Source organism: Thamnophis sirtalis, unplaced genomic scaffold, assembly GCF_051295495.1.
Source record: "Thamnophis sirtalis isolate CommonGarterSnake01/CBP01778 unplaced genomic scaffold, rThaSir2_p1.2 scaffold_7, whole genome shotgun sequence".
In the NCBI taxonomy this organism is placed as follows: domain Eukaryota; kingdom Metazoa; phylum Chordata; class Lepidosauria; order Squamata; family Natricidae; genus Thamnophis; species Thamnophis sirtalis.
This window is the reverse complement of record NW_028261387.1, coordinates 1077501-1131790: the sequence shown is the minus strand read 5'-3', so window position 1 is coordinate 1131790 and position 54290 is coordinate 1077501. Positions and strand designations below refer to the sequence as shown.

The 54290-nt window shown below is 39.7% G+C and overlaps 1 protein-coding gene across 1 annotated transcript; it reads left to right on the top strand.

The window, feature by feature from the left end:
• Nucleotides 1-33118: 33118 nt before the first annotated feature.
• ATP6V1G3 (ATPase H+ transporting V1 subunit G3) lies at nt 33119-50357 on the top strand. Its single transcript, XM_087719190.1, has 3 exons — nt 33119-33302; nt 42792-42892; nt 49639-50357. The coding sequence occupies exons 1-3, from the start codon at nt 33221-33223 to the stop codon at nt 49810-49812; spliced, it is 357 nt and encodes a 118-aa protein (XP_087575316.1). The 5' UTR covers nt 33119-33220; the 3' UTR covers nt 49813-50357.
• Nucleotides 50358-54290: the final 3933 nt, after the last annotated feature.

Below are 54290 nucleotides of genomic sequence, written 5' to 3'. Positions count from 1 at the left end.
ATTTCTGGACTTCAACTCCCAGAATTCCCCATTATTTGGAAAAGCATAAATATTGAAGATCCCAGGTTCATGCACTCCTTGCTGTCAATTACTTAATTTTTTCCAGTCATTGTTAAAGTAACCTATCATACAATGGAATACATTTAAATTTTGTACATGATATCCCTAATTATGCTTCCCCTGCAAAGTTTTAAAGGACTTTGGCTAAAAACATCAAAGAGCAATATAATAATATTTTAAAAGACAACGAATATTTGTATTGTGAAATTTTGAGGGGATGGAGAGCTCAGGGTTTACGTTAGTTAAATTTATCATACAGAAAAAGCCAAAAACATACCTGGGGGGGGGGGAATGGAAAGAATTAAGGGAGAAAGAAAAGATTCAAGTAAGTTGACGTTGTTAATAGCAAATCTGAATATCCAAATCAAATAGGATTGATTTGAGATTTAATTATACTTTGTATAGACTCAATTGTAAAATTGCATTCTTTATATCCAGGTTTTTCTCTAGGAACCTGAGGTGGTACCCATCCCATAGTCTTTTCCCAAAACAATAAACCTGAGCTCAGAGAAGTTGTGATTTATCAGTCCAAACTATAATATCCTGGCTCTCACAATTGATTGAATGCTTGTAGATTGCTAACATTCTTTTGAGGTCAAGAAAATACGTTTCCTGTTCTTCTTTCATAGATCCTGCTCCTCATGTGTGTATCTGTGGGTGTATACATGCATACCTATACATGCATATGTGGGTGCTGACTTATTTTCACTGGGTGATCAAAGGGGTAAGGATCACACCATCTGGTAAAAGCAAGGGCAGCTTATTAGAACAATCATGCTTTTCCCTGGAATTGAACCATCTGTTAGAGGCGTTTTTAAATAATCCTTCACATCTGCTTAGACATTACACTGCATGCAGGACAACAATTATTTACAAAAAATAAATGTTGTATCTGGTCATAGTAAGATCTTTTTAAAATAGATCTTAGGAGAGTGTTTGGGGAAAAAAGGTGAAAATTGCATGCAAGAGTTTAATAATAACAAAAATTAAAGTAGAATTTTTTGAACTGGAGTTATATCAGGCCTTAAGAAGATAGCTCTCTCCATCTTTTTCAGCACTGAAGATTCTTTGGTTCTAAATGCTTATGAAATCAAAAATGCGAATTCACATTTATGAAATTAGTCTATGTAAAACTGAAATATTGTGACGATTAGAAATTATTTTCGACCAAAGACAGCAACTTAAAAAACCCCGAATAATTGATTCTGAGACCTAATCAATGAACAAATCTAGAAGAGGAATTAGAGAGCTGTGATCAGATTTGGCCATTTAAAGTTATGTTTAAGATTTGATGCTGAATTTAGCCAAAACTCTCTTGAGAGGTATAAATCCCTTAGAAGTGGAAAAGTTTTAGAATATAGGTGGGAAGAACTATTGTAGGAAGTGGGAAATATATTTGATGGTAGCTAAGTGTGTATGTTGTTCAATTGTTTGTGGATGTGAATGTGGAAAGGAAACCAGAAGTGATACAGAGGAGAAATGGTGAATAATGGGATGGAATGGAGTGTATATCAGACTTCCGTAGCTATGTAGAAGAAGCCTATTGCATACTACGCCAATTCACTAATGAGTGGATGATACGCTGGGGTTAGTTCCAAACCAAGTTAAATCTGTTTTATTGCAGTGTGCTTCTTTTGTAGTTAGGCTTTGTTTTAGGTATTGATTTTGACTTAGTTATTTATTAACTTTTTCTTTGATGTTGCACAGTCTTCTGGGTCCTTTGGGATGGTCAGGTTTATAAGTATTTTAAAACAAACAAACAATGAGACCAGAGAAAATCTTCTAAGGGTTTCCCCATCTCATAATAGATGGAGTGTGAAGCAGATAATGGGCTTTCTAGATTGGGTTTTTCATTCAATGGAACACCGATCACCTGGAAGTCCAATAGCTCCAATCCTCTTTGCTTTCTAGAAGGAAATTAAATCTGCATCCATTCAATGAGCTTTTGGTTGTTAGTGATTTTGGGTGACTATTGTTTACTATTGCTACTACTATTATTGAAGTGCTGTTTGCCAAAAGAATCTGTGCAAATTGGAGCAAATTGCAAATATTGATTGTTAAAGAAATAAAGAACTAAGTATTTAAATATGGAAAAAATATTCATGGGATCTTCTCATTAAATCATGCATGCAGCACTTCTTACTTTTTATAGCAATAGCAATAGCAGTTAGACTTATATACCGCTTCATAGGGCTTTCAGCCCTCTCTAAGCGGTTTACAGAATCAGCATATCGCCCCCACAGTCTGGATCCTCATTTCACCCACCTCGGAAGGATGGAAGGCTGAGTCAACCCTGAGCCGGTGAGATTTGAACAGGCGAACTGCTGAACTGCAGTCAGCTGAAGTAGCCTGCAGTGCTGCATTTAAGCACTACACCACTTTTTTGCAGTGATCTGAAATATATGCATGGATTATCTACCGTGTTGGGTGAAAACTAGAACTCTGACAAGTAATCAAGAGAGTATTTTCCTCTAAGAAGTAGGTGTCCTGTTCTTCTCATCTATTCTCCCAGATCATTTCTACTGTACCCAGCTTCTATGCCAGTTTCTATAGCTTCTTTTTCCACTGCATCTTTGCCCATCTGTGCCACCACACTGTGTCTTGTCATTCTTCCATTTCCCTATTGACGCAACATCTACCTTCTCTTCTCATCAAGCTCTCCACTTTTCTTTCCCATCCCATTTCTTTCTTCAATGTTTCATTCATCTCATTATTCCATTGTTTTCCCTCCGTATCATTTCTGTTTCCCATCCTATCCTCCTGTTTTCCATCACTCTCCTTGCCACCAAAGCTGCTTTCTCCTCATGATATCCTGCCATATTTTAAACAAATGGCCTTTGAATCTACGTGTCTCTCTGTGTGTCTTTTACCCTGTGTTTATTAGCTTATGGTTTGTGTTTGTGTGAATGTACGTATCTGCATTTCATTCTGAGTTACTGTGATTTTTAGTCCTAAAATACATGGAGGTTAGGTATTTTTCTACCTGCAATACATCTCTTTGTTTCAGCATTTGTATGCAGCTATTTTTGTGTTTGTGTTTCTTTGTATTTTATGATTTTGATCTATCTGTATAAATGTGTATATTTGTCTTTGTATGAGGAGGTTGTTTCTTTGTTGGTTTAAGGCAGTTATACATATGGTACTTTGCATTTCTATCACTTTATTTCATTTATAACACATTGTTTCTCCACTATCTTTTTTTTCTCACAATATTCTTGAGAAACAGAGTGTGGTGGCGGTGGTTAACAATTCCTACATTGCATTTTGCGTGTTTAATTTACAAATGAAACTGGACAGCAGACAGAGATGATTCAACAGAATGAAGCATCTGCATTAATATTTCTTTACAATTCTCATCCCCTCAATTGATGGGATTAGTAAGTGCAGACAGTATGTATGTGAATGATTGGCCATGGATTCTGTTATTGCAATTACATAAAAAACTAAGTTTGGTTAATTTTAGTCTTGGTTTTTGAAGTAAAACCAGTTAGCATATTTTGCACATAGAACAGAATGAAAAAGCTTACCAGAAAAGATAAGGGCTCAGTTTATCTTGAAGTAAAATATCTTCTTGTCCTATGTTTATATTGCTAAAAATTGTTACTAAAAATTTATATACATTCAATAAACTGAAACTTTTTGATTTTTATGGAGCACGGGAACATTACAAATCCCTGGCCTCTTTCAGGAAATCAGGAAATGTCTCAAAAACTGTGAAGAATTTGTTCAGCTGGACTTGCTATAATTGAGTTTAACATGTCACACTGCTTTTCAAGTCAAACTTAGACTCATATTAATGAAGAAGGATACCTTTGATAAAAATGTCCCTGATTAAATCCTGGCATATATACAGCACATTATGCTTCTCTAAAATTACACTAGGTCCACAATCTATTCAATCTTTTTGAACAGACGCCCTTGATGAATTTTAATCATTTGATTGCTGTATTGTGTTAAACTGTTTGATATAATAGATGCATGCAATATTAACAGTGTAATTTAATTTTGAAAGTATTTATCATAATAATTTAAAAAGGAGGAATGAGAAGGAAAACTTGAGAATAATTCCCACAAAATTCAGCCACTTTAAAGTCTGAACAAGAAGCTTAATGTCAAAAAATGCAAAAATCTTAATTGCAATGTTGGCAAATATTACATATTTAATCAGTAACTTGTTGCTGCTAATCAGTCAGATTTCTCCTTCCACTGTTGTATGAGAATGCTTTAGTCTGTCCCAGAGGTGGGTTGCTAATTTTTTTATTACTAGTTTGGGCGTGCTCCTGCGTATGCGCAGAAACATCAGGACGGAGCCTCCTGCCACCGCTACTGGGCCAATCTGGGTTCGGCCGATCTGGGCCAAACCGGCAGCAACCCAACTTTGGTCTGTCCCATACCTGAAAAGTCCATAATTCTTGCTGTTTTCCTAGATTCAAAACACAGGGGATACAGACAGGAAGTAAATCCGCACTGTTAAACATTTTCTGAGGTGTTCAGTGTATACAAATTGTTTTTACTTGATGGTTTTGCTTTTTGAAATGACCTTCTTTTTTTCTTTTTTTTAAGGAAAACAAGTGTTTTATTTCCATTTCATTCCATACAATCACATGTATACTGTGCCTAACCGGGGCATATAACATTGAATAATAAACACAGCCCTCGCTTTTATAGACAATACCCCCCACAATACAAACCCAATATACCACCTTGACCCACCATACACCCTCTTTCACCCCCCTCCAACTTTCATTCTTCCTTCCTACCTACCCCTCTACTTCCTACTTCCCCTCCCCCTCTATCACTCCTCTCTCTTACATTCCCTCCCTTCCTTCTCCTCCTACCTCCGATCCTCTCTCCCACCCTCTCCACCCCTCCTTCTTCTTTCACTCTACTCCTCCCTTCGGTGGACCTCTATTGTCTGCCACTATATTCAGCTTGTCCTATTTTTACACTAACATTGAAAAGCCACAGAATACAAGTGCAATCATGTGCTTTAAAATCTAACACATATTATATTTCCCCCCTCCCCCCTCCCCCTAGAACCCCACCTCCCTTCCCTCCCCCCGACTTCCCAGAGCCCGTACACGGTATAACTTTTTAGCAAACACAGTCTAAAATATCTTAAAACAAAGCAGAGAAAAGATCGATAAAATCTCTACATTGAACTCAGCTTCTTACTGTTACCCAAACTTTAAACAATTTAAGTTATTACTAATCTTAATGAAATGACCTTCTGACGATTTACCAAAAACGGGCATTGAAGCTCATTAATTCCATAAATTGCATAAATAACCAGTCTCTTAATTAATTTTCTTCAACTTTATGTAAAAAAAAAAAGAGTTAGAACACAGGAGCATAAATGGTGACTTGCTGGACGAAGCTGCTGGCCCATTGATACCAGCTGTCTGTTCTCACAATGGCCAACCAATTGTACCACACCACCAGCAGATGAACTTCAGAACATTGATGCTGCCCGAAAACTATTAGCCATCATTCCCATGATTTCCATGAAATTGTCCAACCTTTTTTTTTTTTTTTTTTTGAAGCTAGCCAAGTTGGTAGCCATCACATTTTCATGGACGCAAATTCCAAACTTTAATTACGTGTTATGTAAAATATGTCCTTTTCTCTATCCTGGTTCTTACTAGTTTAGGAGCCACCATGGATTTCTCTAATTCCTCTAATAACAATGGAACTTTAGAAATAGCAATAGCATTTTCTGAGTCAAACACATCATACATTGATATATACATTGAATAAACTTCTTAGAGTGTTTTTGTATGTAAATCAACTACAGGTTAAAAGCAACTTATTCAGAACTGAATTGCTCCAAAGTAATAATTCTGTGATGGGCCTAACTTATGTAAATATAGACTTACTTATTAATTGTGTGTTGCAATTATCTCATGAAAAAAGCAGGCCAGAACTATACATGTGATCCAGAGGTGGGTCGCTCCCGGTTCGTCCCAGATTGGGCAAACCGGTATTAACAGCAGCAGAAGACTCCGCCCACCCACGCACAGAAGCGTCACGTATGAGCGCGCGCACACACACACACACACGAGCAAACCGGTAGGGAAAAAATTATAAACCCACCACTGATGTGATCTAATATTTTTCATATCTACCTTGTAGCTTTAAGTGCTAGCAAAACTGTTATCCAGACAAATAGCAATCTTAATGTTTGCCAGAATTCAAAGGAGTTAAATGACAATTCTAGAGATAAACAAAACAGAACCTGATTTGTGGAGTTCCTTATTTTAACCACTGACCAAGTTAGAAGAAATGGCCAACGAAAGAAAGGATGAAAAATTAAATGGTTTTCTGCATGGGGATCTAACTCGGAAAATGCAAGCCTTGAAGAATGCCTTTGTCAAATAAATGCATTTTATATTGTGTACAATTGTTTAAATAATATAATAAAATGTTGAGTCCTTGGCATCCTCTGACCTTGGTTGTTTGAAGATGTTTCATTACCCAACTATGTAACATCATCAATGCTAGTGGGTGTAGGATGTGCTCCCTGTTTATATATGTACAATAGATTGCCCTGCCAGTGTTGATAGGGGCGTGGAGTCCTCTGGGATTGGGCGGCCTATAAATCTAATAAATTGAATTGGTTTTCTTCTTGGAGATTCCTTGATTAAGATACTCTAGAATAGCCTGGAAGGTTGGCATTCAGACAAATCAGCCATCAGTTCAAAAGAGACAATAGGAAAAAACCCTAAACACAAAAAGGCCAGAATGAAATCCTCTGCAGCAGCCAACACCCAGATAAGCAGAGATTAACACCTGACAAACCATCAGGCAGGAAACAATTCCCCAATCAAGGAACTACCTCACTCACCCCTGTGATGTTACCTGGTTGGATATGGATAACGAAATATCTGCAAGTCAACCACCAAAGAGCACCAAGAAATCCACAATTCAATCCTGAGCAGCATATTTTATCCTCTATTGTTATTTCTTTAGGTCATTTAAGTTATTTGTTTATTTATTAAATTTGTTTGCCACCCATCTCACTGCAAGGTTATGCTTTGTCTATAAAGAGAGGAAGGATGTGATATTGACTATATTTCACCAATGTAACATTTTCTACCACGGTTCATTCAATATTTTGACACAAGTCAAAATATTTGTATTCTTTTAATTTATGTTTCATATTTCTTAACTGCCCATCTCCCTCAAAGATGTCTTCCTCTGCTAGATGTCTCTCTGTATTCCTCTAAGGCTTCTTATAAGAGTACTTTTGATTTTACTTGTCAAACTATATTAAAAAGTTGCAAAGGGGACCAAAGAATGGAAAATGCTTGCTTAGCAATCAAGTTTCAAAATACTTTAACGTCTAAAATACACTGAACATCTGCTGAGATAGACAACTTAAGCAATATGTAGAATAAAGATCAAGGTGAACTAATCAAATTCAGAATAGATGCAGGTCTATATTTTACTGGGAGTATAATCATAATAGAAGCTTTATAATCTGCAAAGCAAACTTCTCGGTTCCACTATTCTCGTAACTGAGAAATAGCAGAAGAAAGGAAGGTCAAAATGAAGTTTATAGGTTTATAGGGCAAAATGTAGTTGGCCAAAAGATGATAAATAAGTTACCCTTACTGCCATCTAGAAGTAGTTCAAATTTTTGTAGCCAAGATATAGCAATTGTGTAATAGCAGTAACTGGAGGGATGCAGTGGCTCAGTGGCTAAGACCCTCAGTTTATCAATCAGAAAGGTCAGCCGTTCGGCAGTTCGAATCCCTAGTGCCGCCTTATTGAGTGAGCTCCCGTGACTTGCCCCAGCTTCTGCCAACCTAGCAGTTTGAAAGCACGGAAAAATGCAAGTAGAAAAACAGGAACCACCTTTGGTGGGAAGATAACAGCGTTCCATGCCCCTTCGCCATTTAGTCATGCAGGCCATGACATGATCATGGAGACGTCTTCAGACAGCACTGGCTCTTCGGCTTTGAAACAGAGATGAGCACCACCCCCTAGAGTCAGGAATGACTAGCACATATATGCGAGGGGACCCTTTACCTTAATAGCAGCAATTATAGGTAGTTCTTTCTCATTCCGGCAGGCCTGGGGCTGTTGATTAGCATCTAGCCCCATTTTAAGTAGTATGTATGTTGTGGAATTTTAAATAACTGTATTTCTATTTTAATTTTTATATATTCCCATGTGTGTCTGTAAGCCGCCCAGAGTCCCTAGGGAGTGGGCGGCATACAAATGCCAATAAACTTCGAAACTTCGAAACTCATTCACTCCCTCTTTTATCTCACATTGCTCCTCCTGCATGGATCCTATTGGGCTTTATTTTTGTTAATTGAGGGCCCAAGGAGTAAGCAAGGGGGGGGGGGAAACCAACATGCTTCCATATCTGCAGGCCTTCATCATTAAAAGAATGCTACTGGACATTGGCATGATGATGATGATGATGATGATGTTGATGATGATGATGATGATAATTAATTGAATATTAATAGTTATAGAAGAAAGGGTCAAATTCCATGGTGCTAAGAACAACCATATAATCTAACACCGAGAGCCAGTTTGGTGTAGTGGTTAAGGCAACAGGCTAGAAACCAGGTGCCCATGAGTTCTAGTCACACTTTACACCCAAAGCCAGCTGGCTGACCTTCAGCCAGTCACTCCCTCTCAGCCCTTGCAAAATAGCAATAGCAATAGCAGTTAGACTTATATACCGCTTCATAGGGCTTCCAGCCCTCTCTAAGCGGTTTACAGAGTCAGCATATCGCCCCCACAGTCTGGGTCCTCATTTCACCCACCTCGGAAGGATGGAAGGCTGAGTCAACCTTGAGCCAGTGAGATTTGAACAGCCGAACTGCAGATAACAGTCAGCTGAAGTGGCCTGCAGTACTGCACTCTACCCTCTGCGCCACCTGGGGATTTGTCCAGGCCATCCCTAGAAGTCAATGTTGACTTGAGAGGGGATTAAAAAAGCGAAGGTGTCCTGTTGGAGAAAGGTGACTTTATCCCTTCTTCTTTTTAGATACTTGGTTGTCATGTAGGGTAAGAATAAGAAGAGGACTTCTTCATCCGTGGCTTTATGTTCGTTTTCTCTTCCACCAAAGCCAGTCATTATTTCACATAGTTAACAAGCTTATGCAATGGGCTTATATTTATAAGTTTTAATTTTATTTACTAAGCAATCTTGCTTTTTTTATTGTGGTTTTGCTTTTGCCCATTTTTGCAGAACCTGGATGGGCCGTGTGGCTCTGAATTTAATACACTGTTATCTGGGGTTAATAATGATAGGAAGCTATCGTAACCAGATGAAATTAGGCTTTTTTTTTTAATACTAAGTTGAACCGAAACTATAGAGCTAAGTTAAAACTGAGAAAGCTGAAGCTGATTCTGACTGGCAAAGTAGAACAGGAAGCTCGGACTGTGATATCATTTGTTTTTCATTTCATCTAGAGGCTCCCTTTTAACGACCCTGTAAGCCCTTCATTTAGGGTACCCTCAGGGCAATTGGGTGGAGCTGAGTATTTGCTGGCCGGGTGCCCTTCCTGACACCACGTGGAGTTTGCAGCAGATATTTTCTCTTTAAACTCTGAGAGAGAAACAACTGTCACTAAGTAGGATTGAACTCAACTTTCTGAGTGGGCAGAGAGCATATTCACCACTAGGCCACCACAGTACTTATTTTTCATTTCATCTGTGAATATGATTAATTAGCCTTTTTTCCCCTCTTACGTTTGTCAGAGAGTTTTCAACCTTCAACAAAGCTAGCAAAGAATTTTTCTAGTGACATTTCCTCTACAGGCAACGTTATTCCCAATTTCTTAGTAAATTCCACTCATAGATAGATCACTATTGGAGAGCACTAAACCCGTGTAAAGAAATGCAACAACAAATCCTTTTATCCAAATAATGTCAATCCTTTTGCCGAGGTGGCGCAGTGGTTAAATGCAGCACTGCAGGCTACTTCAGCTGACTGCAGTTCTGCAGTTCGGCTGTTCTAATCTCACCGGCTCAGGGTTGACTCAGCCTTCCATCCTTCCGAGGTGCGTGAAATGAGGACCCGGATTGTTGTTGGGGGCAATATGCTGACTCTGTAAACCGCTTAGAGAGGGCTGAAAGCTCTATGAAGCGCTATATAAGTCTAACTGCTATTGCTATTTATTTTATTCTTATTATATTCATAAACATATAATTTCTTACTCCCAATGCCTCTTAATATGCTCTTTTACATGTTTCTGAAGAAATCCTAGGGCTGAGGGCTGAAAGCCCTATGAAGCGGTATATAAGTCTAACTGCTATTGCTATTGCTTCATCTTAGAATTGAGTCACCTACCTAGTCCGTCATTAGGTATCCCATAGCAGTGATTAGGTTCAAACAGAAATATGATCATGATATTATTTACAATTAGATCCATCACACAGAAACCCTCGGAGTTTCTGTGGATCCATTATTGGATCCAAGAACTTCACAATTACAGTTTTGGACCACTGTCCTTGTTGTTAGCTTCACCAAATTTCCCCTTGCTCTGCGTCAAATTCGAGTCTCAAGTAGGTCCAGTTAAAGGAAAAAGTCCTGACTACATTTTTGTATAGAACACAGAGCACTAGCTCACATTGAGCAATATTATAAAAAAAAATGAAACTAAGGCAGCAAAATGAATTTGCATCTCAGTTAGGACAAGAAAAGAGGAACACGGCTGTACAAGCTGACTGTAATATTCTATATTTTTTTTCCTGTAATGAAATATAAAATTGTTGATTTTGTTACATTTGTGTTGCATTTGTGCTGATTTGTGCTCCCTTTATTTATTTATTTATTTATCAGCACAAATGCAACACAAATGTAACAAAGGCAACAGTAAAAATAATGGCTTTCTGTCTGGATGGTCTCTTGTGACGAGCCGATAGACAGAGAAAGGAAGCAGTCTGCTTCCTCCCATATTTGGGCATACCAGGGGTTGTGACACTAAATACTACCTACTTCCCTGGCTCAGCTGATAAGGAGGAGAACCTTGTGGCTTAGTGGTTAACACAACTGCTTAATATGTAATACAGCACAGGTTCAAATCCCAGTAAGGGTATGGCTAGCTGATGGGAGCTAAATAGCTTGAAATAGATTTATACTAGTCTTCCTTTATTTATTTATTTATCAGCACAAATGCAACACACACATACACACACACCCAATAGGAAAGAATATGTTAAACATCAACATTTAAAATGTTCTTCTAATAGGAAGTTGGAGTAGAAGCTATAATCAGACACAATACTACCAAAGCAGTTTTAAAAGACCAAAATAGTTCTGTGTGAAATGAATTCTGAAATAACAATTGGCCTGGTCTGGTGATAGAACTAAAACTTAGGTAGCTGCTAAGTTTTGAAATCTTCAAACTCAAAACAGTTTTCAAATTAAAAAGCATTTGTTAGTGACTAATATCAGTATGAAGAACTGCCATCCAAGGGTAATGGAGCAACAGGGGATGTAAAAGTATGAAATACCCTTAAATCTAATCAGCATTAGAGGATATAAACGTTCTGTTACTTCAAGTCATCCATGTATATATGGCATCAGCTAATGTAGAATATACCAAGATGGTGATTCAATAACTTTGTGAAGTAATTGCAAGTAATGAAATAAAAGCATACATGCCTGATTTCCTATCGTGAAAAAACTTTATAGTCAGGCAGACCAGAAGTTTGGAAATGAAGAAACTGGAGGGAAAATTCAGCATATTCTTCTTTACATTTATAGATCTGGTGTTTTCTTTTCTTTGTGACCGGGGCATATTCCCCCAAAACGTGTCTATGTTGATGTAATTGAGAGATCTTTCAAAGGCCTGGGGAGAGAGGAGGAATTTTGGACAGAATACATAAAACAAGAGAAAAAGAGGCTAAACCTGCATTTTGGACCAAGATCATGTAGACTTCACTTCCTGAAGTACTGGACTCTCACAGTTCCTAGATAATAAGGCCATCGGATACAGTAGGTGACCTGATCTGAAGAATAGATGGCGAGAGGTATTATCAACAGAAGACTATGCTGGGATTCAAAGCACCAGCGGTGGCAAAATTATTTCAGGTTTCTCTTCCTTCCTGTGCTCCTTGCACTGCCTGAATCAGGGGTCCAGCCTTCAGCCTGTGGGCCACATGCAGCCCTGGACTGCTACTAATGCGGCCCCCACAAAACCCCACAAAATAAAGGAAGTTTATTTATATATATATTAACTGTGTTGTATATTTTATACGGGGGCCAAAGTCAATTCTTCTTCACACAATGCAGCCCAGGCAAGCCAAAAGTTGGACATGTCAGGTCTAAATGCATATTACAAATTTGTTGGGATATGATACAACATTTGATTTCCACAATGGAAATTAATCGATGGAAACGTATACAAAATATGCTGTGGAAGAATTTAGTGTTGGCTTTTGAAAGCTGCTTCATGATAGTTATCAACATCTGTCAAAAACCACAGTAGAATAGAATTTCTTTCATACCACGTTTTACTGTAAAGTCTGTCTTCCCCCTTATAGCCAGGTTTTCCCCATCCTTCTATGAGCCAAGGTGGCGCAGTGGTTAAATGCAGCACTGCAGGCTACTGCTAGATCAGCAGGTCAGCGGTTCAAATCTCACCGGCTCAGGGTTGACTCAGCCTTCCATCCTTCCGAGGTGGGTAAAATGAGGACCTGGATTGTTGTTGGGGGCAATATGCTGACTCTGTAAACCGCTTAGAGAGGCCTGAAAGGCCTATGAAGCGGTATATAAGTCTACTGCTATTGCTATTGCTATTGCTATTCTAAAAATATAAACTGCTTTATACACATGATTCCAAACCATGGAAAAATGTGGTCCTCTTTTCAGTTTATTCTTCTTTTACCTTTTACTATAGAATAAAGCGAGGGCAGAATCAATCCTTAAGACAGTTGGCAAGGCTGTGTGAAGGCTGATTTTTTTTTCTCTCTCTCTCTCCCAGCCGAGTTTAAAAACCAGACCATTCTGGCAAAAGATAGAACGGTAAATTAAAAATGAGACCTTTCTCTCTCTTATTCTTTTATCTGCTAATGATGCAACCAAAGATCAAACAGACCTAAAAACAAGGAGAGGGAAACAAAAATGGGTGTGCAGATATGTAAGTATGCATACACAGGTGCAAACCTTCCGGTAGCAATTCCACCTGATACCTGAAACCCCAAGGTTGAGCACAGATCTGCACCTGCAAGGGGGGGTGGTGGGATTCTACCAGTTCCGACCAGCCACACCACCCCCGTGCTATACTCAGCTAAACCCCCTTTTCTGTAGCCCGGATGACAAGCGCAGCAGAGTGGAAAGCCACACCTCAGCTGTTTTCCTCCCCAGCAGTAATGCGGAAGGTGATTTCTCTGCAAACAGTGCACACACGTGAAGTGCGCACTCAGTGGACCAGTTGTTAAATTGGTAGAACCCCACCCTGCCTGCAGGGGTCTACAGAAGGCCACTCAGATTGGACCCAACTTATTATCTGGTGGGAGGAGGTTCCAGAGGTCTGACGCCACAGCAGAAAAGCTTCTCTCCTGTGGGACTTTGCTAGCTGCCACCACTTGAACAACAGTACGATACCATGTCCCTCCTTTTGGATAGAATAGTATAGGTAGCTATAACCAGGAGGAAATGGTCCCATAAATAACCCAGTGCCTTGAATGAATTATAAGTAAACTTAATTTTATTTTTAAATTTGTTAGTATTCTTTTAAATTGTTTTTAATGTAAGCCGCCCGGAGTCCTTCGGGGTTGGGCGGCATATAAATTTATTAAACATTCAACAACATTAATAAAGCATGCAATGAAAATGGCATGGCGATGCACAGTCTTGAAAAGAGGTTCCCCTGTTCTGATCTGAAATATTTCTAGAGTTATATTCTGAATAACCAAAGAGGAAAGGGAAGATTTGCAAGTACATTCAAATAAATAACAAAGGCTGGCCCTTTTCCTTTTCAGCGTAGCCACACTATATCCTGTGGCATGCTTATTAGAACTCTTGGCTCTTTAGGCTATCCAGCTAGTGCGTGTTTTGTTATCCATCTTTAAAATGCATTTTAAAAAGAACACGGGGAGGAAGAAATGAGAAAGAGGGAAGGGGGGGCGGGAGGAGAATGGAGTTATCTCCATTCAGGCAATTCAGAAAGATCACCATATGGATGAAATGCTGCTCTTGTTGCAATCAATGGATGTTTGACTCCTGCTTTCAATAGATCCAAAAGTTTGTCTAAATTCTTTGTGTTTGTTGCCTTCCTTTTTTTTTCTGATCGTTTGTTTTAAAGTGACTCAATATATATATATTTTTTGTACTGTGACACATGCGGACTCTGGTGTTTATTGTTTCATCTCTCCCATTTTATGCAGGAATAGCCCAGGGCCGTTTTCAAAACAGAAGCAGGAGAGAAAGGCAAGAGACTTTGAAATCATTGTTACAGAATTCAGTAAGCCCAGCCGTCAGCAACCCGCATTCACCTGCAGTCTAAGAGACAAATGTGCTTTCTGCTGAGGTCTCTTCCCTGATGTGAAACTGCCACTGAGGACTGAAAACAGAACATTTCACCAGGGGGGAAAAAAAAGTCAGAACAAATGCTTCCAAGGTTTATATTAAAGGCGAGGTTTCTGAAATTGTCCTCCAGTGAGTTGCTTTCAAAACTGGAAACGAAACTATAGCAGTTCCTAGAGAACCAGCAGCCAGAAAATTGATTGCTTGGTATGTAGCCATAGGTTTTTATCACTAAATTATAAACCTAAAAGGGGAGGGGGAGTGTATAGAACGAGAAAAAATATATATGCGAAATTGCAATTTAAAATCATAAAAACAAAACAATACCAAGCATCTACGATAACAGGAAACACAGAAGCAATAAAAGCAGTAATGTGGTAACAAAAAGTTGGTCTTCATTTGGTGCTGGAAAGCCCCAAGAATTGGCATTATCCACAAACACAATGACGTTATGAGGGCACCCGCAACATTTCATAGGAAGAGGGCGGCCACCGATGTTTCCATGCTTTCTGACTGGTTGGTATGAATCAGCCGACTGGACGTGGTCCATGTCCCTTCAATTAAACAGTGCCATTTATCAGGACCAAGGAGCTGCCCTCTGGAATGAGATCCCTCTAGAGATCCACGTGTTTCCCATCCTAAAAATGTTTCGGAGACCCTCAAAGATATGGCTCTTCTCCCAGACTTGGGTTCAAGTGGATGGAGATCCTTGTTGATTGTGTTTCTGTGAATGTTTCCACTGAGTGCCCAGAACCCATTTTGTTTATCTCTTTTGTACTCTGTGTTCAGTTGTTGTTGTTGTTGTTGTTGTTGTTGTTGTTGTTGTTGTTGTTGTTGTTTGCTGAGTCATGAGCCACCCAGAATTGGTTTGGAGTTGGGCAGCACTGAAAGCTAATTAAACAAATAAGTAAATAAATGTCCAAGGAGGAACTTTCCTCAAGCTGTTGCCTCAGGAACCATCCTTACAGCTATCTGGAGTCTTTTGGACTAGGTGGCCATATTTAATTTAATAAAAAAATAAAATACAATGAATTAACTGGCTCAGAATTAGGTGCTCCTTTAAGTCTTGAGCCTTAAGTTTTATTAGGTTGTCTCCTATCCCGCTTGAAATTCTTACTGGAAATAAAAGTATGGTTTCAATTGATGGATGAATATAAGAAAAAAACGCGACTTCTTCGAATTGTAGGATGCTCTGATTTTAGTTTTTCATAGAGCCAAGGTGGCGCAGTGGTTAAATGCAGCACTGCAGGCTACTGCTAGATCAGCAGTTCAGCGGTTCAAATCTCACCGGCTCAGGGTTGACTCAGCCTTCCATCCTTCCGAGGTGGGTAAAATGAGGACCCAGATTGTTGGGGGCAATATGCTGACTCTCTGTAAACCGCTTAGAGAGGCCTGAAAGGCCTATGAAGCGGTATATAAGTCTACTGCTATTGCTATTGCTATTTGCAGTCATTTTATTATTCAGATGCATTTATTATGGATGAAATGCATTGAAGATGCTATTGGGGGGAAGGCTATGCAAATGGGGTAGAAAATCAAGAAGAACGACCATAACCTGATACAGCGATTGTTAATTTTTTCTCTTGAAACATAGAAATGTGTGACTAGGGATTTCAGACCTTGAGAATGAAGGTTCATTCTCCAAGCTTGTGGGTTGGTATCTGAACATTTCACTACCAGGCTAGTTAACATATTCAACAGAGTTTAGGAGATGTCATCACAAGACCTCTGGCCACACAAAGCCCTTATCAACCGAAGAACACTGACATCCCCTAAACTCTTCTGAAGAGATTACCTAGACTTCTAATGAAACATTCAGAAACCAACCCACAAGATGAGAGAGAACGAGCCTTCACCCTCACCAGAGCTGCACCCAAGCTCCTGTACAGATAAAATAGAATAGAATAACAGAGTTGGAAGGGACCTTGGAGGTCTTCTAGTCCAACCTCCAGCTCAGGCAGGAAACCTTATACCGTTGTAGACAAAGGTTTCCCATTTAAAACTTCTTTAAAACTTCCAGCGTTGGAGAATTCACATCTTCTGGAGGTAAGTTGTTGAACTGGTTAACTGTTCTGTCAGGAAATCTCTCCTCAGTTCTAAGTTGCTTCTCATCTTTGATTAGTTTCCATCTATTGCTTCTTGTTCTACCTTCGGAGGCTTTGGAGAATACCTTGACTCCGTCTTCTTTGTGGCAGCCTCTGAGATGTTGGAAGACTGCTATCATGTCTCCCTTAGTCCTTCTTTTAATCAAACTAGACATACCCAGTTCCTGCAACCATTTCTCATATGTTTTAGCCTCCAGTCCCTTAATCCTCTTTGTTGCTCTTCTCTGCACTCTTTCCAGAGTCTCCACATCTTTTCTAGATCGTTGCAACCAAAACTGGATGCTGTATTCCAAGTGTGGCCTTACCAATAAAGTTATAAAGTAATATTAACACTTCACGTGATCTTGATTCTATCTAGATATTCACCACTGTTTCAAACTGTCTTATTCAAACGGTCATATTTATGACGGTTGCAGTGTCCTGGGGGGTCACGTGATCCCCCTTTTGTGACACACACAAATCTTACAAGAAATCATCCAAAGCAAACTTTTTTTAAAGAAGCGAATGTACAAGAGGCATCGAAACCCTTATCTACTTGAAATGATCAAGGGGGAGAAAAAAAACATGCAGTGTTCCTAGCAGACCACTAGATGGTGCTTGCCTGCTTCAATTGGTGAGCTTGGGCAAGAGAAATCTCTTCTAGACTCAACTTTTAATCAGAGGCTTAAGCAAAAACAATATACGTGTAGTCCTTGACTTACAACGGTTCATATAGTGGCCGTTGAAAATTACAACAGCAGTGAAAAAAGTGACCTATGACCGTTTTTCATATTTACAACCTTTGCAGCATCCCCGTGATCATGTCATCAAAATCCAGATGCTTCTCAGCTGGTTCATATTTATGATGGTTGCAGTGTCCTGGGGGGGGGGGGGGGGACACGTGATCCCCTTTTGCGACCTTCTGACAAGCCAGTGGGGAAGCCAGATTCACTTAACAACCGGGTTACTAACTTATCAGCTGTAGTGATTCACTTAGCCACTGAGGCAGGAAAGGTCGTAGAATGGGGCAAAACTCACTTAACAGCTGCCTCACTTAACAAAAGGCATCTTGGGCTGAGTTATGGTCGTAAGTCGAGGACTACCTGTATTTCTTTCCTTTTCCTAGCCCCAGCACCCAGCACCCCTGCCTTTGATCACAAAGAATCAAAACTTTTCTTTCTGCAGCCATGAGAGAAGAGAAACAGAAAATCAAAAGTTCTACAGGATTTCAGAGCTTACTTCTTTTTTTTTTCCTTTTGAAGAAGCAGCTTCTACGTCTGAGAGGGAGGAAGATGCAGTCTATATTTAGCACAAGTGCAATAGCAATAGCAATAGCAGTTAGACTTATATACTGCTTCATAGGGCTTTCAGCCCCCTCTAAGCGGTTTACAGAGTCAGCATATATTGCCCCCAACAACAATCCTGGTCCTCATTTCACCCACCTCGGAAGGATGGAAGGCTGAGTCAACCCTGAGCCGGTGAGATTTGAACAGCCGAACTGCAGAACTAGCAGTCAGCTGAAGTAGCCTGCAGTGCTGCATTTAACCACTGCGCCACCTCGGCTCATGTTGCCTGACAGTCTGGGTGACTAGGAAATATGAATGCGAGTTGACTTCAGATCAGATTGTCTCAAATGGTTGCATTTCTATGTGTAGAAATGCTAAAACGAAATTGGACACAAATACATATTTTAATTCAGAAGATTACAATGCAACAGCAGAGTTGGAAAGGACCTTGGAGGTCTTTTAGTCCAACCCCCTGCCTAGGCAGGAAACCCTATACCGTTCCAGACAAATGTTTATTCCTCATCCTCTGGGCATTGGTGTATAGACATTTGAGTCCATTTTGATCGACCCTGTATTTACTGCCTACCTAACCCGTGTTATGCCTGACTGCTCTTATTTCCTTGCCACTTGTATGATTCATGCACATATCGATGATAAAGATTACAGTATAACTGAATCCAAACTTTTCATTTGGGCTAATGGATAGGAAACTCAAAAAAAAAAAGAGGCCTACAACTTTGTTTTTATGAATGACAACAGCTGCAAGATGGTGCTCAGAAAATGGGAAAGTTTGACGCTACCCACAATGGAGGAACGGCTGAGGGAGGCGATGCAACTTGTGGAGATGGTTAAATTAACTTCTTCGATCAGACAAAAACTACATTTATAGCTAACTGGAAATCCCTTGTAGATTTCTTTGCATGAAACGGAAAAAAATGAACTTCTGCCTTGTGGTATTTATTATTAGGAAAAAAAGGTGAGGTTTTATTTTTAATAATCACAGAGTAAGAGATAACTTTGTACTTATATTTGCTGCAAAGGAAATTGGAAGCTTCTTTCTATTTCTTTTTATTCTTTATTTCTGCACTTTCACTTATTTCTCCCTCTTTCTTTTCCTTCCTTCCTTCCTTTCTTTTCCTTCCTTTCTTCCTTCTTCCTTTTTTTCTTTCTTTATTTCCATTCTAGATCACTTTTTAATTTTTATGTTCTCTGTACAAATTTTAATGAAATATATTTTAAAAATAAAATGTTTGCATTTCTCCTTAAAATCATGTGTGTGTGTTTACTGTCTATTCTCACTTGCATATTTAAGTCTCTCTTTTTTTGTCATGTTTTAGATTACAGTATGTGTCCATTGTGACATTGCTGACATTAAGAGGAGGGTAGAGGATGGATTAAAATAAAAAAAATAATGCCATGGCATTTGGATTTCCTGTCCCAAAAGATGGAAGTGAGGAGATAACAGACACCACATTTGCCATTCCTAGCTCCTCGTCATTCAAACTCTTGAAAGGCTGGTTCACAAAATACGAATTTGATAAATAAAAAAAATTATGGGATTATTCTTCAAAAAAAGACTGTTGAGCAACTTCTGATAGAAATAAGGAAACTGCTTTAGCAAATCCATGGTTCTTCTATATCAGTGTTTCTCAACCTTGGCGACTTTAAGTCCTGTGGACTTCAACTCCCAGAATCCCCCAGCCAGCATAGCTGGCTGGGGGAATTCTGGGAGTTGAATTCCACAGGACTTAAAGTCGCCAAGGTTGAGAAACACTGTTCTATATCTAGGGAAGTTGTATAACTGTATTGTTGACCTGGGTCACCTATAAAGGTAAGCCCTTAGGTGGAAGATTTACTTTAGATTTACTATACAGTGCAAAATAGCTCACTTCCCCACACAGTTTGTCACTGCCTTTTTGTAACAGATTATTTTCAATTTCTCAGTTTATCTTACAAATTTAGAATTCACTGGCAGTCTTCCACCCAGGAACTAACCAATCCAAACTTCCCCACCAAATCCAGGCAAGCTGGTGAAATGTTGCCATAGACATATTCCACTGTGGCAAAAACTCTTTCGGATAAATTAATGCATTTAAATAATATGAATACAGCAAGGCTGCCTTGATTAAGCACATGCCTGCGGAATAGCCGAAGCATTCTGACATAAGACTCTCTAACTTAGATCCATGTGTCAAGAGTACATTTTCTCTATTCATAGAAGATACCAATACACTAACAGCATGCACTGATGCATTATAATCCCTTGACTTATCTTATATGCAGGCTTATTACCCAGAGAAAGAAAAGATCTGGATCTGAGGGCTGGATCCAGTGGTGGGTTTCAAAAATTTTTTGAACCTACTCTGTGGGTGTGGCCTCCTTTGTGGGAGTGGCTTGTTGGCCATGTGACCTGGTAGGAGTGGCTTGTCAGCCATGTGTTCTCTTTCTTTCTTTCTTTCTTTCTTTCTTTCTTTCTCTCTCTCTCTCTCTCTCTCTCTCTTTCCTTCCTTTTGTGTCTCTGTGCCTTTTTCCTTTTTTCCTTTCATCTCACACTTTTTATTTCTTTTTTCTTTTTTTCTTTTTTTCTTTCTTCCTTTCTTTCTCTTTCTGTGTGTGCGTGTGTGCGTGTGTGTGTGTGTGTGTGTGTCAGTGGTGGGTTTCAAAAATGTTTGGAACCTCTTCTGTAGGTGTGGCCTGCTTTCTGGTGGAACCTCTTCTAACTGGTTTGGTAGATTTGACGAACCGGTTCTACCGAACTGGTGCGAACTGGTAGGAACCCCACCTCTGGCTGGATCACAACAATATCATGGGAAAAAGCAATGTGACAAAACACAGTTTGGTCGGAGATCCAGGGTGACTGATTCTAGAGTGCAAACTCATTACTATGAGAATAAAAACCTGAAGCTAAATTCACAGTTAAGAATCTTTACAGTTTTTTCCCTCTGAATTTTTATTATCCAGATCTCGTGAGGTTTTCAGGAGCCACTTCAAGATGGGACAAACAGCATTCTGGACAAGGAGTTGCTATCTTAGTCCATTTCAAATCAAATCAAAAAATTTTATTACAGTCAAAAAGCATCACAACACTAGGCCCTTATCTGGAAGGAAGGCAAGAGTGTGCTTGTGCAGTTAAGACAGGACTTGTGAAATATCTTACTTCCCTCCAGGCGACGTTTTCTCAAGAAGTCTCTAACCCACATTTCATTGTGATTATAGAGGAGGTATGAATAATTTTCAGAACAAATACTGTAATGAGGAACAAATGTAATTCTGGGAAATTATGAATTACTGTAGAAAGTCAGCACCTAGCCTCCTAGAAGAATGAAATATTTTGAGGAATATTTAAAAAGGCAAAATATTATACTTCTCTAAAGGAGAAATGGAGAAACATGCTGTTGGAGACAGAAAGCAGTCTCCAAGCCTTTCTTAATCGTGACCCGTCAAAACCGCGTTCCACAAAATCGCGGTCGACGAAATCGCGTATGTGACGTCATCACAGCACAACGAAAAAGATCGAAAAATTGAAATAAAAATTAAATTACAGCAAGCCGATTCACATAAAGGTAAGCGTTAGGTTAAGGGTTAGGGTTAGGTTTAGAGCATTAGGGTTACGTTTAGCGTTAGGTTAAGGGTTAGCGTTAGGTTTTTCGTTAGGTTAAGGGTTAGGTTTAGGGTTAGGTTTAGGGTTAGGTTAAGGGTTAGGGTTAGGGTTAGGTTTTTCGTTAGGTTAAGGGTTAGGTTTAGGGTTAGGTTTAGGGTTAGGTTTGGGGGGGTTAGGGTAAGGTTTTCGCTTTATTTTTACATTTTTCGATCTTTTTCGTCGCGCTGTGATGACGTCACATACGCGCTTTCGTCGACCGCGATTTTGTCGTCCGCGGTTTTGTGGTGGGACCTTCTTAATAGCCCACAGCAGATAATTTGTGCCTTTTAAGGATGATTGGGCCAGCCTATTCAGAAACCAGCTGCGGTTTCCCTGCCCCAAGCAGAAACTGAGGAGGCCAGCTTTTAGAAATGCAGGTTTGGTAATCCGTTCAGAAAGACGGGATCAAGACAGAAACTCAGATGAGCAACGAACAAAAGGTTGACAAAATTAGCTCAGGCAAACACCTAGGACTGGCATTTCCTCTTTTGTTTATAGAGCCAGCTGTGACCCGTACATAACCCCTACATGACACCATAGGAGTCTGACAGCAGCCAATAGAATACATGTTCTTCCACAGGAACAGGGAGCTCAAAGAAGGTATAAAATCCCCTCTTAATTTCATTTTGTCAGTTGCACCACAAACATGTGGTCCTGTTCATCAATGAATGGACCCTCTTTCCAATCAGCCCCCAGCCCCCATTTTGTCTCCAATGCTTTTCTCAGCTTGGAACTGAGCCAGATGGATATTTCTTCCCACACTACCTTAACGTACTTTATTACATTAGAGCCGAGGTGGTGCAGTGGGTAGAGTGCAGTACTGCAGGCCACTTCAGCTGACTGCTATCTGCAGTTGGGCGGTTCAAATCTCACCGGCTCAGGGTTGACTCAGCCTTCCATCCTTCCGAGATGGGTGAAATGAGGACCCGGATTGTTGTTGGGGGCAATATGCTGACTCTCTGTAAACCGCTTAGAGAGGACTGAAAGCCCTATGAAGCGGTATATAAGTCTAACTGCTATTGCTTGCTATTGCTATTATCTGAGACTTACAATAAACAATTGCAATTCATTTTTATCAAATCTGTTTTACTTTAGAATTTTACACATTGCTAATAACTGTACAAACCAGTGTAAGTTTCAGAAAGAGTCCTCTTCAAAATAGCAGAATTTCTGTTAAAGTGGAATAATAATAATAATAACACAGTGAAGCTATTTTTAGTAATTATTTCTTTAGTAGAAATTTATCAGGGAGAATAATTTGCTATGAAATGAGCATTTAAAATGAATAGTGCTATTTAGAAAATGTTTATATTCATATTGGTATATTAATATATTTTTTTAAAAAAACCATTAGTTTCAAAACACAAAACATGTGTGAAGACCTACAAGAGAAGATGCAACCATCAGCAAGATTTTTACAACTTTTCTTCACAGGATAACAAATAAAAATAACAAAAAGGGGGAGGAATATGTTACTGAGTTTCAAAGCTTATTGTGTTCTAATCTCAGAAATCAAAAAAAATACCATCTTAGAATTAAAATAGAAACTTTTTCTCTCTTGACTCACAAATCCCTGTGTGTGTGTGATGGTGTCATTATATTGGGGCATTTACACAATGATTAATTTGAATCCAGGAAAAGCAACATTTGTATTGAAATTCTAGTTTAATCCCTTATGCAGTACTAGCTTCCTGAAATATATATGCAGTTTTGTATATAAAAACCCCTATGGGCATTAAATAAAAGTCACTATTTAATTACCAACATTTCTGACGATTCGCTGCTGAAATTCATTGTGAAAGACAAAATGTGAATTGAGGTACAAATACCACTTTCTTTGTGTCACAGAATCTCCCTAGGAGAGATTTGTTTAGTTGCCTCTGCTGACCAACACACTTAAAGGGTCCCCAACCCCACAGTCTGTGGACTGGCACCAGTTTCCAGCATGCCAGCAACTGGGCCATGCAAACAAGCGAAGTCCCATCTGGGATGTGGGCAGCTTGCAAAGCCATGCCCCCCCCCTCCAATCCGCGGAAAAAGCCTTTCTCCATAGAACCAGTTCCTGGTGCCCCAAAGGTGGTGGTGGGGGGCCACTGGCATAGAGGATTTCCACAATTCTGATGCATCTGACCTTTAGCCATGGTTTGTGAATCTGTCTTGCCCAAACTATCATCCCATTTAATCCAGTGCCATCACTGCTAGCATTCTACAATAGCAATAGTATTTAAACTTATATACCACTTCATAGTGCTTTATAGCACTCTCTAAGTGGTTTACAGAGCCGAGGTGGCGCAGTGGTTAACTGCAGCACTGCAGGCCACTTCAGCTGACTGCAGTTCTGCAGTTCGGCTGTTCAAATCTCACCGGCTCAGGGTTGACTCAGCCTTCCATCCTTCCGAGGTGGGTGAAATGAGGACCCGGATTGAATCAGGACTGATTTGTATGGGCCCTAGAGATGGTACTTTGGGATTTTTCCAGTGAGCTTTCTTTGCAGTAAACTGAGGCCAGTAAATTATCTAGTAGGAATGAAATTCTCCTGCTAAACATTTTCAAAGCAGATTTCCTACTACCTGTATTAGTTTGTGAGCTTGAGAACAAGGAAGAATAATGTAATGAAAACTAAAGAGTAAAGAACAAACCGTTCCATTTGAAGACCAGCAATGGAGGAACATCAAGTGGTTTAATTAAATTTTGCAAAGATTTCAGATGCATGCATTGTTCAGGCATTTTAAAAAAATCTGATATTATTTTACCATAAGCCCAAAGCTTCTTTCTGATAGAAAGGGGATCTTTGGAGCTTTTGAAAGCAGTCCATTTCCTTTTGTGCGTCTTCCATTATCACCTGCCATGTCCCCTCAGAAAAAGGTTTAATCTCCGTAGCGGCTACTATCTTTGACTGGTTAGGTGGGGGGCGGCCATTGCTAATGATCCTTCAAAATGTCTCCTGCCCCGCAGAGAAAAAAAACAAGGTGAATGTTAATCCTGGGAAAAACGAAAGCCAGAATCCTGGCCTGTGTCAGATCCCTCAATCACACCTCTCAGTTGTCTCTGTCAATAAAGAATAGGAAGGAATATAGGAATATGGCAACGTTTGCCTTTTTTTATTCAAGAAGCTCTGACTGACAGAGATTTACATTTCTCCATTTTAAAAAAGGAAGCCACAGGGATCACATATAAGCATACACCTATTATATATGTAATGTATATACCTGTATCTGTACAGATTACACATCTATCTATCTACTATCTATCTATCTATCTATCTATCTATCTATCTATCTATCTATCTATCTATCTATCTATCTATCTATCTATTATCTATCTATCTATCATCTCTCTATCTATCTATCTATCATCTATCTATCTATCATCTCTCTATCTATCTATCTATCTATCATCTATCTATTTATCTATCTATCATCTCTCTATCTATCTATCTATCTATCTATCTATCTACTATCTATCTATCTATCTATCTATCTATCTATCTATCTATCTATCTATCTACTATCTATTTATCTATCATCTATCTATCCTATCTATCTATCTATCATCTATCTATCTATCAACTATCTATCTATCTATCTATCTATCTATCTATCTATCTATCTATCTATCTATCATCTCTCTATCTATCTATCTATCTATCTATCTATCTATCTATCTATCTACTATCTATCTATCTATCATCTATCCATCTATCTATCTATCTATCTATCTATCATCTCTCTCTATCTATCTATCTATCTATCTATCTATCTATCTATCTACTATCTATCTACTATCTATCTATCTATCTATCTATCTATCTATCTATCTATCTATCATCTATCATCTATCTATCTATCCTATCTATCTATCATCTATCTATCAACTATCTATCTATCTATCCTATCTATCTATCATCTATCTATCTATCAACTATCTATCTATCTATCTATCTATCTATCTATCTATCTATCTATCTATTATCTATTATCTATCTATCTATCTATCTATCTATCTATCTATCTATCTATTATCTATCTATCTATCTATCTATCATCAATCAATCAATCAACATCTGTCTATCTAATCTTTACATACAGGCTGTAAACACAAACTCACCAAAACTTAGCAATAAGAAAAATGGCTGGTTAAGGAAACAGGTCTTCTACCTGAGATTAAAGTAATAAAAACCTTCATTTTGCTCTTCCATCTGGAGTTCTCCATGCAGCCTTGAGTCCTGGAAGATTCAACCCCAAATGACACCTTGCTTTAGACATCAGAGAGAAAGCTATTAAATCATCCCACAAGGTCAGATGCCTTCCCCACTGATTTCTTCAGGGTCTGACTTCCAATTAAAATCAACACACCCGAAATTGTTTTCTTTTCTAAGGATTCTACTAACGGGCATAGCAGTCCTTATTTTTTTAGAAGTTTAAGGATATAGATGGCCCATGTCTCAAAAATCAGTTTTAAGGTTTAAATTTAGTACTTTGAATTTCCCCGAAATAGATAAACAGACGTCTGGATTTTCTGAAGAAATTCTTTTTGGAGGGTAAAAGGAGATCCAGGCTGCAGGCTCACACACATAACCAGAATATTGTAATTATAGATGAGGCAACATTACAATGATAAATGTGTATATATAGCTTGATTCATATTTTTTAAAAAATATTTGATGATGGTATAGAAATGGGATGCACCAATGAAAAATAAGAATCTGGGAGAAAATGAAATACATTCGCTCATCCCAACAAAAGAAAGAAAATAGGTACCAAATAGTTACAAAATAGGTACCAAATTTAACATCTCCCAAATGAGGCCTCTCCCTCTGCAGATGTTCATCAGGAATGTTGTATTCTGTACATACAGGGGCACATTATTCTAGGGCAGGGATGTCAAACTTGTGTTGTCATGTTATCATCACTTGTGGTATCACAACTTTCCCCCCCCCTTCGCTAAACTGGGGGTGGGCCTGGCCAGAGCATGAGGCTCTGTGGGCTATGAGTTTTACCCCCCTGTCCTAGAGGAAGGGTGCCACCACTGAGAAGACTATTTGTATGCAGCCCTGCAAATGGAACTCCACAGACGGTGGCCTCCTTCCACAGGGCCACCTACTCACATCTTGCAAAACAGGCAGATTGGAGCATGTGGTCTTGAAGACATGAAAATGTGGATTGTTGTTGGGGGCGATATCCTGACTCTGTAAACCCCTTAGAGAGGGCTGAAAGCCCTATGAAGCGGTATATAAGTCTAACTGCTATTGCTATTGCTAATTAATTAATTAATGACCGACATTAATAAACTCTTATTTTTCAGGAGGCAAGATGAAGTGCAAGAGAATCCGTGGAGAAATGGGGCTTTGGTTTTGTTGTTGCTCCATTCCATGGGAAAAAGAGAAAGAAAGTGGAAGAGGAATTGATGGGATTCCATCTTGGCATCAGATGCAAACACACAGAACCAAATGAAATTAGCTGCCCGTGATGAATCTATTCCTGGAAGAGGAGATGGCCAGAACTAGATGGCTTGTCTTGTGAAGGCAGAAGGCTGAAGACATCCCTGGTCTTTGTCCCTTGGGATTCAGGATGACTTTTGGGCAGGGGGGGGGGGAAGGTGACAGGAACCTGCCTCAATTGATGATATTCTTGTATCATCATCAATCAGTTCTGAAATATTTGTAATATAGCTAGCCTTCATAGATACCACCATGACTAGTTATTGTTATTAGCAGCAGTCATATGTTGCTAGCAATTGCGGTTTCCCCAGTTTTCTTCAGTCTGTGTTTTATGTCTTGCTCATTTTATGAGCTGGTTCTTGCAAAAAGGAAAGTGTGTAAAGGTTTTCTTGCTTCGGATTTATTTCCTTTGGGTCTCCCTACGTTGCACCGAAGTTCTCCAGGAATCTAATATTTGTCCCTGCAGGCCTTACGAGGCCGTCACTATTCCAGTCCCTACTTCGTCATTTCTAATCTCCTGTCTGTTGCCCTTGTTTTTCCGTGCCTCTGGCTTCAGCCTAGAGCATAAAAACCTTCTGCCTGGTTTATAACTAGTTTTTCTACCCATTGGTCCCAGGAAACAGGTGGCATCAAGTTCCTATCTTGGGAGGGAGACCTTCCCTCTTTCCTTCCTTGGTTGAGTGGCAGCATCACAAATTCTAATTAAGCTGCTTCCCATTCTTCTTTAAGAATGACCTCTGGCGTTGGACGAAAAGAAGTGCATGATTCTCTTAAGGTCCCAAAAGTTTTCATATTCTGTTATCTTCCATTTTACCTATCAGGACTGCAAACATCCAAAGCGGTTCTAGGCCTTCCTTCCTTCCTTCCTTCCTTCTTTCTTTTCTTTTCTTTTCTTTTCTTTCTTTCTTTCCCTTTCCTTCCTTCCTCTTTCTATTTATTTCTCTTTTTCTCTCTTTTCCTTTCTTTCATTTTCTCTCTGTTTTTCTTTGTTCTTTCTTCTTTTTATCTCTCTTTTATTCTCTCTCTCTCTCCCTTTCTTTTTTTCTACCCTTCCTTCCCTCCCTCCCTCCATTCCTTCTTTTCTCTGGGTGGTGAACAAAATAAAAACACAATAGAGTAAAAAAAAAAGAATTTAAAACAATAAACAACATTGAGGCCCTAATAAAACTTGCATCCATCCACTAACCACCCAATGCCAGCTCTACCAACATTATGAGCACAGTGTCTGGGGGGCGGGGTGAAAGTCAGACACATGGACCCATCATGGGCACAGTGCCAGGGGGGAGGAGAAGACAGATCTTCACAGTGCCTGGGGGGGGGAGCCAGATGTTCACTGCTTCCCCAAAGGCCTCTGTATTGCCAGGGGTGAAGGCAACTCTACTTCACTCTGGGAATCCAGAGTATTCCCATTTGCCAGGCCTAGTAGGATGGGCAGAAACCATCAATGGTTGCTGCCATCTATTGTTCACCTGAATCTTACCTCCCAGATCTGATCACCCTTTTGCAACAACTGCACAACAGAATAAAGAAGCTCTCTGTCTCTCTCTCTCACTAGAGCTCAGCCCCACGCTAAAAACAGAAAAAAAAAATTCCAAGAACCAAAACAGGATGTGGTAGGAGCTAGTGACAAAAGGCAAGAGAGACAAGTTAAGTAGAAACGCTGTTGTGAAAGATAAAATGAAAATGCAAAAATTCCACCAATTCTCTAGTTGACACATTAGGTGAAAACTCTGGCATTCGCTTCTCCGCCTAACACACCTAAATTTGCTTTAGAAAGATTCTGAGTTAAAAACAAAAGCATGGCGGACCCACCAACTCTCACACCTACAACCTCACATGCACGCTGGCATTTACACAACCATTCTCTGGTTTTACAACCTTCTAAGTCTGCTGTTTTTAAATCGAGCTCACTTTAAAGTGTGCTAATATGGAGAAGGATTGAATTCTACATAAAAGGAAATAAGTGACAACAGTCATTTCAAGAATTTGGGTTATTTCACTAGAAACAGAAACATTCTGTCAGATGCTTGCAATAAGATCTTCTGAATTTCTTTGGTAGTGTATTATTTTTGATTGTTTATTATGTTTGTATAAGTTGTAAAATAGCATACCCTAGCCATGGTAGTTGGAGTATTTTTTGACGTTTTACAGATTTTATCTCACTGCGTTTCCATGATAACTGAAGTTTTGTAAAATCCACTCAAAGCAGTAAAATTAACAATTTGTGTTCTGAGTAGAGTATTATGATTTATTTTATACTTTTAATAAAACAAGGTGCTAGTTATATGATGTTGGGCAGCTCAGGAAACTATTTTTTCCCTTAACCTTGAATATTTGCATTTTGATATTTAACAGGAAATGAGGGTTTTACATTTGAATTACAAAAAAATATTTTCTTTAATTAACATTTATCTCCATGGGAGAAATAGCTGGTACTTATAGCCCCTTGCCTCAACGCTATATCACTGGGAAACGGCCCTATAACATTTTTTTTCTTAGAATTTGACTTAGTAATTGGGAAAAAAAACCTTACAGGATGTGGGACCCCTCATGTGCCAGAGTTGCAGAAGGAGGAGGTTAGAAGTAGTAGTTATGTGGTAGAAGTTAGAGGTTAGCTAGTAGTAATAAGAATTACACAGCCTCTGTTATAAGGAATAGAAAGCAGAGGCAGATTATGAAGATCCAGAGGCTTTCTTTAAAAGGAAATTTGAACTCGTCACCTTGCCCTATTAACTTTGGTTACACCTTCTTTTTTTTCTTTTAGGTGGGGTAGTATATTATGCAAATCTAGTCAAGTTTGGTTAATTTTTGATAAAATGTAATTTGTGTGTATCAAAAAAAAAAGAGGTGTAAATCCAAAGTAAGCCTTGCGTTCGATTGCAACTAAAGAACGCCTACGCAGTTTAGGAAATAAAAAAAATGTTTGTTCTCTTTTAGTCTCTGGGTTAATTCCACATTTTGAAAAATTAGTTAAACTGAAGGAAATGGTTGGGAGAACAGCAAATGTAGATATCCAAGATCAGTGGTTTTTAGGAACAAATTACTTCTTATTTCCACTGAAAAGTGCCATTTGCACTTTTCCTTATCCAGGAAGAGACCCCAAATTTTACTCAGTAGTTTAGGCATATCCTAACTCCATTCTTTACTTAATAGTGCACATCATCCATCTCCTGTGTCATTTTTCCATCTTGTCTTTCACAGCTACAGGGGTTTTCAATCTGCTTGCCAAGAGCTAAAGAATAAAAAAAAAGATGATATCCATCCTTTTATCTTTGCAAAGGTTTCTACGTTTTGCTAATAAAATAAGTAGCTGCTGGTTTTCTAGCTTACTATTTCACTACCAATGGACCAGCTACAAAACTGTTCATGTATAAATCTTAGTTGTTGTTGTTGGTTTTATACTTTTCTCCAAAAAGTGTTAAATAATGAAGCTCTCTTTACTGGTTTGTCAGGCCAACAACAGATTAATCATCCAGTTTCTATGACTATGACTATAACAACAGTCAGTTTGTTGCTAATTGGGAAATCTATTTCTTTGGGCAATGACAGAATTCACCCAGATCCTGATTGCATAAAGTCAGGAAAGAAAGCAATTCCGGTTTGCCACCAGCTGAAATGCTTATTTGATTACTTGGCCATGTAAACAGAGCATAATGTGGGGGGAAGGGATACTCTATGTTTGTGTGTGTCTGTGTGCGCGTGCACGCATAGGAAGGCAAATGGTACGAATGGCAAAGTGATGGTGCATCTGTTCCTTAGCTCATTGCCAGTTTCAGCAATAATGAAATAGTTCCAGGCTTGGCAACCAGTTCTAACAGGGGACATTTTTTTAGAATTGAACAAAGGACAGGGAAAACAACAGCCTATTAACTCCTAAGAAGCCAGATAAATGGTTTTTTTTAAATAATCTTCTTCTTCTTTGACCAATGGAACAGAAGTTGCCTTCGGATGTTGTGGGAGCTTCGTCACTTGAGACTTTCAAGAAGATATTGGACTGCCATTTGTCAGAAATGGTGTAGAGTCTCCCGCTTGAGCAGGGGGTTGGACTAGATTACCTATAAGGTCCCTTCCAACTCTGTTAATCTGTTAGTTGGAATAGTACTGTGCCACTGGTCTTCCTTCCTGTGTTCTACCCTTAAGTGATAGGGAAGGGAGTGAAAATGCAGGGTAGCTTGAGCAGAACGGAGTCTGTTACTTGGCCTTTGCAATCCTCTTCAGAAGATCGTAATCTCTGAAGGGGAAGAAAACACCTGGCAGAATGCTGCACTCAGACACCACAATGGTTCAAGACCCATTTCTACCTGGGATGGAGCAGCTGGGCTGCAAAAGGATGTCGCAGAGCATCGCTTGTCTTTCATGCATTCTGAATAGGAAGCGGTTAAAAAGTTGTTTTTCTGTAGGTGCCTTCTGGGTGTAGGAGAGAGTCTCTGCAATTGTGAGAAGTCAGTCTTTAGGACAGAGAGCCGTACCGATAAACTGGATGGAAGGGAGAATCCATAGAGCAGGAGTAAGGGTGGGAGTGGGGAGTGGGGGGGATAGAGCCTTGGCTGGCTGCTAGGTTTATATCTGGAAAGTCAGCCCATTTGTTGGTAGACCAACAAAAACAGATCATTCCAATTCACTTTTCTTTTGCCGCTTTGCATTTTTGGTTCCCAGAGTAAATGTCGGGAAAAGCCTATGCAGCTAAGCTATGTCCGTTTGGCCTAGTGGTTAAGGCTAGAAACCAGGGGACTGTGAATTCTAGTCCTGCCTTAGATATGAAAGCCATCTGGCTGATTCTGGGCCAGTCACTCTCTCTCTCTCTCAGCCCCATCTAGGTCACCGAGTTATTGTTTGGGAGAAAATAGGAGAAAGAAGGCATATTAGGTATGTTTGCTGCCTTGAGTTACTTATAAAGTAATAAAGGTTTAAAAAATCTAATAAATAAAAGCAATTTTAGCATTTTAGATGTCCTACACTCTCCCTTTCACTGTAGGTAGGTAGGTAGGTAGGTAGGTAGGAAGGAAGGAAGGAAGGAAGGAAGGAAGGAAGGAAGGAAGGAAGGAAGGAAGGAAGGAAGGTTCAATTAGATAAACATAGATAAAATATATCTTATTGTGTTCTCTCACACATCTTGCGAACCACAAGAGCAAGGTGAAGTTGCCATTTCTTGACCTAAAAGTTCACACTGACACATTCCACTCCAAAAGGTGAAACATAAAGAAGCTGTAAAAAAAAGAAATCTGTCTGCAAACGTTTTTCATATTCTAATTTATTTCATTATCCGAACATTCTGAAATGCTCCCATCAGTCAGGGTAAGCAACATGTAGCTCCCTAACTCCTATTTTGCTCAGCTGATAAAGGAGGAGAACCTTGTGGCTTAGTGGCTAACACAACTGCTTAATATGTAATACAGCACAGGTTCAAATCCCAGTAAGGGTATGGCTAGCTGATGAGAGCTAAATAGCTTGAAATAGATCTATACTAGTCTCCCTTCAGCACAAATGCAATATATATACACACATACATACATACATACACACACACATACACACATACACACACACACACATACACACACATACATACACACACATACATACATAGAAGTGATTTTAAAAAAAATACAAACAATACAAAAGACTGAAATGGAAACCATGTCCTCACATGATCCATATATCCTGGCTTTTAATCCTAGTAATAGTAATCACCGTGGAGATCTTGATCTGCCTGAGTGCTTGTGCCTGCAATGTGAAACAAAGAAGTGGTGATATAATAGCAATGACCGATATGCCTGTATTAATGGCAAGAAAAGATCTGCAATGCAAGCAAGTATTAAGGGGGAAAATTCAAGTGTTTTCTGAGATTTGCTTTACTCAAATCACGTGGCTACCTTGATATTTTTCATCTAAACATTGCATAAATATTACAGTCAAACAGAGCTAGCAAAGGTTTTCTGTTGATGGTTGCCTATAAACCACGTGGAAGAGGGTAGCTGTGGGGGGGGGGGTGGAGAAACTCCCTCAAACCAGTAGATCCACTTCTTCGCACCGGCTTTTTGTTTCCTTCCATGGTTTTAATCTGGCTTTAGCCTGCAAAGAGACAGGGCAAAGTTTATGGTTTGATTATTGACACAACAGGAGAAGCGTTGAATAAATAAATGGTGCCTTGCCATAAAGCCTTCTTCCTCCTTCGCAATTGCCATAGGCGTTCTCTGAACTCAAAGAGGCAAAATGACCAGCCAGTCTCAGGGAATACAGCAGCTTCTCCAGGCAGAAAAACGGGCCAAAGACAAGCTTGAAGAAGCCAAAAAAAGTAAGTTGTACCCTAGGCTGAAACTCTGTTCAATCTCCAGAAAACTTCTGTCATGTGTAACTACAGGTAAATCACAGAGGCATCAACAAGGAAATGTCATAATATATTGAAATGTTATTGTAGTTTGATTTCCCCCTCTCCCCCCATTGTGTTAATTTTTAAAACTACCTCCAATATCTTTTTCTCAACATTTTAATAATTTGGTGTCTAGTTTCAGAACTGAATTAATGTGAGTCAATAGTCATCCTTCTATTTCTTTATAGGGAATTATTCTACAACCTACATTCTGTTCTGGTCCTCTAATCAGAATTGTGTCTTGCACTTTTTGGGTCTATAATAGGGAGGCTGAACTAACATATGTGGCATTGGTGTGTGTGTGTGTGTGTGTGTGTGTGTGTGTGTGTGTGAGAGAGAGAGAGAGAGAGAGAGAGAGAGGGAGGGAGGGAGGGAGGGAGGGAGGGAGGGAGGGAGGGAGGGAGGGAGAGAGAGAGATTAGAATCAGTTTTTCCCAACTATGCCATTATAATATTCTATGCTTTAATGTTGGCTGCATCTCAGAACTAGAGGAACTATTGTCCTCTGTCTATTGGTTCACTACATTTCCTATCAGCCTCAGCCAAAAGGGCCAGTGGTTAGTAACACTAATTCTTGAAGGTCTTCTATGTAAGGTAGCCTTTTTTTGAATTTCCAACATTATTTATCACTTTCCAACCCACCTACTAATATTTTGTTAGTCTAATTCAGTGTTTCCCAACCTTGGTGACTTTAAGTCCTGTGGACTTCAACTCCCAGAATTCCCCAGCCAGCTCTGCTGGCTGGGGGATTCTGGGAGTTGAAGTCCACAGGACTTAAAGTCACCAAGGTTGGGAAACACTGGTCTAATTACACTCTTTAGGTTTTGCTGAAAATTACACAGTACAGAAAACCACATGCATTTTTATTCTGCATCAGCTTCTATAAATTATTATTCATCCTTACACAAGATTTCATGTCTTGTTTACTAAGATCTCTTTCTCGTTATTATATTGCGCCCCATCAACAGCTCAGCATTTCCTACCAGGACTTTTTAAACATTTATGTCAATTAAATTGATTTCATTTCCATGAAATTGGGTTTTGCTATTGCTTCTTTCAGAATCTTTCATTCATTTCCTTAAGCTTCTACAAAGAAGTATTTTGAGGAATTCCAGCTTTATGAAACCCTGATAATGTGCTCTGCCTTTATTATATGTTCTAATGGGCTGTTGTGGATATAATTATCTTTAATACAGACAGTTTCACATAGTAGGGAAGGTGGTGGCCTAGCAATCCGAACACTGAATTCTAGTCCTTCCTTGTCATGAAAGCCAGTTGAGTGATTTTGGGCCAGTTTCTCTTTTTACACCGTCCTGAGTTGTATAAAATAAAGATGGAATGTAAATGTTTTAAGAAAAGAAATAATATTTTGGACTATACATTTATCTGAATTTGCACACACACACACACATACACACACAAATCCAAAGAAAAATCTATAAATAGTGGACTCTGCAATATGGACTTTGAATTAAAAGATACTTTTCAAGCTATGTTTCGTGACAAAGTGTTCAAAAGTTGGGTTCGCAAATCTCCGTTCTGTAGATGTTTTGTACTGCAATGGTGACACTGTGTGTCTTGTGGAGATGCACAGATGATGTGATTTTTTTCCCCTCAGGAATTCACTTCAGAGAGCTTTCTCCAACAGAAGCCTTTTCTATCTACTACAGGCCCAGAAAGGGTCCCAGGAGAAACGTAACGTGATATGACAGATTTGCTGTATTCTTTGAATTTGGGGGATTGTATTGCTTGGTAGAGCAACTTCAGAATACAGTAAAGCCCTCTAGGAAAGCTTTGCCTTAATAGTTCATAGAATCATAGAATCATATAATATCCTGAAGGGATCTTGGACATCTTCTAGTTCAACCCCCTGCCCAAGGCAGAAGTTCTTATATTATTTATTAAGAATCCTTTTAAAAATCTCTGATTGATACAAAATCTAGCCAGAAGGAACTTTTCATTCATTCCTAATTACCATAATAGATGATATCAATCTTCTGTTGGTTACCCAGGAGCTACCAGCCCATTACTGTACAACTGCATAATGTGTGAATTTGCAGGTTGCTACTGAAATCCTGATTCCGAGCATCTTCACACTTGACCAGACTGTCAGGAATTGTAGTTCAGAGATATCTACCACTCATTGTCCACCTGTGTCTTTGGAGGGGAAAGGTGCTTTTCAAAAACAAACAGAATGATTGAGAATAAAGGTTCAGAGGAGACACCCCTAGTGCTAACCTTAATTACAAAACATCTGAGAAGTCTGTGGGAGTTCAGGCAACCAAAAGCAATTCCCACTTCACTCCTGAATAGCTTCCCCTGCTTCCATTACATCCCAGTGAAGGTATCTTCCTATAAAGCCTTTATGTGTCTCACATGGGCCCATAAGCAGCATTAAGGAACACTATGCAAAGTAAGAAAGCTCAAAGCCAATCACCGTCAACGTTAATTATGGTCAAAGACCAACATAACAAGGAACTTAAAAGAATTAAAAATACAAAAATTAAATTATATAAAAACCTTAAAATATTTTTTACATCTGAAAAAAAATCTTTCAACCTCTAAAAAGAGGAATAAAGATGACAAATGAAGATTAAAAATGGCAGACTAAATCTATTTCATACAAATAATGCAATGGATCTAATACAACGCATGATATAATAACAGTCTAGCTACACATTAAGACAAATGGGAAGACAATCTCATGAGCCCTGAGAAAAGAGAATCAGCGGTGGTTCCTAACATTTTTTTAGGAAACAAAATAGCAGTTTTAGACAGTACTTCAAGCTGCAGTGATATTTTTCCCGGGTTCATTTTTCCAGAAAGAGTAGCTGAATTGGCTAAAGATTAGTAGCGGGCATGCTTTTGCCAATCGTTTTGTCAATTAAATTGGTTTCATTTCCATGAATTGAAGTTGTATTATTGCTCTTCCAGCAACAATAATAGCACTTATATGCTACTTCATAGTGCTTTACAGCACTCTCTAAGTTAGGGGTGTCAAACTCAAGACTCAAGGATGAGGTCGGATCCGGCGCGTGGGGCCGTCCTGGAAAATGTAGGGGGCTGTCCGGGTCTATCCATGTGACTTTGGCCTGGTCTATCCAATGCAAAAAGGAAACTTGCCAGCAGTTTGGGGAATGGTGTCAAGCTGGCCATGCCCACCCAGTCAGCCACACCCAGTGAGTGATGTCAAGCTGGCCACACCCATCCAGTCAGCCATGCCTGCCCACCCCCACCCCAAGGTCAACCACACCCCTGATGTGGCCTGTTGTGGTTTATGGAGTCAGCATAATGGTCCCAACAATGTGGCTCCTCATTTTACCAACCTTGGAATGATGGGAGGTTGTGTCAACCTTGAGATGACCAGGATCAAACTCCTTCTATTTCTTGTAGCTCTTTTATATCCTACATTCTTTTATTCATTTCCTTAAGCTTCTATGAAGATGCATTTAAAGAATTTCATTGTGTTATATCGCTTCCTGTTTGCGCAGGGGTATTGGACCAGAAGACCTCCCGTCCAACTCTATTATTCTGTTGCCTTTGTGAAACTCAAAATCCAAGCAACAGGTGGTTGGTGATATAATTATCTTTAAGACAGACAATTTGGTGTAGTGTTAATGCACCGGACTAGTAACCTGGAGACCATGAATTCTTGGCCCATCTTAAGCACAAAGCCAACAAAGTGACCTTGGGCTAGTAACTCTCTGTCTTGCCAAGAAAACTACAGGGACATGTCCAGGAAGTTTCCAGGAGTCAAAACTGTCTCACATACATGCAAACCTATACCACAGGCCAAAGCTTTCTGCATTTCAGGAAATACCAGTACCAGGACACTCTGTACCAGTTTGAAGAGGCATACCCTGCTTGCTCTTCCACCAGTAAGATTTAGTTGCAATGTGAAACAGGTTTAACTTTCCTGAACTGGAAAATTGCAAACGTGACTCTCACATTCATAGCAATAGGATTGTTTCTTGTCTGTGCTGAAGAAGAAGAAGAAGGAATCCTCCCACCCTGACCTATCCTGCCCCCCACCCCCCAAGGCTTCCAAAGTATATGTATAAAGCTTTCACAGCCTACTGAAAATCAGCATTGTGTGCTGATTTGTTTTGTTTTTCCAGTTTAAGGTTTCTCTCCCTCCCTCTCTCTCTCTCTCTCTCCCTCTCCCTCTCTTCCTCTCTCCCTCTCTCTCTCACACACGCAAACAAAAACTGGTTTATGTTTTGAGTAAGGAAGTTTGCATGTGTGTGTATGTGTGTTCCATCATAACTCTGGAATGCCTTGAACAATTTAAAGTAAACTTGGTACACAGATGACTTACTCTCAGGAAGAAAATACTGTGGGGGTAAGACACACGTAACACTCCTCGGGGTATGTGTCCTGTTAAGATATAGCCTGTTGTGCCTTAAAATGGCTTCTACTGTACTGCCGTAAAATGGCTTCCACTGTACAGTACAGTAAAGTTGCCATGGTAATGGCTTCACAGTACTCCACAAGGGGGTCCCTCTGGTAAGGGGGAAAATCCAACATTAGAAACTATGTTTGGGATGCAAGGTTCAGGGAGGGGAAAAATCTAGAGCCCAGGGGAAGCAGTTTTTACCCTCCCAGAGGCTCGAGGAAAACCTCTGGAGCCTGGGGAAGATGAACGCACGCCCCCCCCCCCCCACTGCCATGGTGCAGGAGGCTGATTAGGCCATGCCCAACATCGCCATGCCCACCCAGCAACCTGGCAGAGAACCCATTGCTGAAATTTTTGAACCCCATCCCTAACAACAGGCCATTTGATGTTAGTAGATACCTCCTTTGATGTACATTTGGCTTCTATACGATTTTGTTTCCAAGGTTCTTTTTATTTCTTTTCAGAGAAACTGTAATTCTACAAAGAAGTTTATAACATAATGCTTATTTCCAAGAATGTTTCTAGACCCTGCATAAACCCAGAGGCTTTTGCTGAAAATAACGAGTGATTAGAGCCCACTGCTTTGTTTATTAACCTGCCTACTTATACAGAATCTTTTTTATTATAAACTAGGACAGTTGGATATCATTCTAGAATGGCAAAGTCCCCTTCACCAGTTTGCCTTCTAGAGAACTGGCATTTTTTGACAGGGCATAGTTCCCATGGCAGCCATTTTATGAATAAGGGCTGCCATTTTATAAGAAAACCCACAAATTGTTTTTAAAATTCTAAATTTGCCCACCAAACCAAAAATCACCTAAGTATTATTTTTTTAAGACAAAGAGAATAAGCCTTTAGGGTTCTGAAGGATGCACTTAAAGGATGCTATAGATTTCACCATTCCACAATGTTTCAGTGCTATATTGCAATTTTTTGAAAAGTAAGCTATGCTGATTCCTTATTCTGTTTTATCTTCCATTTCAATGCCATGGCTAGTTTTACTTCTGTTAGCTGCAATAGGGAGTCAAGCAACGTTTTCAGTATGCCAAAAAACCCAAGTCTTTGTCTCCAACTGTTTTGGTTTTCCTTCCTTTTTGCAGTAGTGTGGCATGACAGTTCTTCCTCCACTTTTGTATAAACTTGTTTTTGAAGGCGTTGCTTCTGATTGACATCACACCAGACACAGCACTGAATTGCTTTCTAGGGAGACAGGATCCCCTCAGCAGTGGAACCTCTAATCTAAATTCTGGCAGAAGAGATACGTGTGAATACAGGACACAGAATGGATCTAATTGTGGATTCTGGCTAATTCCCTCATTACAGCACTGAAACCTCATGCATTTGTCACAAAATAGCTGTGTCTGATCAATTCCTATATCCACATCTGGATGTTACCTGGAATGCAAAAGCATGCTTGCGTTATCGCCTCCTCCAGCCTATGAAACTATTCAAGCTGTGGAGTCTGGGCTATTTGCAAAGCACGTTGAAAATTTGAAACTATTGGGTATCATTCCTAATGGTGGGTCTTTACTGTTATATAAGTATAAAATACACAGTATGCTGCCAACGACTCTAAAATCCTGGGCATTCTAGATTCTTAAAGGGTGAGGATTCTGCAATTCTTCAGAAGCTGTGTTTTGTCTTTATGATGTGATTATTGGGGGCAAAATGATGTTTTATAAGTTTTACATACATTAACCGACAAAGCTCAAGAATCGGAGGAGATTATAACTCAAGTAGGGGGCAATCAATGCTTTCAGAATGGTTCTCTTCACCCTTTTATCTAAATTAGACAGAAGTGGAATCTCTGTGTAAGAACATTAATTCTTCTCCTTCTGTCTGCTAGAACCTGTCCAGGCACAGTCACTCCTCTCGTTGTTTCAATACTTTCCTAAATTCGTGTTTTTCCAGTCTTCTTACAATGGGATGTACAACCCCCTTTAGCATCTGAAAGAGGGCTTTCTCTTCTGTGTATTGAAGCCCCATATTTAAGAGAACATCATATGGAGCTGAAAACCTCATAGGATTCACTTTAACATTTCAACCTTAGGTAGAACAATTAATCCAAATAAGTGCATGAATACCTAAGTACCTGAATAAACAGGAATTTGCAAGGCCAAGATATTAAGCGTTATTTTAATACTTAAAAAATCAGTTGAATATCATTATTCTCATATTATCCTTATTATGAAATGAGTCACTAGACTTTGATGTTAGCTTTTCCTTCATGCCTACAAGGTGTTAGTACTCGAAATGTGCTTTAATATTCATCTTTCCATCTAGTCAACAATAGCGAAAGGGAGGCAGAAACTCAATAAATGTAAATATTGCAATTTATCTGCAATAAATCTGAGATGTAACATTAAATCGGTTTGGATTTATCCCGGAGTTTAATAAAATTCAATTGTTGTGAACTGAAGGGTTCCTGTCAGCAAATCAGTAAGGCAAATCTTGGAGAATTATGGCTTTTCTTGACAACAACATCTACAATCTGTTCTCTGACTATTGAAAAAAAAAACTTGATTTAAAGTTCAGGTCATATAAGAAGTTGTCCACATTTCAACAAGCAATGCTCTGTGACTGTCAATGTTTTCCAGTAAGGAAATCTGGAAGCATTTGATTGTTTATGTGAGAGTGAGTAAACACAATATTTCTGATTCTAAAGTCAATACAAAATAATAATAAAACTGTACAACAAAACCAATGTAAATGTTCTCCCCATAGCTAGCACATAGAGAACAGAGGAAGAAGACAATTAAAGCAATTGTTGATCTTAGATTTATCCGTAATCTTCAAAAAGTAGATTCATTAAAATATATACCTTCATTTAGAAGTCCGTGGTTTGATTGAAAAGAGAGAGAGAAAGAGAGGGAGATGCATATTCAAAATGTAAGATTCACACATGCTTATTAATTTCATAGCTGTACATAGCATATGGATATATTCATTCTCATATGGAGACCCTATACTGTACCTGTTGAGATGTCAGGATGGTGTTCTGTCCTCACTTGTAGAACATTGCATGTGATATGCATATGGCCATTTATGTGGATTTTCTTTTTTTATTTTAATATATGCATTAACTTTTGATTGGCAATGAATTAAGAATAGGCTTGTATTGGAATGTGTGCGTGTGACCTTGGGAAATGAGGGGAAGACATGCTGTCTAAGGAACAATCAGACAAGAGACACAGAAGCCCCCAATAGCTTAGCAGTCAAGGAGAGAAACTCAGGAAGGGCCTGTCCTAATTAATCAGATGCTTAAAAGTGGCAGTAGGAAGTGTGTCCTTTCATACTTGTAAGATTCTGTTAATGTAGCCTTACTATAGAGTAGAATTAGCTCATCGTTGTGTTTGCTCATTGTTGTGTTAGCCTGCAGTAGCCTCCAAGGTGGCGCAGTGGTTAAATGCAGCACTGCAGGCTACTGCTAGATCAGCAGTTCAGCGGTTCAAATCTCACCGGCTCAGGGTTGACTCAGCCTTCCATCCTTCCGAGGTGGGTAAAATGAGGACCCAGATTGTTGGGGGCAATATGCTGACTCTCCGTAAACCGCTTAGAGAGGGCTGAAAGGCCTATGAAGCGGTATATAAGTCTACTGCTAAGTCTACTGCTATTGCTGCCTAGTTTACTTGGGAGAGACGATAATTTTTGTGTAGCGTAGGATATCTAAGCAGAGTATTGCTCAAGATAATAAAATGATTTGTCCAATATCATGTTGTATGAATCTATGATTCATATCACAGAGTTTATAGTTTAGTGTGGTGTGTGAACTCAGTAGGGCAACTATACTTAAACCATTCATGGATTTGAAGGTCTGTCTTTTCCTGGTCACATCTACTTGACCCACTAGAGCAAGGAAACAGGGAATGCTATCTCCTCTCTCCTAAGGAGGTCCAACTAGCACGACCAAGAAGGAGGGTCATCTCCATGATGGCTCCCTCCTTGTGAAATATCATTCTCATGAGTTAGCCCCCATTTTGACACTCTTTCTCAAGACTCTGAAGAAGACCTAATTTTGTCAACAGGCCTGGGGACCTCAGAATGGGATTAAGTGGTTATTTGATTGTTGTTCCAGAGGGTGGAGGGTAGTTGCGTTTTAAATTTTTATTTTATTTTGGGCTTTCATCTTAGTAAACTCCAAGAGTGAGTTGGATGGTCGTATAAATTTTCTTAAATGACTGAATGTGACAAGGAAATTGGGTCATTCTATATACGATGCTGGTGGCTCAGTGGCTAGATGCTGAGCCTGTCGATCAAAAGGTCGGCAGTTCAGCGGTTCAAGTCCCTAGGGCTGCATAACAAAGTTACTTATCCCATCTTCTGCCAACCTAGCAGTTCAAAAGCACGTAAAAATGCAGGTAGAAAAATAGGGAACACCTTTGGTGGGAAGGGAACAGCATTCGATGCACCTTCGGCGTTGAGTCATGCCAGTCTCGTGACCACAGAGAGCACTGGCTCTTTGGCTTTGAAATGGTGAGCACCACCCCCTTGAGTTGGGAACAACTAGCAGATATGTGTGACGGGAACCTTTACCTTTATATGCTAGTGACAGAGACATGAGCCCTTGAAATCATTCCGATTCAAAGCGTCCAAAGATTCTAAGAAATTAGGGGAACCTATTTTTTAAAAGACCTCTCTCTCACCCAGAATAAAAAAGAGTAGTGCCTTCCTCCAAATCTCTCCAGTAGAAGCAAACATAATTTATGGCATAATTCCTGACTATACTGCATTCAGACTCTTAACAGATATATGTGTAATTTTAAAAGTTAAGCTATAAGCTTATGCACAGCATCTTGGCAGGAGAAATTTGTCAGTGAGATTTCTTCTACTGTACAGAGAAAGCAGAAGAAAGTTAAGTTTGGGGTTCTTGTCTGGGTTGTGCTGACGGAAAGGGAATAACCAACTAATAAGTGTTCTTGGCCTAAAGAAGAGACTCAGTTTTAATTTTACCTGACCTCCTGCGGTAAATAAATGATATGTACAAAATAATCCAATAAAATGGCATGACTTTTCTTCCAGGAAAAGGAAAGAGACTGAAGCAAGCCAAGGAAGAAGCCATAGCAGAGATAGACCATTATAGGCTCCAGAGAGAAAAAGATTTCAGAAGGCAGCATTCCAAAGTAAGTAAGAACGACAAGGAAAGGTGGTAAGAATACCAAGGGGAGATTAGATCATTGAAATCTCTCTAGTTCAGTGTTTCTCAACCTTGGCCACTTGAAGATGTCCGGACTTCAACTCCCTGAATTCCCCAGCCAGCGAATGCTGGCTGGGGAATTCTGGGAGTTGAAGTCCGGACATCTTCAAGTTGCCAAGGTTGAGAAACACTGCTCTAGTTTGAAGTCCTCCAGAGCAGGGGTGGGTTGCTCCCGGCATTACTGCCGATTCTGTACATGTGCACCTTTACTCATAAACAGGTCTGCCCATGCGCAAAATGCTAATAAATGGGAAAAAATTAAATCTGTGCAATGAAAATTGTTCTGCGCATGCGCAGAACCAAAAATCAAGATGGCGGTGCCATAGGAGAACATGTTCCGGGGCGTGGCAGGCCTACGTCACTGCCAGTTCCAGCAACCCAGGCCACCAAACCACTATCGGTTCAGCTGAACTGGTCTGAACTGGTAGGAACCCACCATTGGTTTCTGACTAGCACGTGGGCTATGCTGGCTAGGGTTGATGGCAGATGAAAATAGCAATAGCAATAGCAGTTAGACTTATATACCGCTTCATAGGGCTTTCAGCCCTCTCTAAGCGGTTTACAGAGTCAGCATATCGCCCCCAACAACAATCCGGGTCCTCATTTTACCCACCTCGGAAGGATGGAAGGCTGAGTCAACCCTGAGCCGGTGAGATTTGAACCGCTGAACTGCAGATAACAGTCAGCTGAAGTAGCCTGCAGTGCTGCATTTAACCACTGCGCCACCTCGGATCTGTATCTGAAATCACAAACTGGGAAAAGCAGGAACAGTACATATTGAGAATTGTGCATACATTTTGTGTAATCTATCAGACCCAAAGAACTAAGAACAACATGCTGAATTACTTCAGAATATTGTTGTTCGCCTATAGGCAGAAATCTTGCCAAACTAAAGTGCTTATTAGCATAACTACAAAATACTCCCTACGAAATGCTAGGGGTGTGTGTGTCCGTTTTCACTCTCTTTCCGCATATCAAAGTTTCCATGATTCTTTGTCTCTTTCTTGTTGAGAAAGAACCTCTTTGTCTTGCAACCCTGGCCTTCATTCCATCACAATTCCGATTCCTGGATCCTACTGTGATTATGTTTCCACAAGAGTAAAATATACGGATTGGCTGTTCATAAAGACAATGTGTGAAATGAACACATTCCTTCATTGAGAAAATAACAAGTCCTAGGTCTAATATGTTCATTCGAGGTAAATAATACAAAATGTAGGTTGTTGTGGCTGTTGTTATTTATCAAAAACATTCCTTAAATCCCAGGAAAGAGGATAATATTAAGATTATTATCCCTATCCTCAGCCTGGCTCCTTGGTTTACTCAAGAAGGGTATAAGAAGGAGAGAAGATAAAACACAAGCAGATTTGCAAGATTCTGTTACTATAATAACATCTATTTCTTCTTGTGGATGCTATTTCCTGAACTGGCCCATCTTACAGAAACCATTCCAGCCAGCCACCTCAACTGATTGAACCAATGAGCTTTTGAAATTAGGTTGCCTATATCAGTGTTTCTCAACCTTGGCAACTTGAAGTCCTGTGGACTTCAACTCCCAGAATTCCCCAGCCAGCTATGCTGGCTGGGGGATTCTGGGAGTTGAAGTCCACAGGGCTTCAAGTTGTCAAGGTTGAGAAACACTGGCCTATATCTCAAAGATCAGTGTGATCCCTGGCTGGGGATTAAGTTCGTAAGAACCCACTGTTTTTATGCACTAAAGAAATAAACGAATAGAAAGTCTAATCTTACATCTGTTATCATTCATATTCATCATTCCGGAATGTCTCTTCTGAAAAAAATAAAGAATGATGAAAGGGTTTTGCCCACATATTTGGCAGCAATCCCCAAGTCTTATACTCAGAATTCTGTAAGGTTAAAATATTTAAATTTGTGTGAAAAGGAAGCAGGAAACTAGAAGGAAGGAGTCACAGTTTGGAATGTATGCATCTGTTTATAACATCACCTTGCTAAATTGTTCAATTGATGTAGAAATATCATTTAATTAAATGGTAGGTCAATGTTGTTTCCACCACAATCTGTCAAATATTTAGTTAATTAAAAACAAATAATCGCAAAAAACCCCAACCCTGAGCCTACTGCTCAGGCAAATGCATGCTTCGTATGGAATGCTGCATTTACATACTTTTTCCATCTCTGCACCAGTAATGGTTATCTTGATAGGTAACAATGTGATTGTATTGATTACAATAAAATATTGCACACAATAAGTATATTCACCCGATGAACTGATCATCTTTACTTTTCCTCAATTCCCACAGTGAAATACCAGAAAAAAATAAATCAAATTCTTTTTTCCAACCATGTGAGGCCTAGGGAGAAATTTGTATTGTATTTATTTGTATTTATTATATTTATATGCCGCCCTTTTCCCCCGAAGGGGACTCAGGGCGGCTCACAACTCAAATCAGGGAAGAGGGGTACAGACAAAAAATAAAAATTATGTATAGTTTTTTTAAAACTATGTAGATATTTGATTGTTTTATGACTTCAGAAGGTCAAAGTGGGATACTTGGCACTTCCTGTTATTATTGTTTGCTCACAATAACAATTTTGTGAGGTAAATAGATCTGAGTATCTATGGCTGAAGATAGATCTGAACCTGAATATCTCTGGTCCTACCCACAATCTAAACTATTACACCACACTGTCCCTCAGAGATCTAAAACTAGACCTAAACACTCTAGTAATCAAGGCAGGGTAATTGAGACCTAATATTCCTTCCTATTTTCCCCACAACAACCTGTGACGTGGGTTGGGGTGAGAGAGAATGGCTGGTCCAAAGCTACCAGCTGACTTTCATGCCTATTGCCTCACAGTCTAAAATTTCCAACACTTCAACCCCATGAGGGCGAACCTATGGCACAGCTGCCACAAGGGGCACGCAGAACCATTTGTCAGGGTACGCGAGGCGTTGCCCTGTCAGCTGGCCAGCATGCATGCACCCGCTGGCCAGCTGACTTCGGCCTTCAGCCATTTTTCTCCCTCTGGAATGCAAAAAACCAGCCCTATGGGCAAACCAGAAGTTTAGGAACATACTTTAGCCCTCTGGAGCTTTCAGGAGCCAACTCTCATGGCCTTCCATAAAGCTATTAAAACCTGGCTTTTCCGGCAGGCCTGGGGCTGTTGACCTCTTGATTGAGGTCCAGCCCCCCTTTGATTGGGTGCATGTTGTGTTTTCTTCTTAATCTTGTTGTATTTTATTGTTTTAATCCTTTTTTTAAATTTTTCATTTCTGTAAGCCACCCGGAGTCCTCCGGGATTGGGCAGCCTATAAATTCAATAAGTGAAATGAAATGAAATCAAGAGGGTTCCCTGAAGGCTCCGGAGGGCAAAAAACGACTCTACTGAAGGTCCCTGAAGGTTCTGGAGCAATAAAACTGGCCCTAAACCCGACCTTCCTGAACTTCCGGTTTGCCTGTAGCACTGGTTTTTCATGCTCCAGAGGCTTCAGGGAAGCTCCTGAAGCCTCCAGAGGGCCTCGGCGGGGGGGGGTAGACTGTTTTCACCCTCCCCAGGCTCCTATAAAACCTCTGGAGCCTGGGGAGGGCAAGAAAAGCATGCCAAAAATGGGGAGGAGCACTGGTCGTGCGCGCATGCGTGCTGGTGTCATGCACATAGCATTATGGGTATGGCACGCTCGCACGCAACCCCACTGCACTCCCCCTGTTTTTGGCACGCTAGCCAAAAAAAGTTCGCCATCACTGCCTTAACCACTACATCAAACTCTCTCTGGACTTCAAACTAGATAAAATTACAGCAACTGAGAGTTGGCTGAAGGTTTAGGTTTAGGTTTAGGTTTATTAGCATTTGTAGGCCGCCCTTTTCCCTGAGGGGACTCAGGGCGGCTCACACAAAACCGGGAAGGGGGAATACAAACATTAAGATGACAATATATAGTAAAATAATAGACAACATACATTCATCATTCGGGCGGGGTAACTCTTCACATTCGGGTGAAGAGGTCCAGGCTTGGTGAAGCGTAACCAAACTCAAATCTCCAATAAACATGAAGATTGGTACCTGCCTTAGTAGATTCATCCTTTCGTGTGATCCCATTAACATTTACACTAGTATTATTTAGGATTATCAGAATTCGTATTATTTACCGTAGTTACAGTGGCAATGACTGTACTGTTGATATGCCCCGAAAGACCAAGTCAGGATTGCATTTGCCATGGAAAAGATCTGCCTGCATCATAGTTCAGAATCAACCATGATCCGATGGCACATCATTAATTATTTAAAACTATGGATTTGATTTACATAATTAGGTATGGATATGGAACATGTAGATTTCTTTATTTACATATTTTTGAAAAGGATCCGTAACCTGCACTCATAAAAAAGAATCACACATAATCCTACACATTCATGTTTCCAAATCTAGAATAAGATTAAAACAGAGTTTTATTATTTCATTGCCTAGCATGGAAGAACTGTGAATGGTTTGTTTCCATAGAACCAATATTATATTTGAAAGGCATTTTAATAGACTCAAACTTGGCCAAATTACATTACAAGCAGAATATGTTTTCAAAACAAGAGATTTCTTTAAAAAAAATAAGTGTTTTGGAACAGCAAAATTAATTGTGTAATGATAATAAACCCTTCTGTGTAGAACACTTAACTCAAAATTTGGGAACATCATCATCAAGCAAGCGTGTGTGTGTGTGTTTGTGTGCGCACGCGCATGCACACACACACAGACACACAGACACACAGACACACAGACACACAGACACACAGACACACACACACACACACACACACACACACTGGTTCAGACCCCTGTCCATATTTGATGTGCACCTCTAATTTATATAACTATTTTTGAAAAAAAATGAAACATCATTACAACAGGATTGATTTTCATACCATTGCCTTTTATTCATCTCCGTGAAATCTAATAGTAATCCCCCAACACCTCCCATTATTTATTTTTCAAGCTATAATGTGAAACTATATGCCACTAAAATATGCCTGATGATTTAATTACATCTACATTTTTAAGTAGTGAAGCTAATTATTTGCACTAATGTGTGAATTAGGATGAATACTTTTCAGCATTTTTCAAAATTTATAATTTGATCCTTTTCTGTAAAAAAAAAAAAAAAGACAGACCAAACATATCTTTTTGAGTTAAAGTACATATAAAACTGTGCCAGATTTTAGGGCTTAAGTTATTCCAATGAGTGGGAAATAGCCATATTTTACTAACCAATGCTGATGAAGTAATGAAGTCGTAAATTGTTTCCTAGTTGAAGGAAGAGACTGTATATGAGTAAACCCAATTGTAATTACTTAAGTATGCAAAATGCAAGATAGAATCATGTTGCTGAATTAACCACTGATGGGCAAAACTCGTATGCCTTCTAGATGGAGTAGGACACTGGAACATTAGTTACATAATTTGGGTGTTTACCAAATGTTTACATTCAAAAGTTCCCTAAATTGCTTAATCCCATTGCTTTGATAATTATTGCCAGAAACATTATTAAACTAGCAGAAGAAAATGTTCGTAACTCAGGGATGAAACATGGAATCCTTGGTCACCTCTGAGCTTGTTGCAGATGTTTCATTACCTAATTAGATAACTTGTGCTAGAAGAGTTTGTTCTCTTTTTATATACTAACACAGTGGCCCTTTTGGGTGCCAGGGACTGGTTCCATGGAGAGCACTTTTTCCATGGACTGGAGAAGCATGGTTTCGTGGGATACCTACATCTTGCACATGCACCCAGGGGCCTTCACTCAACTTCATGGCCTGGTTCCTGGTGGGCCGGAGACTGGTGCCAGTCCACAGCCTGAGGGTGGAGAGCTTGCCCTGTCAGTATTGTTGGTCAGGGGTATCAAACTGGTAACCCCCACGCCAGATGCAACACACACAGGCCATTCCCAAACTAGCTTCATGAAGGGGAAAATGTCACAATATGTAATGTGACGGCAACGTGACACTGTGAGTAGGACACCTGTGTTCTTGGTGGTTCCTTGACTAGTAATCCTGAAACCAATTTAGCTTGTGATGCTAACTTGGTAATTTAACAATTGGTAATTTAGCCCATGAACTATCTTTGTAGACAGTCTTAGGACATCTTCACTCTCTCCTATGTTTTGCTTCTTTCCTGGACAGGAAATGATAGCAATAGCAATAGCAATAGCAGTTAGACTTATATACCGCTTCACAGAGCTTTCAGCCCTCTCTAAGCGGTTTACAGAGTCAGCATATTGCCCCCAACAACAATCCGGGTCCTCATTTCACCCACCTCGGAAGGATGGAAGGCTGAGTCAACCCTGAGCCGGTGAGATTTGAACCGCCGAACTGCAGAACTGCAGTCAGCTGAAGTAGCCTGCAGTACTGCATTTAACCACTGCGCCACCTTGGCTCTTGATGATGGCCTTTGGGCAGCTTCAGATAGACAGATACACACATTCGCAACACAAACCTCTCTATTCCATAAACTTGGAATCCTGACACCCCACAAGAGGCAAGATGGGAAGAGAGGTAACTAGTCAAGAAAGGAGTTTTTGAATAACAGTGTCCTGCTGTTAAAAGAGTGTACAAATCACAAACAGAGAAGAACATGAGTTGTTTTGAAACTCGCATAGACGTTTCTGCTTACCTTACATATTACGTCTTGTTTTGTCTTTTCAGATAATGGGCTCTCAAGATAATCTCTCAACAAAAATAGATGAAGAAACTGCAGCAAAGATCCAGGACCTCAGTAATAATTATCACAAGAACAGAGAGAATATGCTTGGTCGTCTATTAGGCGAAGTGTATAACATCAATCCTGATATCCATCCAAATTATGCATATACGCTTTAAATCCCTACGGAAACATTTTAAAAGAAGCAGAGCTCGCAAGAATGAAGATGGCAGATTGGAAACCATCACTATATATTAGCTTCTTGCCAATTATATTTTTATCACCAGCACAGAATCGAACAGAATCCATTTGGATTTTCTGTTTCCAACAGCCAAATTGTTAGACATAATTTTGCTACAGGTTTTTCTTTAATTATTATTGCTTTCTGCATTCCAGCTGGATATATATAATATAATCTCAAAGCTGAAGCACATTCTTGAGCCTAATATTTGTAATTTGGCCAGCTTTTATAGGCAACTCTCTGGCAACGTAGATTTTTTCCCCCCGGTTGTGTAGCAAAGATTCTATCCCTTAAATATGGGCAAAAGCAGAAAAAATAATGTCTTGACATCAGCAGCTTTTAAGTGGGTGTCTTTTTTCCTTCTGATGTTCTCTGCTGCTTGGAAAGTATTTTGTCATATGGCTTGTTGTAGGAAATCTGTTTGTCTCAATATGTGGAGTTTTAAAATAGCTAAGCATACAATAAATAGTGTATATTATTAGACTTAACATTAACCATGTGTCTCTACGGTGGCAGATATGGGGAAACTGCAGCTATACTTAATAGGATGCCTTTACATATCAGACATACAGCAATTGGCCCAAGTTATTGTTGGCATTAGAAGTTCTGTCTGTGAGTTGGTATTTGGCCAAAATAATCTTCTCTGTCATTCGTAGTGTCTAAAACATATTTGCTTGGTTATAGCAGAGGTAGACACCATGCGACTACTCTGAAATAAATAAGAGTCTTGTTCACGGGATAGATTAAAGGTAGACTTCAACTCACAAACAGTGGTAAGCCATTCCATCGCTAAGTCTAACTGGTGGCAGAACTAAAGAGCAGTTCCCCATAATAGACTCTATAGCAGTGTTTCTCAACCTTGGCAACTTGAAGATGTCTGGACTTCAAGTCCCAGAATTCCCCAGCCAGCATTCGCTGGCTGGGGAATTCTGGGACTTAAAGTCCAGACATCTTCAAGTTGCCAAGGTTGAGAAACACTGCTCTATAGGAACAATCTCATAAAGACAATTTCTGCTACTGAAGATCAGTTCATGTGATGATGAAACTTACAGACAGTAGAGTTCTTCGATCTTGCTTATATCTTGCAAAGATTAATTGAGTGGGCTATAATAGTTGCCTGCTCTACTGGTCTTCTATAACTGCTTTGATGACAAGAAGTGGCCTGCTCGGAGGTCATATCTCAGCCAAGTGAATTGCCAGTCTTTACCAGAAATGAGCTGAGCTTGCATTATAATAAATATTTACCTGGGAGTAAGGTCTGTAACTGAAATAAATGTAGGCTTTCATGATCAAGGACATTCAAAAATATGAGTTTCTTATCTTTTTTATCTTTCCTTTACAGTCACTTGTGCCTTTCAGAGCTCCTCAGCTGAACGGTGCAGGGTTGATCTATAGCTTAGTGGAAGAGAGAAGAGAAAATATTATTTCCATTAAGTTAATCTCTCTCAAGAGTTAAATTTTGCAAAGCACCTAAGGCCTTCTCATATTTCTAATTAATAGCATTACAATCAATGTTATGGGATGAGTTCCATGGACAGTTGCTATGGGATTCTGTCTAAAGTCTTTTTAAAAAAATAATTATCAAAATTGTTAAGATTTTAGTTACTTATAAACAAATGCCATCTTCTGCAACATTTCCTGCCCTTGATTCTGCTCCACGTTTTTTTTAGCACTCACCATTCTATTTGGAGCATTTCCATGTTTGCTAAAATAAAAACATTTTTTTAAGGCAATTTATCTATATCAGAAAGTTGAAAATCTGGATGTCACTTTTCTAATCTTCCATTTCTTCAGAACATTTCTATTCAGGTTTCCTAAAGGGCTTACTTTATTGAAATAAGCACCTGTGAATTTTATTGAATTACATCTTATGTTTTCATTTTTGGTTTTCTTTCTCGAGTTGGGGTAAAGCTACTTTACGGTTCATATGGGTCCTTCTCTCTAGGACAAAAGCACATTGAAAATCTGTATTACTGCCTTACTTAATTTTTTTAAGAATCATTGACAGAGATAACTACCGGTATTAATTTTAGAACATTAGTTTTATAATCAAACGCTTCGTTTCGTTTTATTGAGCTTGTATGCCGTCCACTCCCGAAGGACTCTGGGCGGCTTACAATAAAACAAGGGAGGGGGATAATACACAAGACAACATATTAAAATATACAACAGTCACAATTTCTGAGGGGCTGGATATTTTGAAAGCCCCCCGGCCTGCTGGAGCAGCCAGGACTTAACGGCTTTGTGGAAGGGTCCGGATCTCCACGGGGAGGTCGTTCCAAAGGGCTGGAGCTGCGACAGAGAAGGTTCTCCCCTGAGGAGTCACCAGATGACATTGGCTGGCAGATGGGATCCGGAGAAGGCCTAACCTGTGTGATCTAATCGGTCTATGGGAGGTAATCAGCAGGAGGCGGTCTCTCAGGTACAATAAAGAGTCTGAAATTTATTTGCATTAGTAGACCAATCACAGCAGATGCACTAATATTATGAAAAGGGAGGAACTCATAGTTGACCCGTGTTGTTGGAATAGTAAGGTGAGAGAATAAGAACCAGACTGTCTGCTGTTTTATTCTAGTTTTTCAAAACAGTTCAATGGCCTTCCTCTGTGATGGGGATGTTTCTTCTCATTCATGTCAACGAAGATTCTCAATCATCCAGGCAAAGAGGACTGAAGGTAAATCCTGAACATGTTCTGTGTGTATGCCTATACACACGCAACATATGCATAATAAACCTAGTCTGATTTACAGCACATAAACGGATTACTTTCATTCACCATTTGACATGACCTCATGATTCTGTGTAAAAAAAGTAGCTTTCTGTGTGTCTTTTCTTCCTTTGGTCAAGTTCTGGATAGGCAAAACAAATAATCACCGATGTCCCACTACAGGAAAAAAGCAACATGGTATAAGATATAATCATCTCTAGCTGCAAAACTACTATGACGTACGCTGTGCTTTGAATGGGACCGCTGCCTTGTAGACACATAGCAATAGCAATAGCAGTTAGACTTATATACCGCTTCATAGGGCTTTCAGCCCTCTCTAAGCGGTTTACAGAGTCAGCATATCGCACCCAACAACAATCTGGGTCCTCATTTCACCCACCTCGGAAGGATGGAAGGCTGAGTCTACCTTGAGTCAACCTGGTGAGATTTGAATAGCAATAGCAATAGCAGTTAGACTTATATACCGCTTCATAGGGCTTTCAGCGCTCTCTAAGCGGTTTACAGAGTCAGCATATCGCCCCCAACAACAATCCGGGTCCTCATTTCACCCACCTCGGATGGATGGAAGGCTGAGTCAATCCTGAGCCGGTGAGATTTGAACAGCCGAACTGCAGAACTGCAGTCAGCTGAAGTAGCCTGCAGTGCTGCATTTAACCACTGCGCCACCTCGGCTGCCTTTTACTGAGTATTAGGTACTTCCCAGTCAGAACTAGAGACTGGTTATTTCTTAGAGGTTTTCCTTCAAATAATTAATCTGGATGCTCTCCTGCTTCTGTTGCAATCAAGATTAGTCAAGTGCTGAGACAGAAAAAGTGTAACAAGAGGCAATTTCTTAGCAACCTTTGCAAATGTTTGCTTTCATCCTATTTTCCACCTGTACTGCAGGTGAACAGACATTCTTCCAGTTCATTATCATTTTCCTTTCATCAATGACCGTATTAAGAACAAGTGTGCATATATATCTTTGAGGTGATATAAATTAGCATAAAGGTAATCTAAAATAAAAAATTTACCTGAGCTTCGCAGTTAAAAGAAATCAGCCAAGCCTGCTTTGTGCTGATGCACAAAAATTTAGCCACACACAAGATACACACACACATACACAAATGCTTGCCTGAATGGAGAAGCAGAAAAGAGATGATAACTCTGTACTGTATACCTCTATCTATCAAGGGCACAATTTAAAAGGGCAGATCCTGTTGGTTCATAAGAGCTACAATAGCAAACTCTCCTACCGGTAGGTTCTTATGGTTTCCAAGCAGTTGTGGGTTGCTGCCAGTTCGGCCTGGTTCAGCCAAACCGGTAGTGGAATTCAGTCTCAGAACTGGCAGCGACCCAGGCATGCAATGCCCCAGAACCGGTTCCCTTGCTTTCTGCTTGGGCGCCGCCATTTTGGATTTTAGTAACTGCGCATACGCAGTTCACTGCAAATTGTTCTGTGCATGCACACAGAACAATTTACATTGAACTGCGCATGCACGCATGTTGTGAACCAGCCAGCAGCAACCCACCCCTGGTTCCAAATATAACTGATTCTCCTTTAAGCAGGAAACGGCATATCAAATAGATAATTTTATCCCTTCAAAGAACAATTTATTACATATTAAATTATAGTAGGAGGCACCCTGGCTCAGCTTAAAAGATGCTGGAGAAGGTCTGTACTTTGAGTCCTATCAGTGCTTCTGTCA

What these genes read in the sequence shown, in the direction of transcription:
- ATP6V1G3 (XM_087719190.1), top strand. Translation starts at nt 33,221, where the DNA reads ATGACCAGCCAGTCTCAGGGAATACAGCAGCTTCTCCAGGCAGAAAAA. An exon ending in GCTTGAAGAAGCCAAAAAAA is followed by an intron (nt 33,303 to 42,791) that starts GTAAGTTGTACC and finishes CTTTTCTTCCAG; the next exon opens with GAAAAGGAAAGAGACTGAAG. An exon ending in TCAGAAGGCAGCATTCCAAA is followed by an intron (nt 42,893 to 49,638) that starts GTAAGTAAGAAC and finishes TTGTCTTTTCAG; the next exon opens with ATAATGGGCTCTCAAGATAA.